Source organism: Bidens hawaiensis, unplaced genomic scaffold, assembly GCF_021521415.1.
Source record: "Bidens hawaiensis isolate Kalapana, Puna unplaced genomic scaffold, B.hawaiensis_p1.1 tig00001920_1, whole genome shotgun sequence".
Taxonomy (NCBI): domain Eukaryota; kingdom Viridiplantae; phylum Streptophyta; class Magnoliopsida; order Asterales; family Asteraceae; genus Bidens; species Bidens hawaiensis.
Genome location: NW_027491107.1, coordinates 3,663,995 through 3,736,083, shown reverse-complemented (window position 1 = coordinate 3,736,083; position 72,089 = coordinate 3,663,995). Strand labels below are relative to the sequence as shown.

The 72,089-nt window shown below is 34.8% G+C and overlaps 3 protein-coding genes across 3 annotated transcripts in view; 1 reads left to right on the top strand and 2 right to left on the bottom strand.

Annotated features, from left to right (window-relative positions):
• Nucleotides 1–19,037: 19,037 nt before the first annotated feature.
• On the bottom strand, nucleotides 19,038–25,908 carry LOC143599882 (auxin response factor 8-like). Its single transcript, XM_077077727.1, has 14 exons — nucleotides 25,888–25,908; nucleotides 25,293–25,405; nucleotides 25,093–25,191; nucleotides 24,968–25,024; nucleotides 24,727–24,882; nucleotides 23,800–23,884; nucleotides 23,575–23,665; nucleotides 21,892–22,056; nucleotides 21,689–21,811; nucleotides 21,534–21,609; nucleotides 20,625–20,772; nucleotides 19,718–20,550; nucleotides 19,426–19,616; nucleotides 19,038–19,360 (listed from the first exon to the last, which is right to left on the bottom strand). The coding sequence occupies exons 3-14, from the start codon at nucleotides 25,096–25,098 to the stop codon at nucleotides 19,207–19,209; spliced, it is 2,085 nt and encodes a 694-aa protein (XP_076933842.1). The 5' UTR covers nucleotides 25,099–25,191; nucleotides 25,293–25,405; nucleotides 25,888–25,908; the 3' UTR covers nucleotides 19,038–19,206.
• An 18,897-nt stretch (nucleotides 25,909–44,805) lies between these two features.
• Nucleotides 44,806–48,721, bottom strand: LOC143599870 (putative L-type lectin-domain containing receptor kinase S.5). Its single transcript, XM_077077723.1, has 2 exons — nucleotides 47,364–48,721; nucleotides 44,806–45,827 (listed from the first exon to the last, which is right to left on the bottom strand). Exons 1-2 carry the CDS (start codon nucleotides 48,613–48,615, stop codon nucleotides 45,007–45,009), a joined length of 2,073 nt encoding a protein of 690 aa, XP_076933838.1. The 5' UTR covers nucleotides 48,616–48,721; the 3' UTR covers nucleotides 44,806–45,006.
• Nucleotides 48,722–72,016: 23,295 nt separating this feature from the next.
• The window catches only part of LOC143599174 (uncharacterized), a 1,118-nt gene continuing 1,045 nt past the window's right edge, over nucleotides 72,017–72,089 (top strand). The window contains exon 1 of the mRNA XM_077077189.1: nucleotides 72,017–72,089. This exon is cut by the window's right edge and continues 344 nt beyond it. Coding sequence (XP_076933304.1) covers nucleotides 72,017–72,089 — 73 coding nt within the window.

Below are 72,089 nucleotides of genomic sequence, written 5' to 3'. Positions count from 1 at the left end.
ATTATCGTTTCGTATAGCTTTTCCATTATTGGTATCAAATTTTGTTTTTTGAGTATAAGGATTTCGTCATCTCTCTTAACTTACAATTTGATTGTGCCATAATCTTTCGCTTTGGAAATTTGATTTTTACTCTTTGAGGTTTCTTGGTTTCGCTTTGTTTAAGTTCATTTAGAGTTTTGAATCTCTAAAACTCAAATGCTCTAATTTTACAAATCTTCAGGCTCAATGGTTTTAGCATCTATTTGAATTTACTATCTTATATAGATGTTCTAATGCTATATCATCTTGTTTTACATTTATGCAATCTTCTTTGTAAATACATTTCCGTAATTTGATAAGGAATAGATAAACTCCTTCTATAGTTATCTTGTTTGACTTTTTACTAATACTTCTGAGTGTTGTAGTATATATCTTTTGTTAATTCTATGCCTTTGGATGATATAGTAAGTTTATAATTTAGAATGTCGCTAGTAATTGTAAATCGCTAAACACAGTAGCCAATTGTGTTTAATTATTTACCTTACTTTCAATATTCTAAATATTTACTAATATTAACTAGATATCAGTCTATTTGAATTTATTTTGCAAAAATCTCCATAATATCTTATCCTTCATGCTTTTGATAGTTTCTTTCCATCCATCATCCTTTCGATTCTTTCTTAGTTTCTATCTTCTTTAAGTATTAATATTGTCATGTTTCATTTAATCAATTCTTTTCTTTATATTCACTTTTCTATTTATGATTTCAAAAATTTATAAACTTGAATAAATAATAGTATTCATGTGTACAGACATGATCTTCATGCTAATATTTTCTTTATATATTTAGGGACTTAAATATCCATTCATTATTATAAAATCTCTCGTTTATAACGAATTTATAATCGGGCTACATGAGTTTAATTAAACTAATAGCTACTACAAGAGTTAATATTCCTTTAACCTATTCTTGTTTTTGTTTGATTGTCTTTGACATTTCTTCATATATTCATCGTAAGTGTTTTCGACGTTCATCTATTCATTTTTGCTCTTACTTGTTTTATTTTCCGAACATTCATTCTTGAAATGTCCCTTTTTTCTTACAAAAGGTACACATGGCCATGTTGATTAGCTTCTTACATTTTTCCTAGATGCCTTTTTCCACAGTTTTCACATATGGGTCTTGTGAATTTAGGCAATCATTTTTCTTTCTTGCTTTTCATTATTTCTTTTTTTTTATTGATCTCTTTTTCGTTTGGTTTTTATAAACACACTTGGCTACCATCATTATTTTGGAGGTTGTTTGGGGTACGTAAATTTTACTATCCTTTTTGTCCCTTTTTATAGCCCAGATATGTATTTCATCATTTTGTCATACTCTAAATCATCTAATCGCAGAGTTACTTGACAATATTCTTTGCATTGTATTCCTTGAGATTGTTATTAACGACCTTCTGATCCCATGGCAGGATTTGATCTTGTTTGATTTTATTAATTGGGTAAAATTTCTGTAAAATAAGATCTTTAAATTCTATCTAACTTAAATTGTACATCACTTTATTTCCTTTAACTTGAATTAATAAACTCCACCACTTAAGAGCTTTATCTTTGAATATTTTCGAAGAACACCAAATGGTTTATTCACTTGTAGTATAATTCAAGATTGATTCTTGCTTCTTAAGCCAATTCAAGGTGGATATGATATTTTCATTTCCACGGAATTTCTTAGGCTCAAAGGTTTTGTAATCCTTAAAATCATTTTCCGGTTGAAGTTTAGGTTTCTTGTTATTTAATTCGTCCTCATGAATAATTTGGTTACAACTTTCTTTTGAAGAATTAGGCTCGCTTTGAGTTCTTTTTTCTTGATTCAAATTTTCTAGGGTTATTGAGCATCTTCATTATTGGAGCCACAGTTTCATTAATTATCTCCCGAATTTTGTTTCTGAATTGGTTATTCATGTTTCTCTCACTTCTAACTTCTTCGGAGGAGTTTCTTTCTTTTGACGCACTACAAAAATTCATTGATAGGTTTAATACTTAAGGGAATCAAAGCCTGTCTTGTATTGTGCAAGATTTTCTATTACGAATTGGTCTTTAGAAAATCCTATTGCTACCAATTGGATGGATCAATTGTTTTTATACTTCCTTTTTACTTATTCAACATGAATGTGAGTCTTTATTTATTTATTTATATTCCTCTTACTTCTTTGGAAAAGTTTCTTTTTATATTTTCTTCTTTCTACAATAATTTATAGATATATTTAATTATCAAAATATATCTTGTACTACGCAAGATTTTCTACTATGAAATGGTTTATTGCTACCTATTGAATGAATGTATCGTCTTATTTCATATTTATAATCCATGATGTGCTAAAAGTAGTTATAATATTATTAACTAAAATTACGCTAATCTAGACATTAAGTAATAATTCTAGACTCTTAACTTAACTAAAACTACTAACCGGCAAGTGAACCGGTCGACTCTAGTACAGCTACGTAAGTCCGGATATCGAACCCACGAGACTCATTTAATTACGTAAACTAGCTAACTTAGACTTTACTATTGACACGACTATTTATTTATTATTATTGGGGGAATTTACTAAAAAGTAATATTAAACTAATATTAAAACTAATTAATAAAACTTATAACAACTTAAATCTAGATTGAATTCAAATAATGACGAACAACCACCTAGGCTAGAATTCCTAATGTATCAATTATCAAATGGTTGGAAAATGCTAAGTTATGGAACCGGGATCTTAAACTATTCACTTAATGGGAAACCGAACAGGACCCTTGATCATTCTCAAGAAGACACCTATGGAATCCTAATAAGCAATTAAAAATACTGGTATAATTAGACTCCCTTACGGTCGCTAATTTATTTTATGACAAGTACCTCTATAAGAAATCCTATCTTACAGCGCGGAAATCAAAGGTAGTTTAAAGAATTCATTCGACTAGATAAACAAAGCTGATAAATCAAACCTAGACGGACTCCTTACGAAGAACTAAATCTAGCAATTTAAACAACCAAGACGTATCATATAATCTATCACATTACAGCTATTTAGATTAGCAGCACACTTAAGTCTACTTGATTGATTAATATTGTTCCTATGGTATTATTGCAAATCAACCATAAAATAGTCAAAAACACACAGTAGATGACCTAACAGAATCCTATTATATGACAGACAATCATTAAGGAAACTGTGAAACAATAAAACTCATTAAACAAACCTAAGCACACATATGCATCGAACGAATAAAAATAAACCTGTTACTTAGTCATAAATCCATAAACGAAAACAAAATCCAAACCAAAATTAAATCAACAAAAGTTTATCATATGCCTAGGCGGTTTAAGGGTTTAGCCAACAACCATACTCTAGAACAAAAGAAAATAAATTGGTTCAAATAATGAATCCATAAAGATAATAATAAATTCAAACCAATAATAATGATGAGTAGGTGTTGAACCCGGACGCTCTTTACTCGAACCCAGATGTTCTTCTCTCCTTGTGATCTTCGACAAAAGGGTCTGCCAATCAGCCGACCCCAGCTCCAAGATTCAAAAAAGAATAATACAATGCCACCTTCCTATGATTTCCGACATTCATATATATTAATTCCTCTCCAAGTTGCCGCCTCTTCTATTATAGTGTAGTTGGGCTTTTATTTTGCAAAAGAAAGCATAATAGTTTATTTGTCGTTGGCCCATCAAACTTGTTTAATCGGCCCACTTTAAGACAAATGTGTAGGCATCAAACGAATCGGTAACTCACATGGCTTAGAGATTTCTCCAAATAAAATAAATTAATCTGATTTAGCAATTTAATTTGGTGAATTTGCATAGTTGACTTTTCTTCACACCATCATCATTCCACTCTTTTTATTTCTTTAACTTTGCTACTGCTAGAAACAAACCAATATATATGCATATTAATATTTTAAGATTTAAATTTTAAATTCAAACGAAACAATTTGTTTGCCTGCCAACAAAATTGTTAATACCAAGTATATGATATTTTAAAACCAAATGTCCCATTATTATATTACAATATAAAATCTATTTGATCATTCATTTGGTTAAAAGTTTAAAATTAATATTCTTTATTAGCTCGTTGTTTCTTCAAACCTTAAAAACCCAAATAGGAACCAACTAAGAATAATTCAATAAAAAACAACTTAAACCCGAATAAAAGTGTAAGAAATATTTGCATAATATATGTCTAATTTAGTTTATATCAAATATCCCCACACTTACTCTTTTTTCGTCCCTGAAAAAGTACTTTGCAATGGAATCAGAATCGGAAAATATAGTCTTAAAAACATATAGATTAATTTAAAATTTCAGAAGAACGCAAAACCGCGATCACTGATATTGTTGTCCACTTAAACCCATGCCTTAATCTTTACCGGGACAAATAAGATCCGACAATAATAATACTTAGTGGTTTACACAATTAAGACCCGTTTATTTTCAGCTTTTACCGGACCAGACCACCCCAACTTGACTTAAACATCAAAATTAGCATATTTAAAACTTTTGTTGCTCTATTTTTTTAAGAATAGTTAAGACGATCAAGGGTATTGTTTATCCACCTAAGCTTAAGCATCAAAGTCTACCAAGCCACCATTAGATATTATTAAGGTTCAATTAATTTATGCTAGTGTTCCCCACAACATGACATACCCCCGTTATCAAGAAATACACCGAACCATCACTATAGGTTAGTATGCAAATTTTCATCTGTAGGGCTTACATGTGGCGTGTCCCTTGTGGTCCGTTTCTTAATGGTAATGAGATGCGAGCAAGGGGACCCCACATGACTAACAGCGTGGATGATCAAGTCTGTAATGCATTTGTACTTTTGTACTCTTTGTGATCATGTTTAAAGACTTATGTGGCAGAAAACTACAGGTTTGCTCTTTTTTTAGCTTTATTTTAAATATTCACAACCGCATTTGGAATTGTGAATACCCAGATGAATAGACTGCATACAGACCCATGGTCTCCAGACCCGGGGCATCCATCAACACAAGATTTAAGGTTATAAAACCATACGCCAACGATGTGTAAAACACTAAAACTAGCAGTTTAAGATTTATATCACAAGCTACACGGCATACTCTAACGTTAAACCTACCCGAGCATCATATGATAACGTATTCAAATTTTTTCAACTTTTCAAACTTTATAATATTTTCCACTTTTCATACCAAGAATTGAGGCTTGAGTATGGCCCGACCTTTCATTACTTATCTTACACGGACAAAACGCTTTACCCACAAGAGATTTCCGACCCATTTTATCAAATTGCCCTTTCATTTTCAAGGCTGAGCCTACCGACACATCCCAAGTTAAGTGCGCTTTATTTTATTTATCTCATATTATTAGTAGTTTGAAAACCAATTTCCGATTTTTCTATCATCTTCCATTCTATTGCAAAAATTTTCATTAAACTCTTGGGACATTTAAAAAAAAATTAAGCTATTTTTTTCAATTATTTTTTTTATTAATTTTTTTTTATTTTTGCCGAAAATATCAATTTCCCATCCCCACACTTAAATTTCACATTGTCCTCAATGTGACAAAAAAGAAATTACAAAAACAGTTATGCAAAAATAATAATAATGAATTGGAACAGACTCCCCTAGTAAATAGATGATATGCCTCGTGAGTCGTATTCCACACCCTCCAATTCCAACGCGATCAGCAAGCTATCTTCATATAACGTCATCTTTCACGAACAAAAGCAGAAATCCTGAAACAAGTGGCATCCCCACACTTGTTTAAAACCATATCCCATCAACTATCTCATAAGCAACCTTGGAATAACCTGCAAGTAAGAGAAGAAGCACCCGACAGAGTAAAGAAGTAAAACCAAAATAAAAATAAAATAGAATAAAAAGATAGTACTGGGTTGCCTCCCGGGAAGCGCTAAGTTTACTAAGAGTCTTCAGCCAGACTTACTCCTGAAACCTCAATCAGGAGGCTTCTCCTTGATCCTCTTCCCATCGGTGCTCCTCAACACTCTCCTCTTAAAATCAGTTGGGAAGAAATTAATTTCCAACCACATGTAGGCCCAAAAATATGCATTCGGCTAGATCCACCCATTATTGAAATTCTGAGAATATGACCAATTCGGCACACTTTGATTCTCAAGCCTAGATATATTCCTTCTTGGGGCTCTTGATTTACATGGCGATCCACGAACATGTATTTCTAAAATCCTATCCGCTTTACCGTGCAGACGTGGATGTTATTTCACAACTAGATGCAATTCTTTACTCTTCGATTCTTCAGATATCTCTTGTGATTCCTCTTTGACATTTTGTTTCTTAACTGGCTCCCCGAATAACAACACTTCAAGCTCCTCGAGATCTCTTTCGGGGTTAAAATCACTCTCATCTACATCGGCTGAACCCACCAAATCTTCACCAAATTCATCCCTAAACTCGTCTTCCCAAGAGGGAATACGATCCTCTGTCTTATCTTGCAACCCAACACCCTCAAACTTGATTGTCGGCTCATAAAATTGTATTTGATACTTTAATCCCGACCGAAAATCATCCATGATATCTGAAAGTGGTGCTTTTGGATTAATGCTATGGGTGACACGTAAAACATCGTATAATATCTCTTCTGGATGTGGTATGTGATCCATCATTGTGCCAGATGAGTCTTTACAACCGATAATATTCCCCATCCTATCATACAACACACAGAATTTAGGCTGATAGCTGTTTTTATCTAGGTGGTCCATAATTTCCTGTATTTCTGACTCCCATATGCTTAAACCTCTTTGATCTTTATGAGGATTTTCTTCAACTTTGGTCCCGTAGTAACAATCCATGAATATCACTGCAAAGATAAACTTAAACAGAAAAGGATCACGAGCACCAAATAGTAGTAAAAGAAATAAAAAAAATAAATATTAAAGAAACCTAAACTAATTAAAAGAAATTAAACTAAACTATATTAACCAAACTCCTACGACTCAAAACAAACTATAAAAAAAATAAATAAATAAATAACTACTTAGACTCCTACGACTCAAACGAAAATAAAAGAAATAGCACGTATGTAGCAAATAAGTCCAAGTAAAGCTAATAACGCAATCGCCAAGAATCCCCGGCAACGGCGCCAAAAACTTGATGTGCTAAAAGTAGTTATAATATTATTAACTAAAATTATGCTAATCTAGACATTAAGTAATAATTCTAGACTCTTAACTTAACTAAAACTACTAACCGGTAAGTGAGCCGGTCGACTCTAGTACAGCTACGTAAGTCCGGATATCGAACCCACGAGACTCATTTAATTACGTAAACTAGCTAACTTAGACTTTACTATTGACACGACTATTTATTTATTATTATTGGGGGAATTTACTAAAAAGTAATATTAAACTAATATTAAAACTAATTAATAAAACTTATAACGACTTAAATCTAGATTTAATTCAAATAATGACGAACAACCACCTAGGCTAGAATTTCTAATGTATCAATTATTAAATGGTTGGAAAATTCTAAGTTATGGAACTGGGATCTTAAACTATTCACTTAATGGGAAACCGAACAGGACCCTTGATCATTCTCAAGAAGACACCTATGGAATCCTAATAAGCTATTAGAAATACTGATTTAATTAGACTCTCTTACGGTCGCTAATTTATTTTATGACAAGTACCTCTATAAGAAATCCTACCTTACAGCGCGGAAATCAAAGGTAGTTTAAAGAATTCATTCGACTAGATAAACAAAGCTGATAAATCAAACCTAGACGGACTCCTTACGAAGAACTAAATCTAGCAATTTAAACAACCAAGACGTATCATATAATCTATCACATTACAGCTATTTAGATTAGCAGCACACTTAAGTCTACTTGATTGATTAATATTGTTCCTATGGTATTATTGCAAATCAACCATAAAATAGTCAAAAACACACAGTAGATGACCTAACAGAATCCTATTATATGACAGACAATCATTAAGGAAACTGTGAAACAATAAAACTCATTAAACAAACCTAAGCACACATATGCATCGAACGAATAAAAATAAACCTGTTACTTAGTCATAAATCCATAAACGAAAACAAAATCCAAACCAAAATTAAATCAACAAAAGTTTATCATATGCCTAGGCGGTTTAAGGGTTTAGCCAACAACCATACTCTAGAACAAAAGAAAATAAATTGGTTCAAATAATGAATCCATAAAGATAATAATAAATTCAAACCAATAATAATGATGAGTAGGTGTTGAACCCGGACGCTCTTTACTCGAACCCGGATGTTCTTCTCTCCTTGTGATCTTCGACAAAAGGGTCTGCCAATCAGCCGACCCCAGCTCCAAGATTCAAAAAAGAATAATACAATGCCACCTTCCTATGATTTCCGACATTCATATATATTAATTCCTCTCCAAGTTGCCGCCTCTTCTATTATAGTGTAGTTGGGCTTTTATTTTGCAAAAGAAAGCATAATAGTTTGTTTGTCGTTGGCCCATTAAACTTGTTTAATCGGCCCACTTTAAGACAAATGTGTAGGCATCAAACGAATCGGTAACTCACATGGCTTAGAGATTTCTCCAAATAAAATAAATTAATCTGATTTAGCAATTTAATTTTGTGAATGTAGGGGTATGGTACTAAACCCGGCTTACGACCTTAATTTATTATGTCTGGCTTATTTTATTATATGGACTAATACAATATTATTGGGCTGAGGGGGTTTTGTGGAGGTAACCCTAATTGGGCTAGGCCCATTAGGGTACCATGATGGTGGCCATGAGGCTCCCTATATAAGGAGGTCTCCACCTCCTTATTAGTGGTTGTTGCTCTCAATAAGAGCCACCACCATAACCATTTTTGTGTCTGTAAACAAGAGATCCTTGAGATTTCTTAGCAGTCACCTCCACACCCCCGAAAAGACATTGCAGATCTCAAGCAAAACCGGAGAAGAAGATTAAGACGTGGTTCGTTCATCTCGAAGACCGAGGAACATCGTCATGGATCAGGTCAGATTCATTTCATGTTTCGACAATTATCATCATATTATAGCTCATAAGCCGCAACTCGCGCATGCTTCGTTATTTTATAGCTCGCCCCGCGCCACTACTGTTATGATGCGTGCTATATCTTATTCATGCCAGTGCACCATTATTATCATAAGGATCACAACATGTCACCATCATGGAGGAAACCTCTCAAAACTCAAAGACAATAAAGACAAGGCTGAAGAAAGAGGAAAAAACCGCCTCATATCCTAAGACACCTTATGAAGTTCAGCGCTCCACCTAAACGCTTGCACGCCTAGGAGCAACACTGGACTTGGGGGGCTTGTAGGGGTATGGTACTAAACCCGGCTTACGACCTTAATTTATTATGTCTGGCTTATTTTATTATATGGACTAATACAATATTATTGGGCTGAGGGGGTTTTGTGGAGGTAACCCTAATTGGGCTAGGCCCATTAGGGTACCATGATGGTGGCCATGAGGCTCCCTATATAAGGAGGTCTTCACCTCCTTATTAGTGGTTGTTGCTCTCAATAAGAGCCACCACCATAACCATTTTTGTGTGTAAACAAGAGATCATTGAGATTTCTTAGCAGTCACCTCCACACCCCCGAAAAGCCATTGCAGATCTCAAGCAAAACCGGAGAAGAAGATCAAGACGTGGTTCGTTCATCTCGAAGACCGAGGAACATCGTCATGGATCAGGTCAGATTCATTTCATGTTTCGACAGTGAATTTGCATAGTTGACTTTTCTTCACGCCATCATCATTCCACTTCACGCCATCATCATTCCACTCTTTTTATTTCTTTAACTTCGCTACTACTAGAAACAAACCAATATATATGCATATTAATATTTTAAGATTTAAATTTTAAATTCAAACGAAACAATTTGTTTGCCTGCCAACAATATTATTAATACCAAGTATATGATATTTTAAAACCAAACGTCCCATTATTATATTACAATATAAAATCTATTTGATCATTCATTTGGTTAAAATTTTAAAATTAATATTCTTTATTAGCTCGCTGTTTCTTCAAACCTTAAAAACCCAAATAGGAACCAACTAAGAATAATATTTAATAAAAAACAACTTAAACCCGAATAAATGTGTAAGAAATATTTGCATAATATATGTCTAATTTAGTTTATATTAATCCATCTTTACTCTTCATCACGTATGAGGATTTTTTTTATCTTACTCATTGATTTATTTTACTTGATTATGTTTCAAGTATTTCTCTTTTGTTTTTGCTTGCTATTTTTCAAACATCTTCCCTTTCATTTTGCTTTCTTTAACCCTTTTATTATTCATATAGTAAATTTTGGGGTAAAGCTAAATTCGTATTTTTTCTTCTTCCATTTATGTCGAAAGTTGCCTTGTTCTTTTAGTCGAATGATAGTCGACTTATTTCCATATTATAGATTAGGTGTAACGATTTTCCTATCTTATCCGTACTTGTTTTCTTATCCCTAATTCTTTATATATATATATATATATATATATATATATATATATATATATATGGGTGGGTTAACATACAATAAGGGCTTATCGTACATTAGGTACGCGACATTCCAGAACGTTTGATTAAAAAACGTGCGGTGGCAATTTCGTAAATAACCCAACAGTAGTTCGCGATCAAAATTCGTCGATTACAAATCAACTCTGATCCAAATTCGGAACTTGTCGCTCAATCTAATCCAATTTCTAAACTCTAATCACAGCTTACAGTATGAAATCTCAAAAGTCAATACCCAAAATTGAAAAGAACGTCACTGAACATTAAAAATCTTCGAATTGATCAAAAATTGATGATTTAATCAATCGAATTGATGTGTAAGAGGCTTTAGAATCATCAATCGATTATGAAAATACAGATTAACACACTTAATTGAGCCTTGATTAGGGTTCATGTTTAAACGTTCTGCTCAAAGTTTAAACGTTCTGGCCAAAATAAACACCAAAATGATGATTTAATCAATCGCATTGATGTGTAGAAGCATTTAGATTCATCAATCAATTACGGAATTGCGGAAATAACGCACTCAATCCAGCTCTGATTAGGGTTCAAAATATTATGTTTAAATGTTCTGAAACATAACTGAATACCTTTAAACGTTCTGACCAAAAAAGAACATCTTTAAACGTTCTAATACATTCAACGAAGCACTGGGTGTTCAAAAACAAATGAACATCTTTAAACATTCTAATACGTTCTAAGAAGTTCAGGTTGTTTAGTTTAGAAGTTCTAAGACGTTCTGGGTGTTCAAAAAAATTTAGAAGTTCTGATAAAAAGTTTAGAAGTTCTGGCTGTTTAGAAGTTCTAAGAAGTTCTGGCTGTTCAGAAAGCTCTAGCTGTTTAGAAGTTCTAAGAAGTTCTGGTTATTCAGAACTTCTAAAACTAACAAAAAAAAAGAAATAAAATACATGTAAACATGAAATTGAACACTGAAATCACTTTATATAATCTCATAATCATCAAACAATCATCAATCGACTGTTAATTTGATCATTGATTCGACCATATGAACAAAATATGGAACGTCTGCAACTGGGTTTCTTCAAAAACTCAAAATTGATTTATTGAAACTTCAAATTGATGATTAATTGAACCAATTTCAAAGTTTAATTGATCAATTAGTTCAATAATTTCAATTTCAATTGGGCAATTTAATCAACTGACATCTGAGCAACGATCGATGGTTGTGTCGGAAGAAGATGGTGGTCACGAAGTTGAATGGTGGACGGAATCGTTGAACGGCGATGGTGAAGGTGGACGGAATCGACGGGAGAAGAGGTTGAAGGAGGCCAGCTCGCGTAATTTGGTTATTGAAGATGGACGCTCCAGACACTCGCATACCTATTGTACGATAATCGATTTTCGTATTCCATCCTTTACCTATATATATATATATATATATATATATATATATATATGTCTATATATATATATTATATATTATATCATTTAAATTTTGATATTGTTAATTTAAGTATTTAAACTTTTTACTAAACCTATAAAAATTTATAATTTTTTTATCACTTGATCAAGCCTAGGTATAACTGAATACCTAATTCGCTAAGATCGATAGCTCTGATACCAACCTGTCACACCCTGACTTAGGGCCTAGGTGTGTGACCAACATTTGGTACCGGTTTTGTAAATGTATCAGAGTTCAACGGAAGTCTTTAAAAAGTATATTTTTAAAATATTAATTTATTTATAAACTTTTATTTATAATAAAATATAATATATATATATATATATATATATATATATATTTTAAACATTAGTTTATTTGTACATCTTAATGAAACATTTTGATTTATCAGAAAACTTCTCGGATGATAAATATCCGAGTGGTTGATTTACAAACCTTGTTTTAATTCTATAAAACTTGTTTAAATATTATTATCAATATTTTATTTATTTAAAATCATGAGCCATCTCTATCTTGCGAACATCCATTTCATGAATGGCTCCAATTCTTGATACTGTAATTCCCCGAAATGTTAAAAAAAACACGGCAGCGATATGCTGGTGAATACGCTAACGCTAAAAATATTTTCTTTTACTTTGTTACCCCTCGAGGGTTACGCAAGCCTCGGCCCATCTTGGCTTTGGAATAACAAAGTTATAATACTATTTACAAACTCAAGTCTCTACCTAAGTACCCCAGCAAACACCGCAGTGTTCGACTTAGTTAAGTACCATTCGTATACACAAGGTCGTGCTCCCCGCAGGAAAGCGTACTACGACCAGGTGTGGTGCGATGCGCACACCGCGTACTACCACATATGTAAGGATCCAGACGAACGTACACGACAGCCTGAGGGATAGGCTTTTACTTTTGTTTATAAATGTTTTAGAGACACGTAGTCCCATGTAAACCTTTTTCATATAACACGTTTGACTCATTTTAAAACAAGTCGTAAATTTTGGGCGTATTCACCTTTTCGATTTGGATCGGCTTCAATACACCGTCCGAGGGTCTTTCCCGTTGCTACCTCGCACCTATAGTACGAGTATAACCTTTTTGGATCAGCTTCAATACACTGTCTGAGGGTCTTTCCCTCTTCTTTGTTATCTCGCACCTATAGTACGAGTATAACTTTTTGTTGTCGAATATACAATTCGGCTTAAGACCTCTAGTCTCTTTTGTAAAATCTTTACCTCGATTTTATTTCCTTTATGAGCCTTTAGTTCAAAACATCATTTCTTTATTTTAAACCTTTAGTTTAAAATATCATTTCTTTCTTTTCTTTTTCAAGTTAAAACTCTTTCTTTTAACTTATTTACTTTTCTTTTCTTTTACAAGATAAACCTCTAGTTTAACTTGTTTTCCTCTACGTTTCTTCTTCATTAAGAAACGTATCCTTTTATCACTTAAGAATAATAACTTAAATAATATTATTAACTATAACTATTTTCTACTTTATCTTTTCCTTTTTTCTTTTATAATGTTTGAACCTATAGTTCAAATCATACATACTTTATTCTCATATTCGGACCTTTAGTCAATCATGTTTTCTTTACGTTTACAAAACGTGTATATATATATATATATATATATATTCTTTTACTTATATTTCTATCTTTATTTATTAATAAAGATTATTTTACTTTTCTTTTATTTATTTTCTTTTATTATTATTATCTAAAATCTTTTTAAATAATAATTTCGCTGTATATATAACCAATAGTTATATTTATATATTTCTCTTTATATAATATCTTTGTTTTTCTTTTCTTTATTTTCGAGGTATTGACTATACCCTTGACTAGGGTCTAAGCCTTTATTATTTCATTAATATTTTATTCAGACATTATGCTTACCTTGTTTGGCTTTATTATTTTCTAAACTTACGGGCCGCACTTCGACGCTTGTACGTATATCGAGAATCTAGATCAACACCTCCTTGGCACGCAAACCGAGGCACGCCGGTCTTCAAGTTTCGTCGGCACGCACTTCAAGGCGGGTCGTCGGTTCAATGGCATGGATTACGAGGTAAAATGTCGGAGGTTTATGGTCACAGAAAACAAGGTGGTCGGTACACGTTTATCGAGGTGATTTTTAGAGAGGCTCGATGCCATTGTTATGGCTCGATGCCACGCTGTGACACATGGCATGACACGTGTCACATTGTCATGGCTTTATGCCACGTGGTGACACGTGGCATGACACGTGTCACCATCGCAGACCTCGTCATCGCGATACGCGATGACGTTTGGTCTAAGGCCGTCGCATATCGCGATAAGGCCTGGAGACAGATTTTTCATTTTTAAATTTTTAAGTTCAAAACTTTGACATTTTTGGTCCTTTATCTTTTTAAACTTGGTATTTTTTGACCCGTTATTTTCGTGATGTTACAACTAATATCTTTAAAATAAAATTTAATAATCATTCATGAATCACTCATGCTCTTGGAGACTAAAAATGGTACAAAGAAAATCTTGATATTTTATCCAAATCTTATTTCCTTGTGTGAATTTTGAAAAGATGCAATACTTGCTATGATCAAACTTTCTAGTCTTGGTAATTCTAAAACAAAATTGTTAAGCACGATTAATTAGGTTGTCATGCTAGTTAAAGAAATCATATGTTAAAGAAATGTGTAATTATAGTCTATTTCAATCAACTAAAGGCGATTGTGTGAATAAACTATAGTTCCCTAAAAGTTGTTGGGATTATTATTTGAGAAATCGAAGCTAATCATAATCTTTATATGTTTCACGAAAACTACTTGCTTGCTTAAATTGAAATTTTGTGGTAAACATGAAGTTATGCATGCTACTTTCTTAATTGTCATATGATAATTCACTTCGAAATAAGGGGTTATTTGTCACACCCGACCAAAGCGGCGGAACATGTCGGGGCGTAACGTATTGATCGGACGGTAGCTCAAAAGACACAAATTAAAAAGCGACAATAAATATTTACTTCATTAACATTAAAACAAGTATACAATTATCAAATCATATACAACATACATTTGTATTATTGACTAAATATCCTAAGGCTAAACAAATTGTCTTCGATCTTGATAACACAAAATACTTGAACATGTAGCATGTATAAAAATAGAGTTTTTATCACGAATATTGGTGAGAATACATAAGTTTAGGTTTATGTATATAGATAGATAGATAAAATCACAATTCATATTTAAATGATGAGCATTACAAATTTTATGAATACGTAAACAGTTAAATAGATGTGGACTCTTTCCCATTGATATAAAATCAACGTACTTGAGTAAATGTGTGATCATGCTAGATGAAGATGAGGCCAAACCACCAAACAATAAGATAAACACTTAAGCACATGGAGAATAATCATAGAGCATGCAATAATCACACATAAACATATATTGAATTGTGTTTTGAAAAGTTGTGGTTATAAAACTCGAATAGCACATATGGTATACATGTTACCCCCAAAATATAAAAGATGAAAAAGGGGTATGTAAACTCACCTTGAATTTGGTGGGTTGAAAGATTAAGATCTTAGTTAAGCATGTAAATCTCCTAGTGTGTAAGCCCTAAATAGAAGTAATAAGGATAGTTTTAGTTTGTGTTTGATGAATAATTAACTAAGGATTATAATGGTGTAATGATATGATAAATTGTACTTGAAAAAGAAAAAGAAAAAGAAAAAGAAAGATGAAAACAGAATTGGACAACTTGTTGTACCATAATAGATATATTATAATATACAAAACTGTTAAGACAACTTTTATTTAAAAAGTTTGGTCAGATTCAGACCCCGGATTAGCTAAAACAGACATTCTTCTAAAAGGGTGCATATCTGTGCACTGATTTTAATTTGACCATTATGGAGTCATACAAATGAATTTAGTCATAGGCTTTGGTCTTGCCCCATTTCAATTTGTTATGACAAAGTTATGGCTCAACCTTTGTTGGCTAAGAATTCTATCAATTCTTGAACATTGTAAATAACAATGTTTTTTATACTTTAGAATTGATTTTGATAAAGAAAAACTATGAATCATTTGTGGTATGATAAATACAATATATTTGGTCATGTATCATCAAACCCCTTATGCTTATTGAATTAAAATAAATTAAACAAAACAAAAACTCCAAGAATGTAAGAACTTGTTAAGGTGTGACCAATAAAGATCATCTTGCAACCTTAAGTTCTTTGTCTTCTCCACCACATACACCATGGTGTACCGATTAGGTGGGATCATAGACATGATTATATGATGGTTTTAGAACCATTATAAACAAAAAGAAAAATAAGACCGAATGAAGAATAAACACATAAAAATGATCAATAACAAAGAAAATATGAAGAACACAAATTAAAACCTTAATTGGAGAATTGTTTTAGGAAGAGAAAGAGATGAATGAGCAAAATAAATAAGAAATGAAGGGTATTTATAGTTGTGATTAAAAGGGGTTAAATAGGTAAGTCTTTGAGAGAAAATTGTGTTTGGAATATACTAGAAAGATGTTTTTCTATTAATAAAAGATGTCAAGTAAAATACATAGGATAAAAATTAATTTAAGACGGTCATAATTATTTTTGTTACATGATAAGTTATTTATCTTAACATACCCAGTTCAACATGTCAAATTAACGATTACACATGTAAACAATGAAATAAATATATATTCAAATATTTGCACATATGAACATAATGTTAATAACTTGAAGTCAATAGTTTATGATTCGGTGGCGGCGGTGGCGGTGGCGGCGGGTAGCAGTAGCAGTAGCAGTAGCAGTAGCAGTAGCAGTAGTAGCATAGATGATGAACAAAACTTTATTAAATTTGATCATGCGATTGCGCAAAGAACAAATTTTCGCAGAAAGTTTAGAAATTGACAGTTTTGTCCCCTAGACTTTGATTAAAGTATAAAATACATAAAATAAGGTTAGCTATCAAGTTAAGAAATTAAAAGAAGGTCCGAAAATTTAAACAGGTCAAGTTTTTGGGTTTGAAAAGTTAACGAATGCTACATTATTCTATCTTGTATTCTTAAAGCAAGTTCATTACATATTCTTACTATTAATCATCAAAGAAGAGTTAAGTGAATTCTTGATTAAAATGGTATACTTTGTATATTGATTCTATCATCCAAAGTTCATTTACTTGTTTTATTTTAATTTAAAAACAAAATTTAGTCTAAAACAACCTTTAAATGTTTTTTACTTTCGATTAATCTAATTACGAAGTTTCTTATTGAAATTATCACGTGTCCTTGGATCGATACTTAGTTTTACCAATACTATTTTACATATGTGATAGGTACACTTGCCTAATTGTGTGTGATTTAGTCTTAGTATAAATCATTTTTATAAATTTAAAAACCCGATCCCGTGTGAAAAACAATCAACTTTTATATATATCTCACATCACATCAATATTACATTATTATATAATTTTAATGATCTCAATTATGTCCATTTATATTGATGAGGGGTCGGAGTGGTCTCAGAGAGGGGTCCGGTGTCGCCCAGCCCCGACGGGAACACGGCCCCACCCTTGTTGGGCCCGACAAAACTAAACCCCGATAGGGGCATACGCGGCAAACTGTCTGATGTGGATTTTTTAAATCCTTTTTTTAATAACTAACCTTCAAACCCAAGTTGATGATGGTGCTAGATGGTCGTGGCTATAGTGATTGATGGGGGCGGAGCGATGGTGGAGTAGTGTTGGTGGTGATTGCTAGAGATGAAGTGTATGAAGAAGATGAAAATGGTGTTTTCTTAGGGTATTTTTTATATTAAGCGGACATTTTATTTTATAAGCCATATCATTTGGTGACATTTTTTATAAATGGCCATATTGTTTTCATTGATTTTTGTTTATGTTTTTAGATCTTAAATTCCCGAGCTCATTTAAGAAAAAAAAGGCAAGGAAAAGAAAATTTTCTTTTCATATCTTTTCTTTTGGTATCTCCTCTTTTGTTTCAACTTATTTTCCTTCCTAATCTTTTCAATTTAGAAAGATACAAATTCTTTTATTTTACTCATCATTTTCTCTTCTCTCCTCTCTTTTTCTTTCTTTAAATGAAACTCGAGAACACCTCTTTTCAATTTTCCTTCGTTTTCCTTTCTTAAATGAAACTCGGGAACACAGCATATTTTTCTCATCCCTCATTTTCCTTCCCTTTCCTCAGTTAAATGAAACTCGGGAACACAGTGTTAGAAGTAGAAAAAAGAAAACTAAATTAAATTTTGATTTTTTGCTGGAGTTTGGTGGCTCAGTGGCAACTTACCTCGTAGTAACCATAGCTAAACTTGAACTTGATTTGAGTGGCAATTTCGATTAATTAGTAACTAGAACTCCTTAGTAGTAATCGATCTTCTTTAGTAACACATCAGTTGTAGGCCTGTTGTGACACGATACTAAGTCCCCCTCTTAGCTATGGCAACTTGTTTCCCAATGAGAATTCATACTCTTTCCAAAACTATGATCTCTGGTTAATTTCTATAAGGACAAAACAACCAAGGAATACCTTATATAGATCTAGTAGGAATTTGATCCATGATCACATGCATGCCAACCTAAAACATTAACTTAACCAGGAATAAACTTATTCCACATTGTAGAGGCATCATCCCCACTCAAAATCCAAGACTGTCATGCAGAGCAGATGGCAGTGAGAAACCATATATTTAGTCGAGAGAGCACGTAAACATTGTTGTTTCAAATTAAAAATCAATCAACAATTTTTATCAACTTTCATATTACACAGGCCAATTACCCTCCTCCAATCCCACATTTTTACAATGAATCGATTTAATAACTTTAGCCTAAAGATCATGATCATTCGTTATCATGAATTTAAACCCAACACATACAGAGGAATCAATTGGACAAGCACTGCAAGTAAGGAAAACAGTTGATGCTCATTAGGTTTTTATAAGTAACACGAAATGCAAAAAGACGTGTTGCTAAAATAGACCGGAACCAAAGAGAAATAATAGATAAAGCACGCGTAAAATGTCAAATTACAGCTGAACAATAGTCAACACCGGTTCCATACAAGTTCTAAACTTTGAATACTCACTTGATTATTACCACAAGTATTCATCAACATAGCTAATAAAATAACTAACCGAGGTCGTCAATACCACACGATACAGGACCAAAAGGTGTGATAAACAGCCCGTCAAATAGTTGAGTTTTCAGTCAAAAGTCAAAACGACCCCATTGACGGAGGAAGACCAGAAAGGTCTCTGTTGACTTTTTCACCCGGGTTTTGACCAAAGGACTCAACCTCGTGCTTCCCGAGCTGTTGCACATCCTCAGGAGAAAGTATCTTGATATACCAGATACTATTTACAAATGCCCTGCATAAACAATACACGGTCAGACTGACGAAAATACATTTACTGAAATGGCAAGTTAAACTTACTCCCAAGGGTCGTCTCCAAGGAGAAGAACGTCATTCTCCCTGTCAACGAATACAAGCTGCCAGCCTGATCTTTGCGGGTCTTCAAGCAGACCCTCGATCCCGAACATCTGACCGAGTTCACGTCTCAGCTCATGGTAGCTGTTGAACCGGCTGATGTCTAGTGACCTCCCAACACATCCTGATTTGTATACCTGCAACCAAACACACACATACAAGTGTCACTTTGTTGACCCAAGATTGACTTTAGCTTAAACTTCATTTTTATGACCGGCTCACTAAAAACTGCACGCACCTTCACAAACGTTCGGTTATGGTTCGGCTGCAACAACTCAGAACTCTCTTGCATGTACCCACCAAACGAAGAAGGTATCGTGGACAAACCAGTTTCGATTGTCGGAAGCAGAAGCCCAGATGAGTCAATATTAATACTATTAAACATCCCATGATTTTGAGCTTCCAAACTTGAAGATTCTTGCTCAACCGATGGTGAACTTGAAGCCGTGTTTACTTGTGGTTGACCAAACTTCAACACCCACGATTGCTGATTTGATTGATGCTCAGAAAAGTGACCAGTTCTTGCAAAACCCGACAGGTTACTAGTCCCTTCTGAGCATAATGCTGATCCCAACATGTTCTGCATAGTAGGGGTAATATTGGAAGAAAATTTAAGACTCGGGTCAATGAAATCAATCTTTGGAAAAGCTTGGTGCTGGGTTTGCATTAGGTAAGGCTCGGGATATGAGCTTTGAGTGTGTTGTTGACTTTCTTGGGTGTTGACTTGTAGCTGCATTGACCTCTGGAAACTGTCAGGTGGTTGGGTTTGACTTTGATTTTGACTTTGACCAAACAGGTGTGAAGTTGACTGAGTGCCCGGATGCTGAAGATGTTGAAGGCGTTGTTGAAACTGCAACAATTGTTGTTTCAAAGCATCTGCAGTTCCAATATTTTGCACGCCGGGTACAAGGTATGGTTGGTTAACGTTAGTTTGGAGAAATGACGGATCTACCCTTTGATGCATCCATGGAAGCATGCTTCCACTTGATTGAAAGTTTAGAGAATGGAGCGCTTGCTCGGGGGTTTCGCCTCTCAACCATGCCATTCCATTAACCGTATCGTCTCGGTTTTCTGAAAGCATAAATAATTTTGATTTAAGTATTGAAAATGAACGTGAAAGAAAGAATTTTTAGTAAGAATAATACCTTGAAAAGATGAAGCTCCTGGATACCAAGGTCGTTTTAACCGAAGGGGGAACAAAGATGGATACATAGGAAACGTTGTCAAAGGTTCAATTTCCCATAATGATACACGTGGTTGTCTCTCACCCGCGGTTGATTCATCCCACCCAACCTACAGAATATAATAATAATAATAACAACAACAACAATCAAATATATCATGTAGAAATATCTCAAATGATCTACTATTATGGAGCTGATCTAAAAGTTGGCAGACTCATATTTGGATCTACCGAAAAGAGGCAAGTGGGCTAGTAAAGGGCCCAACTTAGTTATGGGCCCGTTTAAAGTTGGGCCATTATTAAGGACCAAATTTAAGTTGGGCCATTTTCTAGCCCACTTGGTCCAAATATGAGTCTATCAACTTCTGAATCAGCTCCACATCATACAACTACAACTAGGGGTGTGCATGAAACCAAAATAATCGGCCCTTGACCAAAATAGCCAACGTAACCAGACCCAGCATAATACAGCAGTTTGATTAAATTCTTTTTTCAGAAACTGAACTTTCGGTTCGGTTTCGGTTTTGTGTGTATGAAAACCGTAAAAACCAAACCAACTTTTTTAATAGAACCGATCCTGTAAAAACCAAATAAATGACTTCTGTTATTGAATTTAGTGATTATAACTTTTTTTATTTTGAATGGTAAGTATTAAGTAATTTATAAAAACTTAATAAATATGTAACCTAAAACTTTAGGCCCATATGTGTAATAATTAATTAATCATTAATCAACAAAAACTTTTACGCACACACTGACCGAACTAATCATTTTGGGCCAAACCTTTTTGACCCAAAAATTTCAAGCCGAAATGTAAACCGAAAATACTGATATGATTTAAAACCTGATATAGCGATTTAAGATGGTTTACCTTAACCGAACGCCAATGAGAATTAGGCCAACGAGCAGGATCAAGGTCACCAATGCCAGTAATTGTCCCCATGTATCTAAATGTACATGTACATTACTATCAAACACTAACTTATTCTTTTAATCAATTATTAAATTATTATCAGCTACTAATACCTGCGGACACTTGACTCTTCAGTTTCAAACAACATACGGAGACGCATCCCGACTGAAACCCGTGTGTGATACACAGCTTTGACATATTTTGAAAGTGGAATGACAAACTCAGATGGACTAGCCCTGAATGCAGCAGTTAAATTTGTATGAAAAAGCTAAAAAACATAAATAATAATGTAAATATTGTATCTTTGAATTGCTACCTTGGATTATAGAATATTGTGAAACAACTATTGGTAGCAGCTGCGTGAGCCGCAGCAGCAAGAAGGCCGATATGCATACTATCACTTGATAGAACGGATGATGGCATCACGGTTTGGGAACGATTTGCGCGTCGGATTCCTAGAAGTAGCTGATTTTTCTCATTCCTAATTATGATTAAAAAAACTATATCATTACAATAACAATCTACACCTTTGAGTCAAATGATATAGTAGGTTGCATGTAAGGCAGTTCAAAAGGCTCGCGGCTCGCTCGAAATCGGCTCAGCTTGGTTTCTAAACAAGCGAGCCCGAGCCAAGGTAAGCTGGCTTGTTGACTCGTTTAAACCCAAAGCCCAAATTTTTAATATATATAAATATATATATATAAATTATAACCCAAATTTTGTTATATAGATTACAAATTTTGTAGTCTAGAATTCTGCACGATGTGTACATTAAATTATTATTCTATATATATATAGGATTGGGATCATGTGAGAACCATTTTAAAATTGAGAACTTTGAGAACCATTTTGGACCACAAAAAAACTCTTTTTAAGAAAAACAAAAAAAAATTATAAAACAAAAAAAACGCGAAAATAAAAAAGTAAAAAAACCAAAAAAATTATCTCACCCCGGTTTCATAAAATTTTATCAGTTTAGCAAAATTATACATATATGTAATACTTGTTTTTTTAATTTTATACATATTATTTATACACATGTACAATTAAGATAAATGATAATGTACATATGTGTACATCATGTAAATCGAGATTAAATAAAAATATGCATAAGTGTGTAATTAGTTTTTTTTTTATGAAACCGAGATCAAAAATAAATTTTTTTGGTTTTTTTACTTTTTTAAAATTTTCGTTTTTTTTCATTTTATAATTTTTTTTAATATTTTTAAGAGGTTTTTTTTGTGGCCCAAAATGGTTCTCAAAGTTCTCTTAGGATCCTCACCCTATATATATATACACACACACACACATATCAATTTGTAAACATTACAAAATTAAAAAAGTTATAAACATAAACGAACTGGCTCGAGGTTTTGAAGAGCCAAGTGTGCAACATTTCAGCTCGTTGAGATAAACAAGCCAAGCCTGAGGCTACACTACCTTCACTCGGCTCGTAGGTCTGTAAATGAACTGAACGTTCAATGAACTGTTCGGTGGGATTGTGGGAAACTCGTTTATGTTCTTTTATTTAAAACGAAAATTTTGGTTCATTTAGTTAAATGAATGAAATGAACACATGTCTTGTTCGTTCATTTATGTTTGTGAATGTTCTTCATTTATGTCCATTCGTTTACGTTCACTTATGTTCATAAGTTTACGTTTGTTTAGTCTTAATAATTTTTAGGCTCGACATATTTTTTTTCAAATTTACTTTTAATTAGCTTAGTTATGTCCTTTGGTTAACGTTTGGGAAATGTTAGTTTATACTGTTAACCAAAGAATACGAACATGCTTCATTCATGTTCGTTTGGTTCACTTACAGGCCTATCGGTTCGGCTTCACTTACAGCCCTAGTAACATGACATTGGTTGACTTCCAACCGATTTGACCCGTTTGAGATAAAACACAACCCTAATTCACCCGTTTAACAGATCCAAAGTGTGCCACCTCTACAACTAACTAATTACTTTCATCATCATATATTGAATTAAAAACTTACCAAATAAATAGAACAGAATCGCCTGCAACAAGTCGTTTTGCACTAACGAACACGCTCCACCCGGTAGTAAGAAGATGGCGTTTGGGCTGCCCTGCATGTGAAGAAAAAAGCATGTAACAGATCTTTATATAATACTAATACTGCTCATTTACCTTTACTAAAGAGAACTACCAAGAAACAATAAAGATTCAATTTAAATAATTCATCCAATAATTTATTACATACCCCGAAAAATGTGCCTGAACTTCCATTCAACATCATGGAGATCCCTTGCAATAAGTTCTTGTGCAGGTGGCTGCTGAGAGAAATCCTGAAAACACCAAACAATAAAAACAATGTTTGATCATTAAAATATTGTTAGGTAAAAGTGAAAAGGGTCAAGCGGGTTAAATTTTGCTAGAAGGTTATGTTTAATGTATACTACTTAAACCGTTTTATTCAAAGATTGAACTATTATTGTCTTTATAACCATCACTAAAGCATTCATTATTTTAAATAACATAAACGTGGGTTGATTTGGGCTGAGTTTTGGTTCAAACAAGATGAGCAAATCGAAAAAAATATTAGCTAAAAGTGGAACGGGTCAAATGGGTCAATTTTGCCAGAAGTTTATTTTAAATGCATACTGCTTACTACCTATATCATTCTATTCAAAAGTTGAACCATTATTGTCTTTTTAACCATCATTAAAACCTTCATTATTATACTAAAAAAAATGTCTGGGTTAAATTTTAATTCTATCTAATCATACTAAACCCTTCATTATTTTTAATTCTTTTAAAAATGGGTTGATTTGGTTGAGTTTTAGTACTTCCAGCCGAACAAATTGAGCAAGGGATTAGCTAAAAGTGATGGGTTAAATCTTGCCAGAAGTTTATTTTGACGTATACTATCCACATCATGTTACTCAAAAGACTGAATTATTATTATTATTATTATTATTATTATTATTATTATTATTATTTTATCATAACTTTAGCCTCCATAATAAAAAAAACAAAAAAATGGAAGAAAAAACGTTAGCAGGTCAAACTAGCCTGACTCAACCTTTGTTGACCCGTAACTAAAAATGACAATTTTGACCCGTTACCCAACACATCTTGCCACCTGCAAATAGATACATGTACAAACATAGGACAGAACCAACATTACCAGTGGTGGGAAAACTTTCTCAGCAGCGCGTCGAGGAACTGAGAAGCCACCATGTGTACTCGTGTCACTAGCCGTTAACGTCTTGCAAAAATAATTCGTCGGTTGCCTACTGGGTATACCCAACTCAACTGGTAAAAACATATCCTTTTGCTCTTGCTAACAATTTTATGACACAAAAAACAAAACCCTCATAATTCAACACCAAAAAAATCCACAACTCCATCTCTGAGCAAACGCTTACCGGGGTCAACGGCTGCAATGTCATTTGAGCATAGACTTCATCCGTCTCGACATCCGCCTAAGATTGCAACAATAATAATGACTCAAATAGAAAATGGATAATATAACTCAATAATAGGAACTTACATGCATTGTGAGATTATGAAGCTGGCAGATTAATTGAGGAGGCAGGGTCGGGTAATAAGGAATTTGAGAATCGATTTCTTTATTAGTTGTTGCAGCAACCTGAGATCATCATCAAAATAGAATACATAATAATATTGTTGTAACAACAATAATAAGAATAAGATGTATAATAATAATAATAATAAAGGATGAATAAGAACCTGGTCACTATGACCCTGAGGGAAATAGATGACACGACCGCCTACAGTGGGTAAGGAAGCAAGCGGGCCAGCGCAAGCGTGCCATAGCTCTGAATTCAAGCATTTCTTTTCGCCTAACAAGGAATTACTAATTACTGAAACTATACGCAAGTGAAAATGAGCTAGGGGGGTTATAATAATACCTTCGTGAAGGTTGTGGTGAGGAGAAGGTGATGCTGAAAGCTTCATAATATTGGTACGGAAATATGTTATTTGTTGTTAATTATTAATAAGAATTAAAGAATAGTCAGTGAGGTTTGGAAGTAGTAACTACTGGTACACATTATTATTATTATTATTATTATTATTATTATCCGGCAGCAGAAGGTTTCCTCCGCCGTAATAAACCCTAACCTAACCTAGTTCAGAAAACCAGTGAGCAAAAACTTCCATGGAAAAAAGTGAGTGAGAGAGATCGTAATTGGAGAAGGAAAAGAAAGGAAAGGGACGGAAGAGAGGACTTATATATATATTGTGAAGATGAAGAAAGGGGGTGATAATAATAATAATAATAATAATAATAATAATAATGAATGAATGGGATTATGATTCGTACCTGAAGATGAAGACCGTTGATTTAAAGGAGATAGATACACAGGACAGAGAGAGAGAGAGCATGTGCCACCATCCTTCACTGGTCCTTGTCACTGTACGGACCCCAAATTATTATTATTTTATTATTATTATTATTTAGGTTGTTTAAGGGGTTTTAAAGCCCCTCAATGTCATCATCACGGACGAAATGAGGCTTTAAAATCTTTTCCTATAAGGCTGTTCTCTATGGTGTGGGGCATCAAAGCCCCTCCAACGTGTAACGCCAATGCCATGTGAGCACTGAGGGCATCGAAGCCCTTCTTCATAACATCCTGTTGTAGTTTAAAGTCCATTTGACGTATATGCACCTACACAACGCACCTACACATAAGAAATGGAGTGAAATTGGGGATTAATAGAGTTACACCTTCACTTCTCGCACTTCTCGCTGTAAAAAAATTTCTGAAATGATCCAATACATATATACACACACACACATGTATGTGTGTATAAGAGGGAGACAAACACATGGCCCCACCACCACTTCCTTAGGCGCCCATCCTTAGGCGCATATCACACATTTGTGATATGCGTAGCAGATTATACTGTAGACCTTCAAAATGAAACACATTATCAAATAAAACCTTTCCATTTGTTAAAATTCCGTTTCCAACAATCTTTCCTCCATTTTCATCACTTCCAAATGCCATAGTACGTTCAAAATTTTCTTTATAATTAACAAAGGACTTCTTGTCATAAGTCATGTGCCTAAAACATCCACTATCCATGTACCATATGCCATTAAGTGGCATCACACATTTGTGATGCGCCCATCGTTGTGAAGCCCCCCCCCCCCCAAAAAAAAGCGCCCCTTTGCGGTGTGCAAGGGCATCGAAGCCCCATTGGAACCCTTAATGGTGCCCTTAGTGTGTGTTATAACGTCTCGTTGTGGATTAAAGTCTCTTTACCGTCTCAATATATATATACATATATATGTATATGAGAGAGAGTGAAAAGAATGAGGGCCCACAAAAATCACTCAAAGACCCCCCCCCCCTCCTAGCTCCCCTCGGCAGTGTGCAAGGGCTTCCGTGCCCCATAGCGTGAAGTCTTATGGCTTTTGGGTGATATCAGATTGAGTCCCCTCGATTATCTTCGTACAAGAATCCGTTTGAAAAACTTTTATGCCCTTTAAAGATCCAAAATCAAACCTTTTGTACACCATGATGCTCACAATGCCCAAGATTTGAAATCGTGGCCTAAACAGATTGGCTTCATTTCCATTCTTTATGGTGAATTAAGTCTTCGAGTTTCATTTGCGATGACAGTGGTGGTTCATTGTAACCGAAGGTTGAAACTGACTCTAAAATCATACCGAAGTTGAACCATAAAAACAATAATAACTAGACTGATCCCATTATATCATTTAGATATGGAGTTTAGTACACATAAACATGATGAACATAGCACTCGCTGTAAATATGATTACTATATAGGTATGCTATATGACAAAACGACGCATCCATACAAGGGTCCCAAGAAGTAAAGTCTTATGAGCTTTCATCCGTCTTTTCTCATGCATCCATCGGATATTGGTTGAATTGGGTTTCATTATCATGGAAGATGAAGCCACCATATTCTCATTGGTTGTAATATGTGGTATGTGTCTTTCGCGTAGCCTTCTCGAATATGGCATCCTCATAGTTCTTGTTATCATAGGCTCTTAGTGGTAATCATAATCCTCAAATAGATTGAACTGAACTGATTGTTCAAGGTATCAAATTCTATGTTGGAGGACTTGAATTATCTGATAATAACATAAATATATGTTTAATAATCCACAGTAATGTTATAAAAGACATTTTACATTATGTTGACATTATTTAGCCCTTTCTTTGTGTTTGAACATATATAAAGGTGGTGTATGAATATGTTTGCATAAATAACTATGAGTTGGTGTTTGAATATGTTGATCATAAGTTTATGTCGCATATAATTAACTACAGTTTTATATGGCATATTAACCACACTTGTCAATATAAGGATAGGGTTTAGAGCATACAATAGTGAAATATGATAAACTAAAACAACCGATCGTTGTGTTAAAGATAAATTTAAAAAGTATGAGTGTATGGCACGAGTTGAAGGTGAATTTAAAAAGTATGCCACGCGAAAAAACTGGGACACTTGTAGTTTTTGTAGCGAATATCATGACCATAAAGGATGATATGTAACACATAACTATAGAGGTATATCACAATGGAAAATTGACCGCTTTCTATTTCCTTATAAAATTCTCTCCCCCTTTTCAAATACTTTTTGGAAGTTTATACTTTGAAACTAAAAATGGATTAAAAAATAAGTTTTTCAAAAATTTTAAATGAAAGTACTTAATTTCTTTACTGGACAACGTTGTTTATTAAAGGTTGGTTTTAGTGTGTTACTTTAAAATCCAACCTTACATGATTATTGCAAAATAAATAAATAAATAAATAACAAAAAAAATCTAGATAATACTTTGACATAAAGAAAATAATGATAAAAAAGGAAATTAAATGGATCGTGTTTATGGTTATTTTACTTATTTAATTTAAGGGTAAATGTGTTTTGTCCTTCCTATAATTTGTCTAAATTTATGATTTTAGTCCAACAATTTCAAATTTATGATTTTCGTTCTTATGGTTTCATTTCACTTGTAATTAAACTCGATTTCATTTAACCCGTTAAGTCTGGTCGTTAAACCCATCAGCATACCCCTCAGCCCTCAGGTGAGGTCTCCCAAAGTAAACCCCGACCCTAATTCGCAAGCCCCTCACGTGAGCGACTAGGGTGTATTTGGCAAAAAGGAAGAAAATTGTCCCTCACTTGAGGGCCACACCTATGAGTTTAATGACCAGACTTAACGAGGTTAGTGAGGTCGGGTTTAATTGCAAATGAAATGAAACCATAAGGACGAAAAATCACAATTTTAAAATTATTGAACTAAAACCATAAATTTGACAAATCATATAGACGAAAACGGTGGTTCACTCTTAATTTAACGGTTAAAAGTATAACAAATCATGAATAAACAAATCATGAATGATAGACAACGAGTACGAGGATGAAATTAAATGTTGGATTATTGGAGAACAATGTTGTTCCGTTAGGAAAAATAATTAATACTATTCAGCATGGGTTTTAGTGTTTTACTTTTATTAGACAAAACTTGAGGAAATAAATTTCTTATGTTGCTCAAAAGGATCTACACAATCATGCTTCCAATAATTAATCTCTTGACACCACTCTCAGGACATGAAATATATTAATAACTTCTCCCAATATAGACGTCTGATACGTTTAAATATCACATTAGCAGGACGTTAGCGTTATAACGTTTGTCCTTGGTGATGCCTAAATTTATGGATAAATAAAAATGAGAAGTTGGTTTCCTATCTTTTTTATTATACAAAAATGGTGATATTATTTTTTTAACTTTAAACTCACTAGCTAAATATATTGTACTATTTTAATAATACAAAATAACAAAATATATTGCTATATATAAAAATAAGTTGGTAATGAAGAGATTCTTAGATATTAGGAAATTGTATCCCACCTCCACTTAATTGTGCATGTCCTTGTCATTCATACATATCAACTTTAATTCCTTTGAACCGTCCGTCCGGACTAGTGGCCGGCTCCGTCCGCTTCGTTCGTCCGGACTAGTGGTCGGCTCGGACTACCTTTAGCTACTAGGAGCCGCGTACGGGGTACCCGGCGTTACTTAGTTGGCCGTTCAAAAAAAAAAAAATTCCTTTGAACCACATATCGATGAAATTTTCCTCAATTTTATTATACCTATATTCATTTTCATCCACAATGAATTTTAATTTATTTAGTTTGAAGTGAGTAATATCATATATCAACTTTCAAATAACAATTAAATCTAGCTATCTATTTCCTCAATTCATGGATCAATGTTGATAACTTGTACTGTGATGCATTCTTCAATCTGATCATGAACTAACATGATGCGGTATGTTTGTATAATGATTTTAAAAGCTAAGTCTTTCTATGTTGAGGAAGTAATTTTAATTTTTAATCTTATTAACATTTTTGTACAACGTCACATTAAAATGACAGAGAAGATCACAATGTTTCCCTTGGTACAAGATGGAAATAATCAACACTAGTATGTCACCTTGAAGGAAGTAATCAATACAAGTATTTGTGAGTGGATTTTTTTACACGATAAACGTATTTTGTTTCTTTTGATCTTGATAATTTAGTTTGAAGGTTTTATGAAATTACAAAAGGTATTCCTATAATGGATATTTTGAGTGCAAAGGCGAGTTAAATTGTTAGGAAATAATTTTGTTTAAATAGACGTGTGAGAAAAATATATTTTAACTTTCAAATGTTCGGATGGTCTGATCCATGTTCGAATCTCGCATCGACTATGCCATCTTTGTTATAATTTTCTCTCGCGGATTTTTATTTGTTACAACAAACCAAAATATTTTAAGGCTTATTTCAAGAGTTAATTATTCGGTTTGTCCTAGTGATTTCTCAAAAATAACATAATTGAGTACTAAAGTTTTAAAGTAACAGGTTTGGGTTCTACGTTTTATTTATTGTAACACCCTTAGGTACTAATACTAACGATCGTCAAAACTGATCGTCAAAACTTAACTAGGACGCCCTTCACATGCATAAAACATGATGGTATTTTCATCACTTTCAAATTAGATGCCCTCTCTATCGCCTATCTTCTCACCTACCTAACACGTGAGGTTATTTTCATCACTTTCAAATAAGATGCCCCTCTCTGTTGCCTATGTCGCACACCACGCCACATTGCAACCCTCTCTTTCACCTGACCTCGATCACACATATATATATATATATATATATATATATATAACCGAGAACCATTCTCCACTCTCTGGAAGTCTGGCCACCCCCAAACTCCATAATGAAAATTTTAATTTTTCATTAATGCTTGACCCTCAATTACCCAGTAAAAACAACTCTGATGAATTATGTCAACAAGATTATACCAAATGTAAAACGATTCATAGACCAATTCATGAAAAAATAACCATTGGTTGAAAACCATAGGGTAGAAATACAACGAGTTCGTAAAAATCTACTATGTATCATCGTGCATATGTCAACAATGTGATGATATACTCTCATACGCATTTGGATTACTAGCTAGTATTTCCTCGAGTTTTTATTAAATTTTATCAAGACTTTCATATATATAACTAACAACCACATTCACCTTAAAAATTATAAACCAAAATTTTGCCTCAACAAAGTTGACAAGTTACTCCCCTTAATCCTCTCTATTCATAGCTAAGCTTTCGAGGATTTACATTAACACGATCCGTTTAAGACTAAAAATTATTTTATTTTAATTTATTGGGTATTAGTACTCTAAAATTACAAGTTTAAATATATATAAAATAGCTATATTTAAAATTGTGAAACTTAATAGTCATTTCTTTTGGTTTTTTAAATATTAACTTAAAGCACTTTCAACTTGTGAACATGCTAGGTCTACTAAATGTGTTTACCCAAGCCTATATTTGTAGAATGAAAATAACTCCTTGATTTTCGTTATGGTGATACAAAGTCACACCCTAACAACACATGATCAAAGAGAAATTCGTGCATGCATTGATGAAAAAAGAAAACAATTATTTTTTCTATTTTTAACTTTCTATATATTTTTTTTAATAGTCAAATTTGAATAAATTATGAGATTTTCTTTATTGTTTCGTTAATCATTGCATAGTTTTTTTCCCACATGATGTGTGTGAGTGTGTGTTTTTTCTAAATTTTATCTTTTTATATTAATTCCTTTAGTGTAAATTATATCTTTATTTTTATATCAGAAAATGCACTTTTCGTCAATAACTTCAATAATTGTACTAATCATCCTTTATTTCGGATTTTCTTTCTTACGACTAACTAATGTTAAAATTGTAGATAATTTTCTGTGAATGATGTATTTTAATACTATCTGTTAAATCTTTTGTGGTCTCATACATGTTTTATTCTTTTTATTTACTATTTTTTTTTTCATATCCACTCACTTAAAATTTAGAATACAACTGAAGTAGAATTATTTTTGTATAATTTAAAATACATATGATACAATTTATGTAAGTTAAATGTAAACATTTAGTTAACTGCAAAATAAATCAGAATAAAAATTTAAATAGCTTAATAGCATATATTTGCTCTAGATAAATTGATTTACAAGACGTTAATCATGTTCCCCACACCATGGTGTGGTGACAAAGATGGTAAACCTTTATAGAATGGAACTTAGGAGTTTGATTCTCACTTGGATGGTTGTAAATAATAATTTGCATGTTCAAAAAAAAATCATGTTATTTTAAATATCGTGCAGGTGTACTATTTTAATAGTATAGTAGTATTAAATGGTATATATATTACAAGATATACTTTCTCTGTATTTCTTCTTTGTGTTGTTTCTCTATTTGCAAATAGACAAATAAAATTAATTTTTTTTTAGTTTTCAAATTAAAAGGTTATGACTTGATATTTGTGTCAACTAGAAAACTAAATTCTTCTGTAAAGCATATGAAGTTGAAGAACCGTATAGTACGTGGAGTGAAAATATACAAATTCTAAGGGGGGGGGGGGTGTTCGTTATTATGACGCATTGATTAAAGTGGATATTGAGTTGATGTCGAGTATTACGACAAGCACCTACAATCACAATCTAAATGGCGTGGCTAGTCGGAAGATGACACGAGTTGTGGCTCAAATGTAACAACTTAGAAGTTTGAATATCTCATTTGGTGCAAATATGAGGTGTAAAAAGGTTGCCAAATCTATCCCTTTTGATTATTGGCATGCTTAAATAGTGCATGTCTAATGTACATTAAACATCATAGTGTCAACTTTTTTTCTAATCATAAATATTCATGAATGACATCTTTGAAAATTTTGAAACTATATTATAACCATTACCTTAGTTTTGATTATATTATGTCACATAATTTCTTTGAGATGGATGTTTAATATATAACCAGTTAAGTGAGAACCGTAAAAATCACACAAACACTTAGCATGTATAATAAAAAGGAAAAAAATGTATACTAATATTAATAGTAAGAGTAAAAGTAATATTTTGGTTTGAAACCGATCATAAACAGGTTTTGACTTTTGTTAACTAAATTAAACCGGTTTCCACCTGAACTGGTTTAGGGTTTGAAACCAGTTTGTACACATCTAGTCCGCACGGATTTCTGTCTTTCCTTAATTTTCGTGGGGCGATTTGTTCTTCAATTATTTGGTAGGTCCGGATTTGGGCCCTAACCATACCCGAATCCGAGTACTTGTCAGAAGAGAATCTACCCACATGAATAAGCATATCTGGTGACATCAAACTCTAGGGGCCCATTTCATTTACTTTATAATTATGGCTCGTGGGCTCTTTGGGCTAGCATGACCCCATTCTATTATTTTATAGATACAGATATTCTTTTCTGTTAATTTATTTAGATGTTATATTGAGTTTTAACTTTCTTTAAATACAAGTTTTTTTTTAATCGTGGGTTGGTAAGGCCGGTGGTTTTAATATGTATGAAACTAAAAGGTATATTATTGTAAAAAGAATTTCTATATAATAATACTAGCTTTTGAATGTAGGAAGTTTATTTAATGTTGTTGACATGTGTAAAATTGAGTGGAGAAGATAAACAATATATTCATTCTACTAGGAATTTATTTTGCGACTCGTAAGAATGACATTAAAGTCCCCACTTCATGTTATTATCTTATTTTTTTCCCTCAATTATTGCATCCTAGTTTTTGTCGATTTATTAAAAATTAATTTTAATCAAAGACTTTTGTATCAGTCATTTGCAGTGGAGACTCAAGTTTGATATCTACTTGTGTCACTTTAGATGAATATTGATAATGAAGGACTTGAGGTGAGCCTTGCGAGGTTGTTAGTTCGAATCCCGAGCTCACCCGGGTTTTCGTCCCACCGTGTGTTACGTTAGAGAGTTATGCTCTTGTGATGACACAATGATTGTCAAGTGGTACCCGACGGTATGGTTTCCCACATGAATGCCCAAGCCGAACTTTGAAGCCAGCGTGAGAACGACTATAAAACAAAGTATTGTTGATCAGTTCTTCATGAAAGTAAAAGAAAACACGATAAATATTAAATCTATGAACATGTTACAATAAGGAGAGTGGTAACCGCAATAGGGTATGATGTAGTCGACATATTTTTTTATCTTGATCAAGTTCCTCTTTAGGATTTATAGTTAAGGATGATGTTAGGGTTCTTGAGAGAATCACGATTTAGGAGAGATGAGGCACACAGAATTGTATGTGTGTTTTTTTTATCATGTTATGATGTTAATTTTTTTCTCTTTATATACACCAAAGGGAAACCTTTTATTAATCATTTAAGGGTAATATGACTCATCAACAATTACCAAACTAATATATGATAAGGTATAATTAATATTTTGATCTAATATTATATAAATAAATATAATGGCCACATATAAATAAATAAATATTAATATTTATTCTTACACTATTCCACTTGGCCGATAAATCATATATTATGAGTATTAGATAAGTTTGATAATGAATTAATACCCATTTTAGATTTAAACTCAAACTGGAGCAGAGAAATTCAGTCAATGAGTTAAACAGAGGAAAATTAATGATTAGTCATTCATAGTATGATAAGCAATTATACATGGTCATTAGTAATCTTGTCTTAATAATTAAGCGCTTACATAAGACTTATGGGTGATAGACTTTTATTTATCGAAACCTTAAGCATATCATGAATGTATTCGATACGAAAATTTAATTTCCTCATTTCGTTCATAAAGGAATAATTAATTTCATATCAAAATTATAATGCAGCACCTCTCAAACTGTTATTGTTTGATAAAATATTGTAGCTGACTGTATCACAATAAGTCCTCAATATATAATTTATATGAAGTTAATAAACTTATGAGTCCACAGATAAATTTTCAAGAACATTTATTGCTAATTGCGTTGTGATTAATCAACATATTATGTCATTATAACTTAGGTTGTTGTTATCAGTTCATTATAACTCCTCCATGAGATAGATTTATTGTAACAACACGAATTTTTTTAATTTATATTATATTCGTTACCCGACCCATTTCGATGTTCGGGAAGTTTTACCGCATTTATAGAGAGATTTAACTATTATTATATTATTATTTAATTAATTATATACTATATACTTATAACTTTCTTACTTTGGCAAAAATTACCCAAAACATAAACTTTTAATTAATTGTTATTATAATATTATTTAATTATTTATATATTATAAATGTATAACTTTCACATTATGACATTTTTCTCCCAAACTTAAACTTTAACTCTTATTGATTCCATCCTCAAACCTTGGGGTCTAAAGTAAAAATATGTTATAACCCATTTACCATCTAGTTCAACAAAGATCCAACCCCAAATCCAAACCTTAATCCCTAACCCGATTTCTATTGAGATTTCTTGTACCTTAATTCTCATAGTGTTTATATAAATTGAATCAAATCTCGTATTACACTTACCTATTGCGGCCTAATCAAAGATTTAATTTGGTATCTTGATCATGTGTGATTCGTTTTTCTTATTACGTTTAGCCGACACTAAATTGATCTTATACACATATATTACGACCATAATAATCCAATTAAATTGACCTGGACAATCCGAAAATCCCCATCTCGCCTTCAACAATAATTCTAAGTCTCATTTGAGTTTAACACTTTGCAAATACTCTATTTGTCTTTGTCATCGCCGGCTGATGGTCGGGTATAAATCTTGTATAATAGTTCTTTAATTTTGTAGTTTTTAATTAGTTTTTCATTAGAACAATGGTACTTCAAGTATGCTTTTGATTTATAGGTTTGTGAGAGTTAAAGATACTATTTGGAGACATTTACGAGAATGATTTGAATTCTCGGGAAGATCGGAGCCACTACACAAGTGTTGGAAATGTAAGGCCCCGTCACCGGTGCCTCACTTTGGACGTTGGATTTACTCATAAATATAGTTCTTACAAATCAGAGTTAATTAAAACAATCGCGGGAAATGAACCTTTCATTAAATATTACATATTACTTCATGAACATGTCTTAACAACATTCTTATCTTTCAAAATAAACCGCTAATAACATTAAAACATCTTGAGTCTTCGGATGTCAGTCTCTTTGCTGCCTCATTCTACTCACCTGCGTGCATACAAAAAGTCAGGTACGCTGAGTGAGTTCTAGTTAATCAGATGACATACAATACATACACATATCATACATACATACATATCCGAAGATACATATCCATACTTAACCAGTTACCTTTCTATCATACGTACGTACATACATACATACATACATACATACATACATACATACATACATACATACATACATACATACACCGAGATTAAGTTCATAGTCCACTGTCTATACCTATACTCAAGGTTGTGAACACGAAAAAGGTCCGCAGTCCTTACCTATGTTCACCATTCATGGCACGTACAAGGTCCATAGTCCTTCCCTATACCATCCTACATTCACAACACGTACAGGGTTCGCAGTCCTTCCCTATGTTGCAACCTAGTTCATAGCACGTACGAGGTCCGCAGTCCTCCCCTATGCTACCACAATACAATTACAGCACGTATAAGGTTTGCAGTCCTTTTATATGTTGGCTCCTATCCAAAGTATGTATAAGGCCCGCAGTCCTTAACTACGTTCTCATTTATCTTCTATAACTCGTATAAGGCCCGCAGTCCTTAACTATGCCATCACATGACAAGTCTATGTCCAACGGAAGTTAGAGGGATTTGCCATCCTAACTTACTACGTCAAACGTATGCTCCCCTACTTTCCTTGTCCACCTTTAATGAAGAATTATCATTAAAGGGTGGAGGAACAACCTTATACTTGTCTTCTTCTTTAATTTTCTTCAATTTTCTTTAGATGTTACTAGTTGACACAAGATTTTCAGAAACTCAACTTCAACTTGAAGTTGAGTGTTCTTCAGTTTCTCTCAAGGTACATCTTCTTTAAACCCTCTGTCTCTGTGGTGTATCTAGATTGAGTTTCATAACTGTCCATACAATCTTATTTTAAACCTTTGTCTCATACACATTAACTATGCTATGTTTCTTGAAGCATTCAGTTTTCAACTGACAAACCTCCTTTCTTAATATATCATTCATTTCAAGTAATTCAAAAGTTGCGAGAATTGAATGTACCTGTGATGTTGAGGATTCAGCTTGATCACTAATATTTGCCATGAAAGCAACATTTGTCTTCTCAATATCTTCAGCATGATTCCTCCAATCAAACAAACCATATTGTGGTTGTTAAGCTACATCAACATTTCCTTGGTTTCTAGGCTGATTGACATTGTTTCTGTTTTTATTGGTAGGAGCTTGAGGAGGGATTTGTTGATTTCTCTGAAAAGGTTGTTGTTGAGGGACAATTTGGTGTTGGTTTTGTTGTTGGAAGTTGTTATTATAGTATTATCTCTGTTGTTGACCTTGAGCTTGGTTCTGCGATTGAAATTGATTTCTTTGAATGTTGTTGTTGTTTTAAAACTGTCTTGGTTGGTTTCACTCTCTAGCAAAATGATCAGGTTGTTGACAATTGTAGCAGATTGCTTAGGATTTATCAAATCCAATCCTGTCACTTGGTCCAGAAAATGTTGACCTTCCTGTTTTGTTGTATAATATCTTGCTTATCACAGCCAACATGGCAGCTTGCCATTTAAGATCCATGTCTTCCAAATCATCAGCAACAATTTACTCCAAATCCTCTTGCACCACACTTGTGTGAATCAAATTTTTAGCCACAAAGGCATTGTATAATTCAATGAAAATTGAAAGCAGTGCTTGATATTCATTTCCTTGGTTTGTGTTTCCTAGATTATAGGGAGCATGTCCACTTTCTATTGAAGAGGTATCACCATCATCCAACATCTGGACATTAAATCTTTGTTGTCCACTTTGGCTTCCAGATTGGCTTGCCACAAACACTCTTGGAGTCTCATAATTGAATTCACTTGGTTTTTCAATGATGGGAACTTCTTGTTGATTCTTTGTTGACAAGTTTTCCATTGATGCAATTAGAGAATTAGCAACTTGAAAGCTTGGTTTTTCTTCCTTTTTCATGTGATTTTTAATCATCTCATGCTCAGCTGCTTGAAAAAAACAGTTGACATCAGCTAGTTGTGTACCATTCACCATATATAGAGAAGAGAACAACTTCTTGTTTTGGTCAAAATCAGTGATATCAAGGTTAGTGGTTCTGATTTCATTTACTATTGCAACAAACCTTTGCAACACATATTTTAACCTTTCTCCTTCTTTAAACTTGAACATGTCAAGTTATTGCTTCAGTCTATCTTTCTTGATATTCTTCAACTCAGTGTTTCCTTCAAACATCTCAACCACAACATCAAACATGGCCTTAGTAGTTGTGTGATGATTCACACTTGTTAATATTTCCCATGACAAACCTAGATTCAACATGGAGAGTGCCTTTTCATCCTTTTTCCTCATTTGTCTCTCAATGGCTTGATTGTTGTTTGCACCATCAGTTGGAACATAAGGACCATTCTTAATGGAGTTCCACATTTCAGTGTCATTATAGCAAACAACAGCCTCAAAAAGGACTTTCCACTTGATGTAGTTCTCCTGACCAAACAATCTTGGAATCTTGTTAGTAGACATCTCTTGGTCATCAATTTGTTCATGAGTGTTTTTGGTATTTTTGAATATTTTTAGAAATAAAAATTACTTAAAAACTTCCAACAAAAATTTGAAAAATATCAGATCTGAGGATAAAATCCTTGAATCTGATGAAAACAGATGGATAAAACCAAGATCTAGACTAAAAAAAACAATAAACAAGTAGATATGAGATTAGAATACCTTTAAACCTTAGATGATTGTAACTCTTGAAAAATGAAGAACAGAGCTGCTGACGTCACTGCTCAATGAAACAATGCTCAGCTGACGTCATCATCTTCTTTTTCAAAATCAGGTAATAATTAGTAAAATTTTCACAATCAGCAACAAATAGGTCTTCACAAGAGCAAAACAAAGCTCTGATATCACTTGTCAGGATCGATTATTCACTATCAACCTTGTAACCAACAACTGAATGTTGAAAAGACGGTTAACAAAATACTTATGTGAAAACCCAATGAACATCGAAGGCGGAATCATTGATATTCAAAGTGTTGCTCAAATAACACAAAGATGACAAAACACACAAGTCACTCAAAAGATTTCCATTGATATTAACTAAAAATACAAAGAAAATTTCTAGGGTTTCTAGGTGGAATGTCAAGTGGAGGCTACTTTTCGTACGAAATATTCTGTTTGCTAAGAAACTTTTGTCAGCCGTCAAATCACCTATTCTCTGTGCCTTCCATAAATGTGACCTAAACTTTTCTTAAATATGCACACATGACACCTTCTATAAACCCTAATGATTGTTACATAACATATTCAAAACGTATTCAAAATATTACAAGTGTAAACATGTCTTCGAGTAAGCTTTGTCTTTGTCGAGTAGACCTTGTAAACCATAAGTGTGCTGGAACATGTCTCCGAGCAAGCTTTACTTAGAATATTTTCCTAAGAAAATATTCTTCAAGCAGACTTCAATCTTCATGATAATATCAAACTTTGCTCGCTAATATCCTACGACCAAACCTATTCTTCTTGATATCTTAAACCTTTTGTCTTATACTTATTCAAGCAAACTAAGTGTGCTGGTGACACGGTAGCTTGCTCGAGGTTGAAACTTGCTCGCAGAATTCCTTAGCATAAATCCATCAACTTCCTACAAGTGTGCTTGAGATCACTGTTTATTTAAACCTTGCTCGACCACCAAATTACTTGGTTTAAGCTTGGTTAAGTCAAGGGTTTGCTCTGAAACAAAACTTGCTCGACTAAAGAACAACCTTGCTTGATGAAGTGTAGTTTGCTCGAAGCAACACTTAGAAGAATTCCAGAAGATAACCTTGTTCGTAAGTAAGATACATTGCTTGAATAAGTTCTAGGCTTGCCCAAAGCGCCAAGTTTGCTCAAATTCCATACTTAGCCATTTCTTGAGAAAGTTGAGAATATTTCAATCCTCCTTGATCAATCCTTGATCCTAACAATTTGGAAAACATTTTTACACTGAATTCTTGAGTTTGTTATTTAAATGTTTGGAAAAAAAGATAGAAAGTTTTTTTCTTTTTTCATTCTTGAGTTTTTTTAAAGAAAATGAAAAGAATGGAAAGAAAAGTTAGAATTTTTTTCAGCCTAAACTTCCCAGTCCAATATGACCTAATTATGAAGGAAAAGTTTATAGTCCATTACAATGTTACTAATTTACCCTATCTTAATTTTCTTTTCCATGTTGCTATGAAGACATAATCCTAAAGTTACAATTTCTTTTCCTGTCTTTTCTTTCCGATCTAACTCTAGAATGTAATTAATATTTTTTTCTTTTCTTTTAACTCGAGAATGAATTTTAAGTATATAATTTCTTTTTCCTTTCTTTCCTTATCCAATCTTATCATTTCTTTTCCTTGTATTTTAAACCCGAGAATGCAATGCTAGTTTCAAACTTGTGGTATTGGATTCAAGACTTATATCGTAAAATAATTTATTTTTCAAAACAAGTCTCGAATCACACAATAATTTATTTTTCAATAATTTATCAAGAGACTGTTAATTAATTAGTTTGGTTATTTGAAACGGGTCATAGATTATAACATTAGAAACCGGGTCCATGTAATGCAATAAATTATTTTCTCTTTTTCTTCTTTTTCTTTTTCGATTTTTTAAACTTTAATAATTATCTGTCACAAAATATTATTATAAAGTAATATATAAGACTAGAAAACACATATACATATGCTTAAGTTGAGATTGTTATAGGTGTCTCACTAGTTTTGATTGTTATGAATTTGAGTGTAAATGTGTGATAGCTTGTAATTTTTATGACTTACGAAATCTTAAATTTATAAAAATGCATTTTTTTTTCAAAATGTTAAGTTTCCTTAAATAATTTAATATGTATTCTAATATTTTGCAAGATCCATGCTTATTGTTTAAAGGTTTTATTGGTTGTGTGTTGTGGAATAACTAGCTTTTGTTAGTTATCGTGTCACGTTACTATCACATGAGTAACTAGTCATCTCGTTAATTTAAAGTTGTGGGTTAACTAATCACTACCCTATTAGAATAGTAATTAAACTATTTAAATGATAATCAGTAGCAACATCAACAACAATAGCAACAACATCAACAACGACAATAACAATTTGTGATTGATTGTGTGTGCGATTTTCAAAAAACAAATTAAAGGGATAACAACGTCGTTACGGGGGTGGCGTTGACCAATACTTGGATGGTGTGGAGGGCATCATCATCATGCCTACATGTAGAGGTGTTCAAAAAAACCGGTCCCCGAACCGGTTTGCCGGTTTAAACCGGAAACCGGTTATTTAAAAAACCGGTTTTTTTAAAACCGGTTTGACCGGTTTACAAACCGCCGGTTTGTATATCGGTTATACTTTTTAGAGCCCAAACCGGTTTTCAAACCGGTTATAAAAAAAACCGGTTTTTTTAATTAACCGGTTACTAAAAAACCGGTTAACCGGTTTTTTTAAAAAACCGGTTTTTGACCGTTTTAGAAAAACCGGTTAACCGGTTTTTTAGTAACCGGTTAAACCGGTTTAATGCCGTTGAGAAACGGCTATATAGCCGTTTTTTTCATTTTTTGACCGTTTTTTTTTTATTTACCATTCTACCCCCACAAACATCTATATATAGTTTAGGTTGGGTATTGGTTAGAACACACTCGATTATACAACTCCAAACGCTCCAAACGCTCTAAACGTTTATTTCATACGCGATTATTTTGTTATCTCACGCTCTATTATACCACATTACCACTCCATATGCTCTTATTTCGTAGTCGATTATCATGGCCTCCCAAAGTGCTGCTTCATCCGTCAACATTGGTGCCTCGAACACGGGAGAAACGGTCGTTCGGGTCATCCCCACGAAACGAAACCAAGATGTTTGACAACATTTCGACCTATGCGAAATGTCTAACGGTAGCCAAAAAGCTCGATGCAAACATTGTTTGAAGTTTTATGGCAAAGATGCAAACTCCACTTTAAAAGCGCATGTACAAAGGCCCTTTTGCAAGGCCTTGAAGGACGAATCGGGAAGTAGTTCGCAGCCGGAGATGACGAATCAAGGAACGGTGTTTACGTACGACCTTGAAGCGGTACGTCAACAGTTTTCAAACTTTGTGATTCAAAATACACTTCCTTTCAACCACTTCGACAACCCTCAATTCACGGAGATGATGCAAAAGTATGTTCAACCACGCTACCAACACGTAAGTCGTTCGACCCTTAGAAGAGATTGTCTTAAAGCTTGGAAAAACGCTAAATCCGAACTAATTTCATACTTTTCAAACTTACAAACTGGTGTAAACTTAACAACGGATGTGTGGTCGGTACCTAATGGTTCGCCCGACTCATACATTTGTGTGACGGCTCATTGGGTTGACCCCGAGTCGTGGCAAATGATGAAACGAACCGTTGCGTTTCAATTGTTTGATTACCCGCACACGGGTAGAAATATTTTTAAACTCTTGGATAAAGTCATTCAACAATACAAGATTGAACATAAAATCTTTTCAATTTCGTTTGATAACGCGTCCAACAATACGGCCGCGGTTGGCCATTTAAAATTAAAGTATAAACCTATTTGTGATGGAGCGTTTTTTCATAGCCGATGCATTGCACATATTATCAACTTGGCCGTGCAAGATGGGTTAAACGTGATCGAAACGCAAAGAAACAATTTTAAAAGAATGTTACGAGATATTTTTAGCAACAATAAAACATTTTCAAGATACAAAAAATTTTGTGATGAAGCTAATTGTCAATGGTTGGGGCCCAATTGGGATTGTCCAACAAGATGGAACTCGACTTGTGATATGTTTGAGAAAGCCATCCAACAAAAAGAATCACTAATTGCGTTTCATCAAATAATGTCAAGTAGGGGTAAATGTGCACCGTACGATCCTAGAAACTGGTTATTGATTGAGATCGTTACGGAGGTCCTTCAAATTTTTAAATCTTGCACAACTAGTTTATCCGGGGTTTACTATCCAACAAGCCCCATTGCTTTACCAAAAATTGCTGTCATGTGCACAAAGTTGAGTGAACTTCATTGTAGGGGTGCACCTTATTTTGATATGGGTGTAAAAATGAAAGAAAAATTTAGAAAATATTTTCAACAACTACCCGCTGTTTTGACATGTGCTGCTGCGTTAAACCCTTGCATAAATGTTGGTGGTGTTGAAGCTTTAATAGAAAAAATTTGTGATGAGCTAGAGTTAAACGACGATCAAAACCCCTATTATAACCAAACTTTAAAGAATGCTTTCAACACCACCTTGTCTAACATGTATGATGTTTACCTTACAAAATACGGGTCGTCTTCCCAAATTCATGACTCGTTAAGAACTGTTGCCCAATCCCAATCCCAAACCGACCTTGAAATGGGGATGTACTACATGATTTGGGAAGACGCCGGTAAACGTCAAAAGGTAAACACCCCAAGCAGTGAACTTGGAAGGTATGGTGGTACCAACTTTGTGAAACACATGACTCCAGATGAATTTAGAAGTCTTGATTTGCTGGCTTGGTGGAGAGGTAAGGAGGATGAGTTTCCGATCCTCGCCGCCATGGCCAAAGATTTACTAACGGTCCAAGCTTCCACGGTAGCTTCGGAGTCTGCTTTTTCTGTTTCTGGCAGGGTTATATCGATTAGGAGGACTCGACTCACTCCACCAGCTGTAGAGATGTCTATTTGCTACAAGGATTACTTGGACTCTTTAGATAGGGCACAACATCAACGCTCACTCGAGGGGGAAATGGACTATGAGGCGGGCTTGTATGAAGACGAGGTCAATCAAGGACACACTCAACCAATGACCGATGAAGAAGCCGCGTACGACGATTACCTAAGGAATAGCTCGGGATCGGGTAGCGAGGAAAACAATGAGTAAGAAACAGCAAGTTGTTAATGTAATCGTGTCTAAGCATTCTTTAATGTTTGTATTTTTGAGTTACGAATATGCGATAACGATTTAATGTTTGTATTTTTAATGTAAAAGCTATAAATGAAAGTTATGTGTTTTTAATCTTCCAAGCAAAGAACCCTAACAACGAAAGCAAAGAATGGAGTCAGTCCGTTTTGCCTTGTAGTTACCGGTTTGCCTTGTAGTTACCGGTTTGTTTATACTGTGAAAAAATAATAGTTATTTAAAAAAAAAAAAAAAAAAAAACCGGTTAACCGGTTAGACCGGTTATTAAAAAACCGGTTAATAAAAAAACCGGTTTATTAACCAGTTCTAACCGGTTCCTAAACCGGTCCTAACCGGTTTGACTGGTTATGGTTTTCATACACAAAAACCGGTTATTAACCGGTCCGGTTATTAACCGAACCGGTTTTTTTCCTGGACGAAAAAAACCGGTCCGGTTAATAACCGAACCGGTTTTTTTAAAAAAACCGATTTGTGCACCTCTACTTACATGGCATGAATAACTCCTCCACAACAACTCCCAATATTACAGTTAACCATTTTACATGTACATTATCTTAGGAAATTAGTGGAAATTACACACATAAATGTTATGTTGTAATCTTGTATTCCAAACTTTAGAAAATCATCAAATTACCATCGGTAATAGCCTTATGTTTTAAAGCAAAACATATACAAAGAAAACCAATATTAAACAAAAGGAGAAGTCACGTTTTTTTTATTCAACAAAGAAAATATTTTAGCCCATAAAATTTATACAAGACCAAGAGCATCACTTGTCCCGACTCTATTAACAAACAAATGTAGTGTTGTAAACTATGAAGCACATGATTAAAATATCACAACAAGCAGAAAATTTTTCATGCATTTCACAAAACATAAAAAAAAACAAAATATAAACTGACAACAAAAACGAACTGTAAAGAATGCACCCCCAAAGGTTATAGCCATACCAAAAGAAACTAAACCATGGATCGATCCGTGTAACCCGAGTTGTTTTCCCGACTCAATGGACTCCAGTCGGTCTCGTATTGACTAATCGAAAGTGGAGTCGTGTCAATTGAGATAGCTTCGGAAAGATCATCAATCGGCATCATCGCGGGCCACACAAAAGCCGGCTTGAAAGGCGGGACCGGTGGGACCGCCACGGACCCCGCTAGCATTTGCACAATGACATGTGTTTTCGGCCTCTCGTTAGCTATCGGGTGCGAGCAAGCTAACCCCAACATCAAGAACCGTTGGGCTTCCTCCTTGTCAAAATCATCTACAAGGCGTTTATCGACGGCATCCAATATACGACCTTCACGGTACAACGACCATACATAGTCAACCATGAACTGGAACCCGTTGACTTTTGTCCCGGGGCGTTGACCGGAGACGACCTCGATTAATAACGCACCAAACGCGTAAATATCGGAATGTTGAGTGGCTTTTCCGGTGTGGAAGCATTCGGGGGCTATGTAACCGACGGTTCCAAGCACGCCTTCGGCCTCAGCGTAACTTGTTTTTTCGTTATCGAGGGCTCGGGCCAGACCGAAGTCACCGAGGCGGGCGTTGAAATTGGAGTCTAGCATAATGTTGCTAGCCTTGATGTCACGGTGGACCACTTTTTGGTCGTATTCATAATGGAGGTAGTGTAGGGCCGAGCCCACACCGGCTAGAATCTTGGTTCGAAGGGTCCAGCTCAGTGGTTCACCTGACCCGGTGAATAGGTGCATGTCGAGACTACCTTTTCGCATATACTCGTACACCAATAGGAGCTTTCCGTTCTTGTGACACCATCCTGCATCGTTTCAATAATATTAATTTTAAAATAATATAAAAGCCACAACATTTGAATAAAGCAATTTTTAATAGGTATTGTCGTTATATCATTTTAAAAGCGTTTGGAACTCTCCAGAATTCTCGGGTGAACCTTTTTTAGACATGATGTCGATCGTCATACTGATATTGTCAGTTTCACTCAAAAACGTCATCAAGAAGAAAACCCACAATTATAGGGAAACCTATTGAGTCAATTAGGATCATAAGTTTTGAACATCGCCTCTATACAAGTGACCAGAACGTCTACTGTGGTATTGTTTTTATATAATAAATATGAATCATAAGTTACACGTTACATTTAAAGTGTTACGAGGAAAATACAAAGAAGGTGCGAGTGGTACTTAATAATATTAATGTCAGAGCATCCATGCATGAAAATGAAATTATATATCCTATCCCATTTTGTAAATCATAATTAAAAGTCAAATATAATGAAACTTGAAAGCGACGTATGTTTGACATCTCTAGGTCAAACTCAGGCTGTAGAATTTATTCACTTAATGAGATAATATTAAAATTTTTGCATACGACTTTTCTTTCTTTCTTAAAAATGTAATAAAAAAATTAATTTATACATTAAATGAAGTATATCAAATATATAAAATAATTGTTTGATTACACCGGTATAAAAAACATATGAACATCAATAAACGTCATCATTATAGTGACAACATTACTTAATTAAATTATCAAACTCCTAAACTAAAGCAAGTCGGCTATTGACGGAATTAAAATTTATGTGGTTTGGTTATTAGGATTCACAGTTAAAGCGCAAGTCAATATCGAACCCTAAAAACGAGACTATCCAGCAGATCCACCAATTGGTTTTAATTTTTGTATCCGAAATGGTTGCTAGCTAGCAATTTGATCCAAAGTCAAAACCGACCAAACTTAATCACCCATAATAGAACGAGAAGTTATTTATTTAGAAAACTAAAGCATAAATAAACACTAAAAACTAAAAATTAGAAAACAAACAAAAACAGGCAGGTTAATATGTCCAAGAAAAAACATGTACATGAATCATCATCCACAGCCTGCAAATTTGAACACAAGTGGCCCTACTTTTAACTTTATCTACACCAGAACCATAATCAACAAGTTCATATCATATCATGTTACAACCTTTTGTTTTGTGAAAAGAATCTACAAAATGGTTTTCTACAATTACCCCACCACTTATTTCCCTTTTCATAAAGTGTTCTCTTTATTATCAACATAAATAGATTTAATCACTAGATCCACGTTCTTACCATCAATTTATATAATTTAGAAAACGTTCTAATTGAAAATAACAAATTGAATCATGGTAGTAAAAATTGCTCTAGACGCTGACCACTAACTGTCGTCGATTAATGTTATTTGGTAAAAATTAGATATAATTTCTAATTCCATTAATCGCTACTCCCCACTCAGTGTCCGACTAGCGGCTAACGAGTTTTACAACACTGATTATTATAATATTATGAACAAATTGAAAGAAGGAAATAGTTACCGAGCAATCGAACAAGATGCTTATGCCTTAGGCGATTAATAATCGTAAGTTCAGCCAAGAAATCGTCTTCACCCTTCAAACTCTCCCTTGAAAACCATTTGACGGCCACCTCGACGTTATCCTCCGGCAAGACTCCCCGGTAAACGACGCCGTAGCCACCTTGGCCGAGCTTCCGCTTCTCGTCAAAGTTATTCGTGGCTTTCTTGAGCTCCTGGAACCGGAACTCCTTAGGCATCCCCGGGAGCGTCCTTAACCTACTCAAAATGTTTGACTGTGACCGGTCAACCATCCTCTTCTTATACAACCGGTACCCGAAATACGCCGCCAGCGCCACCACCGCCAGCACCACCGGAATCCCAACAGCCAGCGCGATCGTCATCGCCGGGCTTTTGGGCCCTGAGATATATTCTACAGTTATGTTCCACTGTAGCACGCAGTTTAACTCGTAAAAGTCTCCAGTGGAGGCGGCGAATCCAAAGAAAGACTCCTGGCTGACTGTTTTCCTGAGATCTAACTCGTGTTCGATTATGGGAGTTTCGGGTAAAGGCGGAGTCGGTGAGGGTGGTTGAGCTTGGTCCGCTATATACACGCGGATCATCTTCTGAACTCCATCGTAGCGAATCCAGACGTGGTGGAACACTGGCGTTGACGGAGCCAGTGTGATATTTAACGGAGTTAATGATTTGGACGCAACGGATCTAACCGAGTGGATGTTAAGACCGATGTGGTTATCGTCTATGTCATAGTCTTGCTTTACGGTATCAAGTTCAACGGCAACGACGCCGTTTGTTGGCTGGTTGTCCAAGGTTTGGTTGGTGAGGCCAAGGTAACGGCCATAACTGTTTTTGGGGGCGTTGAGTGATGGTGCGATGAGGAAAGCCAGGCCGTCACCGGGTGCGGGAGTGCCTTTGACGGGGAACATGTTAATGAGAAAGGAGGTGTTGAAGGAGGCTACGGCGGAGTTGCTGTCGGTGTCGCCGTCCCATAGTTTGAATGGTCGGAGGAACATGACACGAGCGGACTGGTTTCGAAGGTCGTAAATGAGATTGTTGCTGGCGGAGTCAGGTGTGACCTGGATGGCGTTTTTGGAGACGGTTGCATTGTCTCCGAAGTGTAACTCGTGCTTTCTGTTATCTTCGAAGGATTTGTCGAAGGTGGGGTATGTTCGGGTGAATGGTTTGAATTTAGCGGTGGCAGCGGAGGAGAATAATAATAATAAGAGGAAGATGACAGTGGCGGCTGCTACATCCATGAATATTGAAGAAGATTGGAAGGGAAAGACAGAAGTGAGAATGAATGGTGGGTGGGTTTAAGATTTAAAGGATTATTAATTAAGATCTTAAGAATGACTTTTGAGGGATGAGGATGATGGTTTGGTGGCTGCTCGGAAGCAACCCCCAATCGCGATTTATATAATATTACAAGAGGCGTCTCATTTATTTGTAAAAGTTTTTATGTATAATAATAATAATAAACGTTACTTCCCTCTCTCTCTCTCCAACAAAATATTGGTACATGGGGTTTAAATTGTTCTACAGTACTAAAATACTACTTGATTTACGAGTCCCCAAGCCAATGTTCTATGGGCTTTAACGTGGTGTATATGACACATTTATTTGATCTCTAATAGATGAACGGTTTCCTCTTTAAGATTCTTTCTGATTTATTAGACGTTATCGCGACGATTTGATCTCTACATGGAACCATCCATGCCTATACATGAATCCGGTTAATATCAAACAATCTCTTGTTTATTTGACGTTAATAGCACGAGGGTGGTTGTTGTTGTTCCTCAATCGAGGGAGATCACACACCGTTCCAAAACCATCCCTCATTTTTATCGTCAATAGTGGTACACATCTCAGACGACGGTTGTCACGAACGGAAAAACCGCGGCGGTTAACATGAGACCAGAAATTAGTAAACTTGCCTGAAACTATAAAATGCCTTTACATAGTTACAAATTTAAATAAGATTTGATTAGTTATTAAACAAATGGCACACCAGAATAAATATTTAATAGTTACTGTCATTATTAATACTTTAATGACTAATTGTTTTTTGAATTAATAAACGATACTTAGTGCCATTTTATTCGAAACGTAGGGTATGTATTACTTGAGGCAATTACTTAATACCATAAACTGGTAACTTATTTTTTTTAATATGGTTTACATTGTCCACTTTGATGTTCACAAAGATGGTTTAGTTGTATCATGAAAATTGTTACATTTAATATCAATACTGTTTATCATAAGATATGAATAATTATCTCATGCGTGAGGGCATGCCATTTTGCATGTTGATGTATTAATCAAATAAATTCTAATCGGTGATAAAAAATACTCTTCATTATAACTAATCTCTATAAGAGAATCATTTAAATGTGATAATCTTCACAGTCATAGAGGGGTATAAGGAATGAAAAACCTGGTGAATCTGAAATCAAATATACGTCATACATTCGTAAATAGTAACTAATAAGGTACTAGATGCATTCATAAACACAAACAGCGTGACAAAGTCATATATACCAGTATCAAATTCATTTGATTTGAAAGTAATCTATCTAAGGTTACCTTACAAAGAAAGCGTGGAAGACAAATTGGTTCCAAAGATAAAACCCACGGAAATCAAATGAGCAAAATAATGCACTTGGTCAACCCCAGAAGAGGTTACATGTAAAACCAAGTAATAGGTTATTGATATAATTCACGAGTGGGGGTAAATGTCATAGAAGAGGCTAATATATTTCTAAAAGAAAATAGTAAAACCCCTGAAGAGATAAATGTCCCAGACGAGACTAATTAGTTTACAAAGTTTCTAGAAGAAACATCGCTATTTAATCGATATGAGATATCTATAAATATGTACAAATGGTACAATATGGAACTGAAGTTATACACGTTTATAATGAAATATTTTCATATGCTATAGCAACAAATGTAATCGATGAGAAAGATTACGAATCTAAAACTCTGTAAGAGTACATACGCAGAGATGATTGCCTAAAATGGTAGGATACTTAAAAGGCTAAAATGAATATGACAAGCAAATGTTTTCGGGCATGTAGTTCGAACACCCATAGACGTCAAACCAGTATGTTATAAATGGGTGTCTTTATATATTAAAGAAACGAAAAGAATGAGATTTACGATGTTTGGCACGAATTGTAACACAATGGTTGTTTTCCCAAATCCCAGTAGTTGATTATGAGGAAACACATTCCCCTGTAGTGGATGTAATAACCATCAAATGTTTTAATTGACCGACCTCACATTCTGTAAAGGACTTCAGATAAAAGTTATGTATGCTAGCGTCGAGGTAAACGAGGGTAAGGATATATGAAGCTTAGAGAGATTTAAGAGAGAGATGTATGTGAATTTCGAGTGTCGAAAAAGAAGTGGCCGGAGTTGCTATTTACAGACATTTTCAGCAGGCTCATCGCGATACGCGATGGCCTTTGGTCATCCCGTCGCGTATCGCGACGTAGGCATGACCAGTCACAACTAGGTCTGCCACGTGGCGAACGTGGTGCCACGTGGTAACACGTGTCTTGGTCTGTCAGACCACGTCATCGCGATACGCGATGACGTTAGCTCTTTGGCGATCGCGTATCGCCATGAGCCTATTTCTTGGGTTTGTAACCAAGCCTTTTGCGATACGCGATGGGCTTGTCCTTTATCCCGTCGCGTATCGCTTTGGGACAAAAAGACAGATTTTCATTTTAAACCTTGAAGTTTAGGATTTGACATTTTTGGTCCTTTATCTTTGGGAACTTGGCATTTTTATCCAAAACTTTCACGATGTTACATCCTCCCCACCTTGGAATGAATCTTGTCCGCGAGATTCGCTCTTAGAACAAGTGGGGGTACTTTTTCTTCATTTCGGATTCGAGTTCCCAAGTGTATTCAGGGCCTCTTCGTGAGTCCCACTTTACTTTCACGATATTCAATGTTCGTCTTTTCAATTTCTTTGTTTTTGAATCTTCTATTTGAATTGGTTGTTCTACGAATTTTAGATTTTCATTTATTTCCCATCTTTTAAGTGCATAGACAAAGATTCGCGGCTAGACACTTTCGCAGATTTGATACGTGAAATACATCGTGTATCCCTTGCATTTCCTCGGGTAGTCGCAATCGGTATGCAACAGTACCAATTCGTTCGAGTACCTCGAAAGGTCCAACGAATCGAGGACTTAGCTTTCCTTTATTACCAAAGTGAACAACGCCTTTCCATGGCGAGATTTTCAAAAGAACTTTATCACCGACGTTGAAATCTAACGGCTTTCGATGGACATCGGCGTAACTCTTTTGGCGATCACGTGTCGTCTTAAGTCGTTCGAGGATTTGTAAAACTTTGTCGGTGGTTTCTTGGAATATATCGGATCCAGAAAATTGATTATCTCCGATTTCAGACCAGCACACGGGCGTTCTACATTTACGACCATACAACGCTTCAAATGGTGCGGCTTGAATACTTGTGTGATAACTATTATTATACGAAAATTCCATCAGAGGTAGGTGGTTATCCCAACTTACACCTAAGTCTATCACACAAGCGCGGAGCATGTCTTCAAGCGTTTGAATTGTCCTTTCGCTTTGCCCATCGGTTTAAGGATGATAGGCGGTGCTAAGGTTTAGCTTTGTGCCTAACGCTTGTTGGAAGCTTTTCCAGAATTGAGACGTGAAACGACTATCTCGATCAGAAATTATAGACAACGGTACTCCATGCAAATAAACGATTTTGTTCACATAGATACGCGCTAATCTATCCATTGAGTACGATTCATTGATGGGTATGAAGTGTGCGGATTTTGTTAGTCTATCCACAATGACCCAAATAGCATTATGCTGTCACGTCGTTTTCGGGAGTTTCATGATGAAATCCATGGTTATTAACTCCCACTTCCAAACGAAAAGTTCAGGTTGCTGAAGCAATCATGATGGCTTTTGCTGTTCAGCCTTGAATTTCAAACAGGTTAAACATTTCACAACATGCGAAGCGATGTCCTTTTTCATCCCATTCCACCAGTAGTTCGATTTGAGATTTTGGTACATTTTGTCACTACCGGGGTGCATCATGTACTTGGACTTGTGAGCTTCGCTCATGATCTTTTCACGTAAATCCCCAACGATTGGTACCCAAATCCGGTTTCCCATTCTAAGTATACCATCGTCACCTTCGACTAGCAAGTCAATGGTGCCGTTACGTTTTTCGTCGGAGATCTTGTTTTCATTGATCTCTTTAAGTTGAGCGGATTTGATTTGTTCAATGAGATCAATTTGGAGTTCTAATCTTAACGCTCGGACTTTTCTTGGTTTTTCATGTTCTTTACGACTTAGGATGTCGACCACAACGTTAGCCTTCCCTTCGTGATAAACGATTTCACAGTCGTAATAGTTCAGAGTTTTCATCTAGCACCTTTGACGCATGTTGAGTTCTTTTTGCTCGAAAATATGTTTCAAACTCTTGTGATCGGTAAACACGACAAACTTGACTCCATAGAGATAGTGCCTCCATATCTTTAATGCAAAGATTATGGCGCCTAACTCTAGATCATGAGTTGTGTAGTTATTTTCATGTACCTTGAGTTGACGAGAGGCGTAGGAGATTACTTTCTTGCGTTGCATTAGTACGCATCCCAAAACGGAATGAGACGCGTCACTAAAAACAACAAAGTCTTCGGTACCTTCTGGCAAGGCCAGTATAGGTGCTTGGGTGAGATATTGTTTAAGTATATCGAACGCCTCTTGTTATTTGGTTCCCCATTCATATTTGATGTTCTTACGAGTTAACGAGGTTAAGGGAACGGCTATACGAGAGAAATTTTCGATAATAGCCAGCCAAACCCAAGAAACTTCGAATCTTGGTTGGCGACTTTGGAATCTCCCACTTAGAGATAACTTCAATCTTTGTGGGGTCCACTTGAATACCATTCACGTTTATGATGTGTCCAATAAATTGTACTTCGTGAAGCCAAAATTCTCATTTCGAGAACTTGGCATAGAATCTCTCTGTTCTAAGAAGTTCAAGTAAGGTTCGAAGGTGAGTTTCATGATCATCCTTAGACTTAGAATAAATAAGTATGTCATCGATGAACACAATAACAAATTTATCCAAGTAAGGCTTACAAATTCGATTCATCATATCCATAAACGCGGCTGGGGCATTAGTGAGTCCAAACGGCATGACCGTGAACTCATAATGTTCATACCTTGTTCGGAATGCGGTTTTAGGAATGTCCTCAGATTGGACTTTAAGTTGGTGATAACCAGATTGCAGATCAATTTTAGAGAAACAGCTCGCGCCTTGAAGTTGGTCGAAAAGATCATCGATTCGAGGGAGTGGATAACGGTTCGAGGGAGTGGATAACGGTTCTTGATAGTGACTTTGTTCAATGCTCGGTAGTCGATGCACATTCTCATGGATCCATCTTTCTTTTTGACAAATAGAATTGGTGCTCCCTACGGTGATAAACTTGGTCGGATAAAACCATTCTTAAGTAGCTCGTCCAATTATTTCTTGAGTTCCTTCATTTCAGTTGGAGCTAGACGATATGGAGCTTTGGCAATTGGTGCGGTTCCAGGTATAAGATCAATCCTAAATTCTACTTCACGATCTGGAGGGATTCCAGGAAGTTTGTCGGGAAACATATCAGGAAATTCAGAAACGATAGGTACGTCTTTTATTTCTTTTGGTTTAGATTCTTTAGTGACGTAGGCCATGAATGTTAAGCATCCTTGATTTAAACATTTGTTAGCTCTTATCATGGAGATTATGCTAACTTGGCCAGCATCTTTGTCCCCTTCAATTCGAATGGTTCGTTTATCAGGGGCTCGAAGTTCGACAGTTTTGCTATTGCAAATGATACGAGCATGGTTATTGGATAAACAATCCATACCTAGTAAGAGTCATTGGTAGCAATTGAATAGGCAGAATGTAACCGGCTAAAAGGATTTTTCCGTTTTCAAGGGCTTCGGAGATTTTGATGATTTCACCACTAGAGGTCTCGACGCTTAGAGTTTTATTAGTTTTGTTAATGGTTCGTTTAATATACTACAAAAGTTATAATCTATAAAACTTTAGTTGGCACCAGAATCAAACAAAACTCTAGCATACATGTCGTTGACTAGGAACGTATCGGTGATAGTTTTCGGCATGTTAGCCGCCTTTTTGGTGTCGAGCATGAAGACTCTTGGATTATTTTTCTTGGATTGACCACTTCCACCCGCACCACTAGTCGCGGGTTCGTTCTTAGGGCATTCAAATCTTCGATGACCCATATCTTTACAGTTGTAACAGGTCATTGTCTTCTTCCAGCAGTCGGCCATTGCATGGCCGGGTGTGTGACACGAATCACAAACAATAGTGGTTGAAGACGGAGCAAAACAACATTGACCTTTGTGGTACTTTTGCATGTCTTGCATGGCGTAGAATTATAATTGAATCCAGTTCTGTGTTGATTTACACCTTTGTCCTTGAATCGGGCGCTTCCTTCAGTCTTCTAGTTTTCATGAGTCGGCACTACCTTCTTGTCTTCCTCCTTGTTGTGGATCATACCGCCCGTTAGATATCCAACCAATTTCATTGCAAAATCGACAGTTTGTGGGAGGTGTGACCTCACCATGTCATGGATTTCCCGCGGAAGTCCCCATATATAGCGAGTTACTTTACTGGACTCAGGGTTAACCAGCTGGGGTACAAGGCAACAGTATTCATGGAACTTTGTATTGTATTCATGAAGGTTTTTTCCTATAAACCTATGGTTGAGAAATTTGGTTTGGATTTGATCGGTTTCATGCATAGGGCAGAATTTTGCCGTTATCATCTCTTAAAATTCCTCCCATGCCAGGTTATACATAACTTGTCGGCCTTCACTCATAATCAACGTGTTCCACCATTCTAAAGCTTCGCCTTTGAGCATTTGAGTAGAGCATTGGATTTTCTCTTGTTCAGAAAATTTGCTTATTATTATTATCGACTCCATCTCCTCAAGCCATCTCACAGTAGCAATGGCGCCCTTATCGCCATAAAACTCTTTGGGTCCAAAGTACTTGAAGTCCTTGAACGAGCCACCTTCAATTTTCAATTTCTTAAATTTTTGCCTAACATCAGCATCGGCATTTGATTTGTGAACACCTTCTTCAACATGGGATGGTTTCGGGCGAGATTTGACAGACTTTCTAGAAAGTTCAACGGATTGAGATTTCCTAGATTGTGTTCTAGCCAGAGATTCATTTCTAACAGCTTCTTTTATCATTTTTTGTATTTGATTCATATATTTATTGGGAATTGGTTCTTCTTGTTCTTTTTCTTTTTCTTTATCATTATTTTCCCGATTATTAACTTCCTTTCGGGAAGCCTCAGCATCGTTTTGGTTTGACATTACTGAAATTTTAAATAACATTTTTCTTTAGACACAGATTTTTATTTATTCCACATGTATATATATATATATATGTAATGTAAATGAAATATATATATATAATATTACAACACACATTTATATACATCTTCACTTGATGTATATAACCCTACCCTTATTCCACATACAATGTTACAAAGAAAACATAAACAACTCTCACAACACATTATTATCACAAACAATTCTTTTCCATTCACTTTTGGGTCCTTAATCCTTAAGGTATTTCTTCACCATCCTCATCATTTTGTTACACTTTTGAAGAAGATTATCTCATATCTTCTTCTTTTTGTTCTCCTCCATAACTATCTTCTTCCTCAAGTCATCTTTCTCGTGTAAGGCCCTGTCCAGATGTTCATCTTGGGACTGCAGAATCTCATTCGGGTAACCATATCTTGGCGGCGGATCACGATACCCCATCATGACTATATCGTAGTGGTTCTTTGGGTTTGGGTACGGTGATGATGTCACGTCAGACGGATAGTTGAAGAATGCCTCAGCAGCTTCATTTTGTTGGCGGATCTCGTTCGCTTGCTCTTCGACTGACGAAATGATACCTTGATATGGCGGGAATTTTGGTGGAGACTCGTTCCTTAGGCTTTGAAGGTATTAAACATAAGGGTCTACGAATCCATACTTTGGGTTCTTGTGAAAGAAAGGTTGCACGCATCCTTGCCTTGGATGGCAATCACAATCAGATGGTTCTTCCATTGGAGCCGTTTCTTCCCCGGGTTCAGGTTCTTCTTCCGGATCCTCTTCTTCCTCAGGGTCTTCTTCCTGCATCAGTTTTGCTGTCTCATGCACCATCGGTGGTATACGGCAGCTTTCGTACAACATCATTACTCTCATTCTTGGCTTTTAGGATGGTCCTTTGGAAGAGTTGGGGTGAGAGTTCAAATCATCAAAAGTAGATGTTCCGGTGCCATCTCCTTTGATCGAAATGACATTGCATCCAGTCGGACGCGTCGAATTCCGGTTCCTCCTTTATTTGTTTGTTGGCGAGAAAAGCGTACGAGGGATGAGGATTCGTGTCACACCCCGATCGTGATGGCGGAATAATCGAGGCGCGGCGACTAAGTCGTGATTGTTGAGCACAATAGTATAAAAGTCTAAATGCATAAACATAACCAAAATGTCAAATATTACACCATCCAGGTAACATGAAACAAATTGTTTTAATACAAAATATCAAGTTTCCAAACAACTCCTAGACTAGCCTTCATCTCTCTAAGGCCTCTAAACTTGCTAGGGATTTCTTGCTGCATTATTTCCTGAAAACATGTAACAAACTGTCAACTACATAAAGTAGATGAGTGAATTCATAGGTTTAAAGAAAAAGAGTTTATACACAAACATACTAGTATAGGTTGTAGGGGTTTATATATAGGGTGTACCTGCGGCTAACCCACCACTCCTACAACTTATACTACTATGTTTGGATATAATACCCGGTTTTAAGATGGTTTGTAAGAAAAGGTCTCTTGGTTTTCCCAAAGAGGTTTTTGTAGTAAGTAAAACATGAAATGTTCTCCTGGACTCTCAGCGGGCTTATTATTCTCCCATTAGAGTCGTTTGTGATAAGATTACTCAAAGATTTGTGGTCTCCCAACGGTACATGTAGCACATAGCAGTTAAGCATAAATAAGGACATATAGATTTGAGCATGCTAAGTTTACTAGATAAACCAACACCAAGATCCCACTGTTTACTAGTATCCAAGATGATGGTGAATAAATGATGATGATGATGAATGATGATGAAACTCAATGATCACACAAGACTTGATTGATCCCACGCAAGACTTAAACCAAGACTACCTCGTTCTTGTCATCCAGGACTCAGCTAGGTTCTTCCGAGAGTAGGATAGACTCCCCAAAGAATCCTGGGTTCCCTTGGTCCCTACCGAGACTAGTATAGGTCCTCAAGAGTTATGGATTTCACCGAGACTAGTATGAAATCCCAAGAGTTACGAGTGCCACCGAGAATAGAATGCCACTCATGGTCGCGAGTTCTACCGAGAGTAGAATAGACTCTCGCGTCCAATTCAACTCATGATGCTTTGATCTCTAGATTTCCATGCTGACACAATGACTATGATGATATGAATATGATTCCCATTCCCATGATGTCAATGTTCATAGAATTTCCCATACTCATTGATTTCCAATGTTCTTAGATCTCCATAAGTTGATGGGTTTTCCCCATGTTCATAGATTTCCAAAGTTTATAGATTCTTAAAAAGCTTGTGGATTTCCGCACGTGTGTAGAAATCCAAAAGTTTATAGTTTAAAGAGTGTTTGCATAAATGATTTTATCCAAACGTGTAAAGTTACTATGTTTCCACCCCATAGTTTTGAAAAGCTTAAATAGGGGCTATGAACTCACCTTGATCTCGGGTTAGGATGGTGCTACAATAGATCTCCTTAGCCTAGAGTTGAACATATATATAAGGTTAACAACGTGCTATAAGTCTAAGAAAACGAGCTTACGCGGCCTCGAGCAAAAACTGGGTTTTAAAGACGAAAACAGCTTGGTTCTGGCTTGATTCGATCGAATAGGAACACGTTCGATCGAATAGACACACATTCGGTCGAATCTGAGGCACACTCGATCGAACTAGAAACACATTTGGTCGAACCAGTTGGAAAAACTCGTTCGGTCGAACATGGAACTTGTTCGATCGAATAGACACTCGTTCGATCGAATACGAAACTCATTCGGTCGAATGAGTTGGAGACCATTCGGTTGCTTTCCTATTCGATCGACTGGACTGATTCGATCGACTGGTTCGATCGAATGAGTCTGATTCGACTCCTTCAAGCTGGGCGACGGAGAAACCTACGGGTTTTTCAGATTTTCCAGATTTTTGACCCAAAATCGAAGTTTTTGACATGGAAATGCTCGGGATTGAAAGGGCTATCGATTCCTAGTGATTTTAAACACAAAAGCCTGCATTTTGACACCAAAACAAGACGGTTTTTGACCCGAAAACTCTAGAAACGAAAATGGGTGTTTTTGCTCGATTTGAGGCCGAAAATGGTTATGAAAATGGATGATTTTCAAGAAGATCTTACCAAGAATAACAACAAACAGATTTGTGGACTCGGATTTGAAGTTTGAAGACTTTCTCTCTCTAGTTTCTCTCTCTAGAATGAGAGTGTTTGGGTGGGAAGTGTTGGTGGAAATGAAAGAGATGGTGTAAGAATACTTGATTTTCCGCTTAAATACTCGGGTGACTCGGGTTCGGGTTTAGGCTACCGACGGGTCAAGACTAGTCGAGTTCATAAGTTTTTAAACAAACTAAAACTTTTTCAGCAAAACTTTTATAAAACCATTTTCCGAATAATTATTTGAAATCTTTTTAAATAAGAACATTTAATTTTTCGAAAGCATAAAAATTAATATTTTTCAGGCGTAAATGTCGTTTTATAAAATAAACATTTTAAATGATAAAAGCAGATTTTTCCAATGATATGGGTTCCGAACTTATCGTCCAGAATCCCAAAGTCTATAGTTTCCGATGATTTCGCGATCCTAGTTTACCAATCGAATTTCAGGGCGTTACAATTCGGCAGTTGAAATGTTGGAATCTCGGACGGATGATAAGTTGGAACTTCGGATGGATGGTACATTGGTATACTTGAGGGATGGTAGCTTGAATGTCTTGGGGGCTCATTCCTTGGCATCGGTGGATCATCGGGTAAATTAATTGGACATTTTTCGGTTCCAGGGAAGTATATCGGTTTGGTTCGGTCAATCATTACGTCTTGGTTAAAGAAAGCCTCATAGTAATCTTCGCTCATATTCTCCTTTGGTTGGGGTTCGGGAATTCTTACTCTTCTTGCGTCTCTCATGAATCCACTCATCATCTTCATGAACGACATCTATTGTTTGAGTGGTTTAGATTGAGGAGGGAAAGAAAAGTTTACGAGCCTATCTTATCCCTATTCAAATAAATCAAGTAAAAATATTTTTCCTATTTATTTGGATCGAAGCTTAGGTATTATTAATTAATACCTAATTCGCTAAGATCGATGGCTCTGATACCAACCTTGTCACACCCTCATCTTAGGGTCGGGCATATGACCAACAGTTGGTACCACTTTTGTAAATAAATCAGAGTTAGCGGATTAAAGTGGAAATATAATTAGCGTGGGTGATAATATTTACATATAATCAAAAGGTGGGATTTTAAAAGTTCCCGTTTAGTGTTTACAAAATATTACTTGTTCATTACAAAACCACCATTTCATTATTTTTATATTAACAAAAAGACCCGAGCCATCGGATATCTTGAGCACTTCGTCATCGCAAGCTTCTATTCTTGGTTACTGTCACACCCCAACCTACGGCGGAAATGCTCGGGCGAACTGATTGCTCACAACTTTTCAAAAGTTACTATCATGTAATATTAAATGTGGCAATATCTATTAAATTAATTAAATAAACAAAAACATCAAATACAAAATCCATAATTCGAATAATTAATAAAATACAAATATATCAAGTCTATAGTCTTGTTTATTCTCTCTAACATGCAATCCTACGTTTTTTTTCCAAACTAGCTTGAACATCAAATGATAACCTGCATATGCGTTGAAAATAGAATGGTTTTGTCAGCACAAGGTTGAGTGAGCAACACACCAGTTTAAATGTTCATATAGAAAATAAGTATTTGCAACAAGCCATATGAGTATAACAAATTAACCAAATGAGCAAGTATAACTGAGATGTCGAGAAGCACAAAGCTATAACGACTGGCGTATGATCATACTAGACTGAGATTATGTTAGACCTCTCCGAATGCGGAAGCATACAAAGCAAATAAGCACATAAACAAGTAAGGTATAAGTTGTTAACACATAAGACAAAGTTGTAGTTTTTGAGTATACGTATATATAAGAAATATAATTTACGCATATGTCCCCAAAACGTGGAAAACAAGTAAAATAGGGAAATGTGGTACTCACCTCGAAGATGAACAAATGTGATTAAGATAACGAGAAGATGGGAAAAGTCACACGCGATCGTTAAAGCCTAAGAGAAACGAGGGTAACGGATACGCTTAAGTAAAGATTTAGGATTGATTACAACAACTCAATAATCATTAATAAGTAAACATAAAGATTTATAAAATAAAATGATTAGTTATCTTAATAAAACACATCTTGGAAAATATTACTTTTATTCTTATAAATATAAATATATATATAGATACTTTACTTGATTTTTATATATTAATATTAGATTTTAAGTTAATATATTTATATATGCTAATACACGTATATACACGAACGAAAACGCGGGTTAAACGAGTATTATAAAGTTAGTTTGCATAAAAATGGTTTTATGTAGATATTATAATTATTAATACAATTACTTAATGATTTAAAAGAATTAAATAAAAATATATCTAAAAACCTGGGGGTGCAGGGGATCGAACCTGCGACCTGCCCCCCATAATTCTTGTGACTAACCAGCTGGGCTAACCAGGGTGTGCATTCAAAACTCGTTTCATATAATTATAAACTATAACAGAAACAACTCAGATTTGAACAAACCCTAGAAATTAAATTGATCCAATCCGAGTATGATTAATCGAAAAAACCTTAGGGCTTATGATCTACATAGACTCGCGATCAAAACCACCAATTACATATCTTGATCGATGACCAGAAGCGGGTTAATTGGATGTAACAGAGCTGGCGCTAAAAGGATCCAGAACAGTGATCTAATGAACACGATAATACGATTAAGGTTAAGGGAAATATTAGCGACGGCTAAGAGAAGGTTGGTGTCAGTTTAATTGCGTTTATGAGATCGTTTATATAGAAAACGAGATTAGGGTTCATAGCGTGAGCAATAAGTTGCGGCCCATGATCTGGATCCTTCAAAACGCAATTAAATGAGGGTTTAGGGTCGGCTGGATGCGAATTATGGTTTAGGAAGGCTTAATTAGACTTTGGTTGATGGGTTTGGGTCCAAGAAAAAACTAGGGTTTGTATTAAACGTTTTGGGTTCGGGTTTGGTTTGGATCCAGATTCAAAAACGGGTTAAATAACGATACTTACAATATAATCCCTGATGTTTAAAGATGGATACAAGAAGTTGAAACTATATGATTTGGGCTATAAGTGTAAAAAAAATAAATAAATAATAAAGATTTAATTATATTAATAAAATAATCAATTTTGCTCGATAAACGTCAATTATATTTATTTAATAAAAAGAAATAACCCAAACATTGAACCGAGTCGGGTAAAAGTATCAGTTCGAAACCCGAGTTGTTACAGTCTCCCTTACTTTAGGGAATTTCGTCCCGAAATTAAGGAATATCATAACAACACTATTAAATATAAAAATACATAATACAGAACTTTAGATAGTTGAAGTAACGCTCCAAATGAAAATCCGATAAGGGCTTTTATATATAGGATGTACCAGCGGCGTATCCACCATGTCTTTATCATCTTTATATTTGTACCGTTATCTCAACTATTTACGGTTCTATGTTATGGCACACAATTATTCGGATCATGATTTCCATGCGAGGACTTTGGTAATTACGTATGCATCCATAATTACCTAGATTGTCGGATGGTCCGCATGACTCGTCCCATTGTGTGGGTTACAAAAACGTTTAAGTAAAACTTGATTTTTTAAGGAGCAAAAATTTTAAGGAGTTTTAGTCAGAAAATAAATGTATAAAATGATTCCAAAAATTGCAATGGAATTCTTATTAAGATATTGCAAAAATATAAGTATTTAAAGAAGACATCACTTATGAAGGTAAAAAGATAAGAGTAAACTTTAATAAACAATCTATTGAACCAAAAAGAAACTTTATTCATTAGATAAATAGTTCAAATGAGAAATAATTCAAGTCCGTTAAGCGGCGTTACAATAATTAAGAAAAAAAACAAATTAATCAAGATAGATAAAAGGGAACGGCAAAAATCTTCACGGTCGTTGAGTAGCTTGATTGACTTGGCTTGAAGCACCATGAGGAGTTGCATGAGTAGGAGCAGTTGAGGTAGACTGGCTTGGAACAGCTTGAATAGGTTGAGCTTGCATAACAGGGGCTTGAGCAAGGTAGGCTTGGTACACTTGGGCTTGCGGATGCGGAGCTTGATAGAGTTGGGTTAAGTAAGGTTGACATGGATTGATAGGAGAAGCTTGCAGGACATGAGGTGGTTGAGTTTGAACTTGGTGAGCATGGGTCAAGTAGTAAGGTGTAGTCATAGCTTGGGCTTGATGGGCATGGATAAGTTGAGGGCACGTATTACGAAGATGGTTTGGGTCTCCACAATGATAGCAAGCACGGGTATTAGGAGTACTGGGTTGAGCATGTGAGGTGGCTTGTGCACTAAGTGGGATGCGGCAAGTGTTAGCAAGGTGGCCATAGAGGTTGCATTGGGTACAAAGTCGGCAAGGGGTTTGGGGAGAGTGATGAAAGCTACACTTGGCACATAGGGGATGAGGACCGAGGTAAGTCTTCTTGTTTGGGGCAGTTTAGTTTTGGTTAGGAGGGGGCTGGTTAACGGCATAGGCTTTACGCTTGTTGTTGTTGTTGTTGTAGGAAGGCTTAGTCTCAGCTTCAGCATCAGAAGAGGAGTCGGTCTTAGTCTTGTCGGGAGTAGGCTTGGAATCCTTGCGAGACAAGGTTCCATCCCTAACATGACTATCGGTGAGAGAGGCAGCTAGGTCCATCGCCTCACCAATGGTTAACGGGTCACGACTCATCATGGCACCACGGAAAAGGATCGGAAGACCGCGGATGTACTTCTGAATACCGCGAGTCTCGGGGGTTACCAAATGGGGCACAATACGGCTAAGCTCGCGGAACCGGTTAGAGTAGACGGAGTTATCCCCACTAATCTGCTTAAGTTCCCATAATTTGGCTTCGAGTCTCTGCAACCCATGTTCCGGGCAAAACTATTTCCTCATTGCTTTTTTAAGTTCCTCCCAAGGCATGGATTTAAGAGTGATTTTAATCATTTATGTTGATAATAAAAATACTGTGTGATAATTGTTTGCATAAAAGTATAGGTGAAGTTAGATACCATATCTTTAGCTATGCACATTTTTGAATTTAATAAAAAATGAGTTCAAGTTACGCTACCTGCTACTACTAATTACTACCATATTCTATGACATAATAATAATAATAATAATAATAATAATAATAATAAACAATTTAAGTTACATTACCTGCTTCTACTAATTACATATGACAATTAACAACTATATTTAATATGTAACCAATATGTAAATTTATAATCTATTTTAATTACTTTTAAAGTTTATTTCACTAATACATCTATCAATAATCAACAATTATAATAATTGGTTTCAAATTTCAAATCCAAAATATACCATTTATAAATAGATGTTTTCTTACGGGGTTTGTAAAAGGAATGTGGTGGGAGGCGGGAATTTGAGAGGAATGATGTGCTATAAAAAGGGCATGTGACTTAATGAAAGCTTTATTTATTAATTATTATAGATTATAGATATAGATTAGATTTCTTGTTTATTTGATTGATTGAAGCTATATCTTTTCAATATCATTTTGTTCATAGTGTTTTATGATCTATGTATTTATTGATTTTCAAACATGTCTGTTTTTCACGATCATTGTTTTGCAATTCAAGCTACGTAGACAAGATTCTTATTATTTCTTAATAACATTTATTCATAATAATTGCTAAACTGGTTCATGCTCCTAAACTGTTTATGTTTATATTTGGAATGACACATGTTTATAATATGTTGTATGTTCTTCGCTTTGTTTTGATCGAATGTTATATTAAAGTGATGTTATAGAGAATTTCTAGGACCTAAATACGTTTTTAGTAAATTTATGCTTAAGTTTTAGAGGTTACATAAACACTTCTCATCTTTTAGTTGTTTCATAAGTTTTTTTTGTGCAATTGTCAAAGTTTGATCTTGATTTGGTTGTGCTTTGTAATTAAGTTCGTATAAATTATTTATGCTTTATGCATTCATCAAAGAAACGATTGTAATTAAGTTTTTTTTTATTATGCATCGATTAAAGAAACGATTTTTAGTTTGTTTTCTGTACAATGCATTTCAGGAAATTGCTTTGACCACTTTACCGTTGAATTCCACCATGGGGGAGAATTTAGGAAACATCTAGAAATATATATGAGGGGAGGGGGTATGATTACTATTGTCGACAGAGTAAATGCAGACCTATTTTAGTTGATACTCAATGTTTTTGGGCTTGGATTATGCTTTTCAGGGTTATAGAGAAAAAAATGAATTAAATTGAACATTAAATTAACAAAATTTCAAACTTTGAACTTAAGTGGCAAAAGTATTAAACCACAGGGATGAAAATGACCATTAAGTCAAAATAAAAAGGAGAAAGACAAAAATACCCTTAAATTAATGGTATAGTTGGATGCCATTAGACATATGAGACGTAATTGACTAATCTTTAATGCTATGAGGACTAAATTGATAAAATTTTAAACTTTGGACTAAAGTGACAAAAATAGCAAACTACATGAGTGAAAATGACCATAACTCTATATTAAAACCAAAAGCGAACATTCTGGCAAGAAGTTTAAACTTACAAGGGAAAATAAAAACCAAAAAACAGGGACAATCGAAATAAAAGGGAAAATTAAAATAAATGAACCTACACCATTTCTCCATTCCAAACCTATGCTCGTCTATCTAACGCATCCTTCTCCCCTTATAATATAGAAAAGTAAATTCATATTAACTGATTATCTCCTCTTCCTACCAATAAAAGGACGAAGTCGGCCTTCATGACCCATAACCCTAAAACTGAGGTATTCACCAACATCAATAGTATTGCGAACCTCCTTTTCACTATCTTCTTTTGACAATTTTTGTGCCCTAAATTCCACCATATCATCCAAATTTTTAAAACTTAGTCTCGTTAGCAACCTTGTAGTTGATGTAGGTAGCTTTGGCTTATAATGAGTGGGTTGGGTTTTTCTTTTTACTCTAAAGACGTCACACCTTTTTTGCATTATTCTTAAGAGTGTTTAACAGTGATTCGTCGTCATCTTCTTATTTAATATATGACTCTTTTCATTCATTCCGAATTTTCTCTATTAACCTCATATGGTTAACAGGGTCACTATCAGTCACAGGGTCAAATACTCTTGCGTTTGGGCTTAAGGAATATTCTGCCTCACTCCAACCTAATGGCGAAACTTGTCGGGGCACAACAATATTTATATCATAGCTCAAAGAAGCTAAAAAATAATGATAAGTGTCAATATCTAATTTATTCATTCAAATCATCGTACACAGGTGTTTCACAAAACAAAATAATCCAAAACATCTGCATCGTCTCAATACAACAAATATTTCTTTATCCTAAGGTCCCATCTAAATTCTCTACTTCAATTAATGTGAGATAACAACCTCCAATATGCATATAAATAATTTGTTAACAACACATGTTGAGTCTGAAAACACAGTTTGATATAATAATAATAATGTTGAGAATGTTTCCCTTGAAACGTGTGAACATTATCAATTAACATAAACAAGTAGACGTGTCTTTTCCACATGTCACTAGATTCAGACATGTTTACTCAGATAAGTTCGCAACTAATAAACAAATGTGTCTTTTCGATCATGACACTAGATTCAGTCAAGTATGCTCGGACGACGTATAATCATGCTAATGAGGATGAGGATGAGAATGAGATACCAACCAACCATAAAAATAGTAAATTCGTAGTCATATAATATCTAGTAGCTAATCGAGCAATTACATAGTCACGCAGATGGTGGAATTGTATTGAGTAAAAATATGTATAAGCCCCCAAAACAAAAATAGGAAAAAAGGGATGTGATTACTCACATTGATTAGTAAATGAAAAGATCGGGTCTTTGGTTAAGCTTGGGTGAGTCCTAACAAGTAATCCCTAGATCCGAGTAATTAAGGTTTCTACAGAATGTGTTGGATAAATAAATGTCAAATAAACATATATATATTAAACTAACACTAATAGAAGTTGACAAAGAAACAAGAATACGAAATCAATTTTGGACAAATTTCTGTCACCGATTGCATAAATGTTTCAATATATCAATAATTTCTCATAAATTATAAAATCTCTAGTCAACTGAACTAATATTTAAGTAAAAACTTTTCTTTTGAAAGTTTGCGCAGATTCAGACTTGAGATAGGCTAAATAGTCGATCTTTAGAGAGGGTACAAATATGCGCACTAATTTTAAAATAACGATTGTGAAGCCATACGAAAGAATAAAAATACAAATAAATAGTAATTAGAACCATAACTCAAAAAAATTAACTATAGGCTTTGGCCTTGCGCCAAATTATTGCTCAACTTTTTTTGAACAATTCTGATGTCAATTTTGGAACATTGTAAACAACAATGTTTTTGATGCTTTGCCATAGATTTTGATAAAGAAATTATGAACCACTTGTGGTATGATAGATACAATATGTTTGTCATGTATCATCAAAATCCTAATGGTTCTTGAAGTAAAATTGTTGTGGGTAAGAATTTCAAGGATCCTGACAAACAGTATCCTTAGGAGAATCCTCGCAGTGCATCAGGATCATAGACAGACATGATCCTCAGTAAGTATTGTTATTTATTATCGTTATCCTTTCATCATTAACCTGGTCTTGTAGGCAACGTTCCACAATTAATGTATAACTGAAGACTCGGTCAAACATTGAAGATTATGGACATTGGGAGGAGTTACAATCCGTTTATGACAGGGATATGCAATCCGTAACTGCTCCATGATTCTCACTAGGGAAATTAATGCTCAATATTGTCAATTATTATCATGGTATCCGTCTTTTAACTTTATATAGAAGTGATTGATATCGCATAACACACGGACACACACTGGCTTGTAATCATAGCAACAATCAAATATTCCAGTTGTAATCACCCATTTTCATTTAATATAATTGAGGCAGGGGATAGTTTTCCCCTCCCGAGGTTTTTTGCCGGAGTTCCTTTAAGAATCACGGGGTTTTCCTTGCTAAATCGTCGTCACGTGCAATTTTACTTATTGTATTGGTTACATATTCAAGCATCATACCTCACATACAAAGTTTGGTTACTTGATTATCGTTGTGTAATTTTTTACCAAAACAAAAATATATAAAACAAACAAAAACTTCAAGAATGTAAAACAATTCCATCGAATTGAGTATGATTGTATGTGTGATAGCATCTACTATACCAGGAATATCAATGAATCCGATAATTGCAAATGCTCAGGATACCTTTTTTTAGTTTCTAGGGTCTATTTCTTAGTTCAAGATCCCTCTTACTAATCTTACTAACTGGAATCAAAGAATTAGTAAATCTGTTCCGTCCAAAATGGCAATGGGCTTGGGTTATGAACTTATAATCTATAATCTGATGAACTTGTTAATGTCTGACCATTAAGGATTATCTTGCAACCTCATGTGCCTCCTCCACCCTATATACCATAGTGTATAGATTATGTGGGATGATTAACATAATTAATTGATGGTCTTTGAATCATTATAACAATAAGAAAATAACAAGAAACGAAGAACAAAGACAAAAAAACCATAAACAAGAACAAAACTTTATGCCTAACTTGTGATCTTGAGATAAACAAACACAAAAAATTGTAAATTAAAACTCCATTGGAAGAATTATTATTAAAGAGAGAAGAAGAAGAATGAGTAAAGGAAAAAGATGAAAATGAGGGGGGATTTATAGTTGTGATTAGAAAGGGGTTAATAGATAAGTCTTAGAGAGAAAGTTGTGTTTAAAATATGCTAGAAAGATGCTTTTCTTTTAATAAAAGATGCCAAGTTAAATACTTAGAATAAAAATTAATTTAAGATAACCATAATTATTTATGTTGCAAGTTAAAATATTAACCCGATTCACGTGCCAAATTAATGATTACACATGTAAACTATGAAATGAAAATAGATTCAAGTATCTGCACATATGAGAATAACGTTAATAAATTGAAATGAATTATTTATGATTCAGTGACGATGACGATGCCGATTATGATGTTGCGTTGAAATTGAGGTTGTAATTTAACAAATACAAATCAATGATAAACATCATAATAAAAATAATCTTTGATGAAAATTAAAAATTTAAAACGGGTTATGTATACAATACAAATACAAGAAATATCAATATGCATAGAATCATACATCGACATTAATAATAACAATAATTATTATTATTATTATGAAAAAATGGCAAAAAAAACATAAATAAAAAGATATTAAAACCCTTAATAATATTTTTATTTGGTATTAAAAGGAGACTACATAATGAAAAAGAAAATACCAGAGAAATAATATGTAAAGAAAAAATATTAAAGGTAATAAAAGTTGCCTAACCCTTTATAACCATGTTTGTGGTTGGCTTTTGTTTAGGACAGGTATTGTTAATTTTGAATGCTAAGGCCATATGTAGTGGGCGATAATACTGGGCGACAAAGGGCGAAAAGGGGCCACAACACCGTCCCCACAGGGGTGGATTTGAGGGGCGATAAGAAAGGGGGGGGGGGGGGCGGGTGTTATTGTCGCGTGTTTAGAAAATAATAATAATATAATAAAAGTGACCGTTACAACAGTCACACATATTAGTAAAAAGATTACATAAAAAACTTAATATAAATACTAAATCAATTCAACCATTTTCACCATATGATACACAAACTCAAATATATATACCAAACTAATTCAACCATTTTCACCATTTCATACTTCTTCATCTTTTCATTTCATATGATCTCAAAATGGATTCCCCGGATTTCCCGAACTCTTCCGACATTTGGGATCAAGTAATTAAGGAGAGTAAGAGAATTCGTTAGATGCACAACGAGCTTTGGAGGAGAGTGAAGAGGTTATGAGCGCAATCCGGGCCGTCGCCAATAAGATCGTGTCTGGCTCTACTAGCTCTTCGTCGCAATGTAGGCGACCGTATATCCTTCGGGATCGTAACGAAGCGAACGCTCGTTTGATGAGGGACTACTTCAACGACAAACCTACATTTAATGACGCTACGTTTCAACGTCGTTTTCGGATGTCTAGACGTTTATTTTTGCGCATCGTGGGAGATTTGGAGTGGGAGTATACGTATTTTCAACAAAAACCCGACGCAAGAGGATATTTAGGATTCATCGCTATCCAAAAGTGTACTTCGGCTCTACGCATCCTCGCATACGGCAACACGACCGACATCAACGATGAGTATTTAAAGATGGCTGAGAAACGACGCGAGACTCGTTGGAGAATTTTTGTATCGGTAAAATTTAAATTGATTATATTAGTTATTGTTTTTAATATAAATATTTTTTAATAATTTATTTGTATAGGAATAATACAATTATACGTTGGTCGTTATATGAGGATTCCAACTTCAAACGACCTGACTCGCATATACGATGTACACAAAAGAAAACATTCTTTTCCTAGCATGATTGGGAGTATAGATTGCATGCATTGGGAGTGAGCCAACTGTCCAACCGGATGACGAGGTCAATACACTCGTGGTGACCATGGAGTAACAACGGTTAGTCTTCAAGCCATTTGTTCACACGACCTTTGGGTTTGGTCGGCCTGCTTCGGCTCCGTCGGGTCCAACAACGACATAAACGTTTTCATTGCATCTCCCGTGCTAGAGTATTACATTAGTCGTAGCATACCGATCCTACCGTTTTATGCCAACGATACCTTCTATCGTCACGTATACTATTTGGGAGACTTGATACATCCAGAGTACTCGATCATCGTCAAAACGTTTCAAGACCCGATCGAAGAAAAAATAGAATACTTGAAGAAGAAGCAAGAGTCCGCTTGAAAGGATACCGAGGGTGTTTCGGGGTTCTAAAAAAACGTTGGAATTATGTGAAAAACCCATGTCGTGTATGCTCGATGAAAAAAATGAGCGATGCCATGTATACATGTATCATATTGAATAATATGATTTTAGAAGACAAGGGCAGAGCAATATGTCAACACTATATACCAGGAAGCGTTCTAGAACAGTTCCCTGAACCAACCAAAGTGCAACGAACGCAAAACATTCACGAGCTCATATCAAGTGAGATACATAACCAACTTAAGGCGGATTTGGTTCAACACGTGTGGAATAATCGTCCCGCTGAAGACGAAGACAAGGACGAAGACGAGGAGGAGAACGAAGACGAAGATGAAGACGAGGACGAGGACAAAGACGAAGATAATGAATAGTTAGTAGTTTTATATGTATTTTTTAATTTTATTTTTTGGTGTGTTTTTTTTATTTTGATTATAATTAATTTTTCTTTTATTTAGTTAATTTAATAAATTTTAATAACTTAAATGGTTTTTGTTTGCTTAGTTTAATTACAAAAGTAAAATAACAGTGACGTGGCAAAAAAAGGGCTACAAAACCATTATACCCAAAAAACAAATTCCTACACTTTGCTAACGGGGTGCCATATTTTACAATTCGCCCAATTTATAGCCCCTCTACTACATATGGCCTAACAAAGAGCCATTTGAGTCGCTTTTGTGGGCTAGTAGCCTAGTAGAGACTTCGATTTACATCATTGAGGTTATTTTTATTGGGTTATGTTTTGTTAAATATCAAGGGATGGGTAACACAACCGGCCTTGCTATAGTTTACAAATATAAATACTCATATAAATCTATTAATCTAACATCCATTTATGTATAGTTAACTAAAATCCTTACAAGACACCAAAGACACGTACATAGGGCTTACAGACTGCAATGAAGGTGTTGCGTAAAAAGCATGGTGAATATAGGTTTACCGTTGTACCTTGTATCTGTTGAAAATACTTCAAACCCCTTGCAAAGTGGCTAAGTGTCATGCAAGGAACTAGATGCACACGTACAAGAGATGTCAGTTATTTTCTTAGTTGGTTACCGTCTTCTATGGTCATTTAAGTTTACTTTTCCTTGTTTGAACAAGTCACTTATGTTAGTGGGTGTGTGGGTAGTTATTAGCTACTTTCTAGGTAGTCAGTTAATTTGTTTTCCAATTTAATAAATCTCTGTACGTGTAGTTCATGATCACATGAAATATCAAGTTTTCAATTTCAGTTATTTCTTCTTCTACAATTAATTTTCATTAGTGTTCTGAACCATCAGTGGTATCAGAGCACGGGTTCGTGTTCTCCACCCTTCCTACAACTGATCTCAAAGAAACCGCACCATGGCTGAACCAACCAGTGCAGTTCAAACTCAACCAACTCCTATCCCTATTTTCAAGGGGGATGGGTATGAAT

Bases quoted from the DNA above. Each gene is read 5' to 3' on its own strand.
- LOC143599870 (XM_077077723.1), bottom strand. From the start codon at position 48,615: ATGGATGTAGCAGCCGCCACTGTCATCTTCCTCTTATTATTATTATTC. The intron at 45,828-47,363 runs GTAACTATTTCC...GAAACGATGCAG, and splicing joins GCATCTTGTTCGATTGCTCG to GATGGTGTCACAAGAACGGA.
- LOC143599882 (XM_077077727.1), bottom strand. The intron at 23,666-23,799 runs GTATGTAATAAA...CTTCACATGCAG, and splicing joins GTTCAGGCACATTTTTCGGG to GGCAGCCCAAACGCCATCTT. The intron at 21,812-21,891 runs GTAGCAATTCAA...TGCTGCATTCAG, and splicing joins ACAATATTCTATAATCCAAG to GGCTAGTCCATCTGAGTTTG.